This window comes from Telopea speciosissima, chromosome 2 (assembly GCF_018873765.1).
Source record: "Telopea speciosissima isolate NSW1024214 ecotype Mountain lineage chromosome 2, Tspe_v1, whole genome shotgun sequence".
NCBI classification, from domain to species: domain Eukaryota; kingdom Viridiplantae; phylum Streptophyta; class Magnoliopsida; order Proteales; family Proteaceae; genus Telopea; species Telopea speciosissima.
The window spans coordinates 16,209,866-16,281,954 of record NC_057917.1 but is presented as its reverse complement, the minus strand read 5'-3'; the positions used below and the strand labels follow the sequence as shown (position 1 = coordinate 16,281,954).

General features: G+C 39.4%; 3 protein-coding genes across 3 annotated transcripts; all 3 read left to right on the top strand.

The window, feature by feature from the left end:
- Nucleotides 1-7,950: 7,950 nt before the first annotated feature.
- Nucleotides 7,951-10,072, top strand: LOC122649873 (cytochrome P450 86A1-like). Its single transcript, XM_043843131.1, has 2 exons — nucleotides 7,951-8,517; nucleotides 9,044-10,072. Exons 1-2 carry the CDS (start codon nucleotides 7,981-7,983, stop codon nucleotides 10,070-10,072), a joined length of 1,566 nt encoding a protein of 521 aa, XP_043699066.1. The 5' UTR covers nucleotides 7,951-7,980.
- Nucleotides 10,073-15,420: 5,348 nt separating this feature from the next.
- LOC122650495 (60S ribosomal protein L7-3-like) lies at nucleotides 15,421-38,242 on the top strand. The gene is made up of 3 exons (XM_043843907.1): nucleotides 15,421-15,503; nucleotides 21,802-21,838; nucleotides 37,785-38,242. Exons 1-3 carry the CDS (start codon nucleotides 15,421-15,423, stop codon nucleotides 38,121-38,123), a joined length of 459 nt encoding a protein of 152 aa, XP_043699842.1. The 3' UTR covers nucleotides 38,124-38,242.
- Nucleotides 38,243-62,107: 23,865 nt separating this feature from the next.
- On the top strand, nucleotides 62,108-63,505 carry LOC122653043. Its single transcript, XM_043846970.1, has one exon. It carries the CDS (start codon nucleotides 62,138-62,140, stop codon nucleotides 63,287-63,289), a length of 1,152 nt encoding a protein of 383 aa, XP_043702905.1. The 5' UTR covers nucleotides 62,108-62,137; the 3' UTR covers nucleotides 63,290-63,505.
- Nucleotides 63,506-72,089: the final 8,584 nt, after the last annotated feature.

The following is a 72,089-nucleotide window of genomic DNA, read 5'->3' as shown; positions in this document are numbered from 1 at the left end:
GGTGAAAGCTTGGATTACTGGAATGCTCTCTGAAGATGTTCTTAGTCTTGCTGTTGGCATCAAGACTGCATCAGATCTATAGAGTACTCTGTCTGATGCATTTGCTCAGGCTTCTGAAGCTCGAGAGTTTGTGCTACTTGCCAAACTCCATTTCTTGAAGAAGAAAGATTCCTCTACTCTTTCTATCATTTTTGATCAAGTTCAAACGAGTATGTGACCAACTCAGTTCCATAGGGAAACAGGTGCTTGGTCAGTGCAAGGTTTTCCTTCTTACTAATCTTGATCCAGCATACGAGAACTTTGCTACAACGATGTTGAAAGCACCAGTTCCGAGTTATAATGAGTTGATACCACTCCTGTAGAGCCATGACCTACGCAATCGAGGTAACCAGTCCAAGATCCCTAACCCTCATCTTGCATTTCTTGGAGAAAAGACCACCATACCTGGTGGTCGACAGTCTCGAGGATGAGGAAGGCGTGCTGGTGGTTACTTTACCTCCAAAGGCCATGGGTTTATTCAAAACTCCAGATCTGCTACTGATGACAAAGAAAACAGAGGAGATCTTGTGAATGCTCATCCATTGCAAGGTTATAGAGGCAACAACTCCTTTCGTTCTCATATCAAGTGCCAGATCTGTCACAAACTAGACCATAGAGCTCTGAAATGTTATAGTCGCTTTGACAACAGTTATCAACATGATGATGTTCCACAAGCACTCACTGCTCTACATTTGAGTTCGTCCTAGGATTCTGAGTGGTTCCCAGACACAGGTGCCACGACACATGTCACTAATAATCCAGGTATATTTCACTCTTCCATTTCTTATAAAGACTTTAGTTCAGTAACGACAATGGTGTTCAACTGCCTATCACTCACGTTGGCACAAGTAGTATTGACAATGATTGTGCTTCTTTACCTCTTACTAATGTGTTGCTAGTACCATCCATAAAGAAAAACTTCTTATATGTTTCTCAACTCACACATGATTATCCTTGTTCATTTGAATTTGATAACACTGGATTTGTGATTAAGGACCTTCGAACAAGGCAGACTGTGGCATCGGGGAGTAACAATGGAGGCCTTTATACTTTTGATCCTCCATCCTCTAGAGTTTCTCCATTACCAGACTAGCATGTGCAAGTTTTTTTCTCTACTCGGTTTAGATCTGCCTCTGAAGATATTTGGCATCAGAGGCTTGGGCATCCACAAGGCCGAGTCATACAGTTTCTTAGGAATAAGAATTTGATTTCTATAACACAGGACTCTTTACATTTGTGCTCTAGTTGCCAACTCAGTAAGAGTACCAAACTACCTGTTAATAGTTCTTTTACCAAATGTAATGCACCCCTTGCTTGAATTCATTGTGATTTGTGGGGCAAAGCGCCTATTACTAGTGTTTAACAGTTTTGCTATTATGTGATTCTAATAGATGATTTTTCTCGTTATACATGGTTTTATCCTCTAAAACGTAAATCTAATTTCCTTCAAACTTTTCTGGGTTTCCAATCTATGGTTGAGCGTCAATTTGATACCAAGATAAAGGAATTTCAATGTGATGGTGGGGGTGAATTTTTAGACAAGGAATTCCTCCGTCATCTAAATCAGTGTGGTATAATCAATCATCTCTCCTGCCCCACTACATTTGAACAGAATAGTGTGGAAGAGCGCAAACATCATCATATTGTCAAGCTGGGTTTGGCCATGATGTTCACCGCCTCTATTCCCTCTTGTTTTTGGGTGGAGGCATTCTCTTTGGCTGTATTTTTGATCAATAAGCTTCCATCGAAGTTTCTGACTCTGGACACTCCCCTTCATGTCTTGTTTCACAAGCAGCCAGATTACACTATTTTAAGAGTGTTTGGTTCTCGGTGTTACCCTTATTTATGGAGCTATGCTACTAATAAGTTCTCCCCTCGCTCCTTGCCATGTATTTTTGTGGGCTATAGTGACAAATATAAAGGCTACCGCTATCTTCATTGCTCCACTGGTCGTGTTTATATTTTGAGATATGTGGTTTTTGATGAAAGCCTCTATCCCTTTGGGCAGGGTGATTCCTCCCCTCCTTCCACACATGTCTCGGGTGAATTGTGTAGCTTTGAGCACTAGCTGACCCCTGAGTCTATGGCTGGTTCTGTGCATTCATCTGGTTCTTCTCCAACAGCTGCTTCTGGTCCTTGGTTCTCACCATCTGAGGCTCCACTAGGGCTGGCAACCTTCTTCCTTTTCCAGTGCTTCAGGTTCTAGTTCGTTACTCGAGCCCACACTAGCCCCTGCCTCGGGTTTTGCACCTATTCTATTGAGCCCATCGAGGGCTCCCCAGCCCACTCCAACACCCATCCAGCCCATTCCAGAGCCCATCCAGCCCATCCAGCTTAGTCCAGCGCTGCTCCAACCCATTCTTGGGCCCATTTCTGGGTCTCATGCCTAGCCCACTTTGACAATGTCACTACCTCCCCCTCGGCCTTTGCCCTCTCACACCATGGTCACTTGGGGGCGTGCTGGCATCCGTAAACCGAATCCTAAGTTTTCCTTATCTCTCCCTGCTCTGGTAGAATCCATTCCCACAGAGCCGACTAGTGTCAAGGCGGCCCTCAAACACCCTGGTTGGACAGTGGCTATGCTTGAGGAAATGGAGGCGTTGGCTGTGAATCGCATCCGGACTTTGGTATCTTGCACCTCCTCTATGAACATTGTTGGCTGTAAGTGGATTTTTAAATTCGAACTTCATGCCAATGGCTCTTTTGGAACGCCTCAAGGCACGGTTAGTGGCCAAGGGTTTCACTTAACGCGAGGGGGTTGATTTTCTTGAGACATTCAACCCGATTGTTAAGCCGGGTTCTATACGCATGGTGTTGTCCATTGCCACGATCCTTCGTTGGCAAATTCGACAATTGGACGTTGAAAATGCATTTTTGCATGGTTTTTTGACCACTCCGGTCTATATGAGTCAGCCTCCAGGATTAATTAATGCCTCTCACCCGCACGCTGTTTTTCGCCTGGAACATGCTCTCTATGGCCTTTGTCATGCTCCTCGTGAATGGTTCGACCAGTTTAGTTCATTTCTCCTTGAGTTTGATTTCCTCTATAGTACTTCGGACTCCTCCATGTTTGTTTATCATCGCCATGGTCGTGTGTTGTTTCTTTTGCTATATGTTGATGATATTGTGCTTACAGGGAATGATGACGGGTTCATGGAGACCTTTATTTCTACTCTGGGCTTGCGGTTTGTTATGAAGGACTTGGGGCTCCTACATTACTTTCTTGGTGTTGAGGTGCAGCACACTTCCCAGGGACTGTTATTATCTCAAGCCAAGTATGCAACGGATATACTTCGCCCTGCCCATATGGTTGCTATCAAGCCTACAGCTACCCCTATGACTGCTTGCCCTGATTTGACTGAGAGCCCTCCATTTTCTGATGTCACTCTGTTTCGGAGTCTTGTTGGGGGTTTACAATATCTCACTATGACCCGACCGGATCTTTCCTATGCGGTTAAAACTGTATGTCACTACATGGATGCTCCAACTTTGGCACATTTTGGCATGTTCAAACGCATCCTGCATTATGTCCGGGGTACTCTTGCATAGGGTCTTCGCATTGTCCGCGATAGCACTTTTGATTTGTATGCTTTTTTGGACTCTGATTGGGCTGGGTGTGCCCTCACTTGGCGTTCTACCACCGGGTTTTGTACCTTCCTGGGCTCCAACTGCATATCTTGGAGTGCCAAGACCAACTATTGCCCGCCCAAGCACGGAGGTAGAATATCGGGCTATGGCCTCCGGTCTTGCGGAATTGACTTGGCTGTCCTTTTTGCTTCGTGACATTGGAGTGCCTCAGCCCCAGCCTGCTGTGTTATTTTGTGATAATCTTAGTGCTCTTCATATGACGGTGAATCCCGTTTTTCATGCTTGCACTAAGCACATCGAGGTCGATTATCACTTCGTTTGTGAGAAGGTGGCTCTTGGCTCGCTTATCACTCGTTTTGTTCCTTCACATTGCCAGTTGGCTGACATTTTTACCAAACCCCTTGGTTGCCGAGAATTGGAGTCTATTTGTATCAAACTGGGCCTCTGTACTCGGCTTAGTTTGCGGGGGAATATTAGCACATCAGATCTACATTCATTTGTAAATTACTTGTACACCCTATGTACTATGACAGCCTTAACTTTTGAAACTATTACTTGAAGCCCCATGAAATCTAACAATGTTAGTCTGCTGTTAGTGGTTGAATGGAAAAATCCATTTTACCCTTAAGTGTCAGGTGTGGGTCTTAGCCCATCGGGCGTCCGACCAGACCGACTGATTCCAAGCCCGACCTAATCCTCCCGATTACAACCCGACCTAGTCCGACCCGTTTACTTGTACAGTGTGACTGTGTCATAAGTTCGATTCTCCAATGTTTTAATTAACGTTCACAACAGGTATGAATTTTTGTAATTTTTTCTGTGTTTCTATTATTGATGTCTCTTGAATGAGACCTGCAACTGTTAAAAGACTATAGCTGTCACAAAGTTGAGATTGTGGGTCTTATAGAGTTTGTATAGTAGATGATGTAGGGGACTAATTGTGCTTATGGAAACGCAGGATAAAGGTGAACATGCAAGCATCTCAAGGGAAAGAGCCCCAGGCAACTTCATCAGAGCCTATCATACTTTAGCACCAATTGCCTGCACATCTATGCCAACATCACCAATGTTCACGAGCAACTATGGAACTCAGCATTCCCCTACCTCATCTAGATCTATGCTTGTGTCTCAGTAACCCACATGATCAGCGCTTTAGTCTCTACAGAAATTCTGTAGCAAGCTCCCCCATGGCAGCAAATGGGTAAAGGGACCCTCAGTTTTGAAATTAATAAATGCTGTATAGTATTAGTTAATGAATAGATAGGCATTGTAATTTGTTCTTCGATGCTTGCATGTCTTGCTATCACAAATAGACCTAACCTGAAAAAGAATTTTTTCTTTCTGATTTTCCAATAATTTTTTTAGGGCTTTAATTTAATGTCCATTTAAAGATCGTTTAGATTTAAACAAGCCCATAGTCCGGTTAAGGCCCAATTCTAGTACTCGATTATAGCCCCGAGCCCATCCAAGCCCGGCTCAATTATTTAAACAGGCAATCACAGTGCAGGCTTCAAGCTTGGTTAAGCCTAATTAGGCCCAACCGAGACCGACTGAGTCCAACCGGTTGACACCCGACTTCCCTGTGTAAAATTGTTCCCTTATTTTTATTTTTCTCTAATCCTCAACTCGATCCCACCAGCCTAGCCAAATTTTCTTCACATGAAAAACAAAAGACTAATAGCGACTTCAGAAAGTTATATAATCTTAGGCTTTGTCTGGTTGCAATGGAGTTAGGTTACAAAATTGTTTAACCTATTTTATAATGCCCATGTAATAAGCTGATGTAGGGTGCCAACCGGTCGGGCTCTGTCTGGCCTCCCCAATTTTGCAAGCTGCACCATCTCTGACCGTTTTAAGTATTTAGGTCGGGTCTGGACGAGCTCGGTCATGCTCAGTCAGTCTCGGGCTCTAAACGGTGAATTAAAATCGGGGTAAATCGGGCCTTAACCGGGTTGTGGGTCTATTTAACTCTAGTCGATCTCTAAATGGTGCAGCCCTACAATATGATCATCAATCCAAGCAAGCCAGTTTGGCTCAATTTGGTCCATAATTTATCATTTCTCGAACCTAAAGTTGACCGCTTACACTCTTAACACATACCTAAAGAACCAATTGTACGCTCATTTTTAATTAATTCAGTCATCTTTTGATTAAGTTCATCTGTAACATTGAGCAATTTGACTCTGGAAATCAGACATAGTGCAGTGGGAAAGCCAAACATTCTTAAAGGTTCATATTGGTCAGGCCTTAACCGGGCGGGCTAGGTCGGGTTCGTAACCAGTCGATCTGATCGGGCACCCAACGGGTTAGAACCAGACATCAGGAACGACCAATTATTAAACATGTTGGGCTTAAGACCAACACGTTTTTTAAGCCCAACATGTTTAATATTCAGTCCAGTCCAGGCTGGGGTTTAACCGGGTGGGCTCGATAGGGCCTATCGGGCCAGGCTTGGAATTGACACCCTTAAGCTGATGATTAGATGAAGTGAATTTTAAAAAGTAATTTCATAGCATATACTTTAATTATCAATCCAAAAATCCTGGTGGGCCCAAATAATTGTGTAGCCAATCTTCTTTAGAGGGTGTAAATGGAATTGAACACCCTGTAACATTCACTCAGTTAGTCTCACCATGGAATATAATGTTACCCACTAGGGACAGTCCTCTTCCGGGTGAATGGGCATCCTTCATGCTCCCATTCAAATCGTCTCTTTCATGATCCTTCAGTGGGCTGTTGAAGGGGTAACACGGAAGGAGAGGGGTGGTCCCATTTGAACATTTAAAAAATGGGGCCAATTACTCTAACTTCCCTACACTCAGGCTTGAGAAAACGAGTATTCCACCTGACATAGAATCAATAAATCGAAGTTCAACTTTTCCAGTTCGATGACTCACTTCAACAAAGATGCAAGAGAAGCATACAGAGGGATTGTTCTATAATTGCAATGAACGGTATGTGCCAGTGTCACCGTGTAAGAAATTATTTTTAATTGAAGGGAATTATGAAAGAGTAAAAGAATGTCACAGCTATGGCGGACTTTGGGCTTGAGGACAAGCCCATTTCTCAAGGAGGAGAGAATTGTAAGGTGCACCCCAGGGCATGCGTGGTTAGCCATGTTCAGTCACACGTAGTATGGGTTGTTGCTTTGCTATATCATGGTTAGTTGCTTAGTAATGGATGGATTATTTCAAATGTTATGTGGGGGTAGTTAAGAAGTTTGTATTAATTGGATCGTCATGGGTTAAGTGATAGAGGTTAAGGAATGAGTTGTAATACGTGAGAGGAGTTGTAATGGAAGTGGTAAATGAACCTTGTAGAAGTTGTGTAAGCCTTTAGAAGGGACTTGGCTCTTGTCCAGTCGTGACGGGAGCATGTGAAATGACCACGACATCCCTGTTTTTACTGTCGTTTAGCGGGGCTGTATGCTCCAACTCCCGTTGACAAAATCCTTTTCCCTCTAGAAGCCCTATATATTAATTAGTAGTATCCAATGAAAGAGATAAGATATTGAATTCTTACATTTTCTCTCTTGAGATCTCAAATGTTAGGATCCGGCTCCTCTACAGGGAGCTCAGCGCCCTAGGAGTGCTCAGGGGGCATCCAATGGATGGGTTGTGCCGCACACATCTTAGCGCATGTCTAAGGATATGTGCGACACAGTCCAACGGCTGGATGCCCCTGGGCATGCTGAACTCCCTAGAGAAGAGCTCAATCCCAAATGTTAACCCATAAAAAATCAAGGGTGTGAACAGAAACAAAGGCATCAGAGTAGGTGCAGTGCGATGTTTAGTGAGCAACTTTCCTTTTTGGATATTTACTTTCTCGTAAAGTTTCGTGTAACTAAATCTAAAAGTCGACACTTGCACTGATCCTTTTCACTTTAACACGAACTCATTCTTTTCTTAGAAACTATATATATTTCTTTATTGTGTAGAAAATTCTATTCTTTAGTTTACTTCTTCTCCCTATTACCCATCACCCCATAATTCTCCATTTCCATTCTCCAAAACCCAATCAAATCTCAATTTCTCAATGTGGGTGAACAATTCTAACAACCCGTCCTTTCTCTTTTTATCCTGCAAGCACCACACTACCACCACACACACACACACAAAGCACACATACACTCAGTTTTCTTCAAGCTTTTTCGTGTGTCTAATGAAAATGTTCTTATTTCTTATCAACCAAACAGAGACTTTCATGTCTTAGCTTAATTATTTTCCTAACAACCCTTCCTAAAGTAAATCTCACTAATTCATCTTCACGATACTATTACTATATATATTCTCTCCAATCTCCACTACTCACTCCACGCTCTTCTATTCTCAGTTTCTCTTAGTAATCCTTCACATGGAAACCTTCGTCTTCTTCTTCGTTGGGATAGCCACATTATCAGCATATCTCTTCTGGTTCTATTTCCTAGCTCGAAACCTGTCCGGTCCAAAAGCCTGGCCTATCGTGGGAAGTCTACCCGGTTTAATCGCGAACCGGTCTCGTGTTCATGATTGGATAGCAGAAAACCTTAGACGGACTGGTGGATCTGTCACTTACCAGACTTGTATTCTTGCTCTTCCTTTCATTGCTCGTAAGCAGAGCTTCTACACAGTCACTTGCAATCCTAAGAATATTGAACACATACTTCGAACCCGGTTTGATAACTACCCGAAAGGTCCGACATGGCAAGCAGCCTTCCATGACCTGTTAGGTCAGGGAATTTTCAACAGCGACGGCGATACATGGGTCATCCAACGTAAGACAGCGGCGCTAGAGTTCACCACTCGATCACTCCGTCAAGCCATGGCACGGTGGGTCAACCGGACTATTAAATTCCGGTTCTGGCCCATTCTGGCCGAAGCGGCAATGAACCACTCCCCTGTAGACTTGCAGGTAAGGGTGTCAATCAGTTTAGTTTTGATTATTTGGTTTGGTTTAAGAAAATAAATATAAAAACTAAAATCGAACCGAATTGAAAATAGAAATACATTTTTAAAACTAAAATCGAATTGACTTGATTGAGTTTGATTTCGGTTTTTATTTGGTTTTGTATTCAACTTCTTAGTGGGTTTTAATTGAGTCTCATATTCAGTTTAGGTCCTATTTTAAACGTCAATGCTAATTATTTTACATAGTCACTAATGAAAAACTCTTCTTTGATAGGATTATAGTCCATCAAACTTTTCTCAAACATTAAAATGGAAAAGAATTTATCATTCAATTTTGATTAAAAAACGTAAAAAATGAATACAATTTTATACGGTTCTTTATTTGATTTGAAAATAGATAACTCCATTCGATTTTAAGCATGAAACCGAACCTAAAAAAGATTCTAACTTTAAAAACTAAAACCGAACTGATTTACTTTGGTTTAATTCGATAAGATTTTAAACGTCTAAATTGACACTCTTACTTTCAGGAGTTGTTGCTGCGCTTAACGTTCGATAACATATGTGGGCTCACTTTTGGTAAAGACCCAGAAACACTCTCGCCCGAGTTACCTGATAACCCGTTCGCTCTCGCGTTTGACTCGGCCACCGAGTCGACTCTGCAGAGACTACTCTACCCGGGTTTCTTTTGGAGATTTAAGAAGGCTTTAGGAATCGGATCGGAGAGGAGATTGAAGGAGAGCTTAAGAATCGTGGAGAGTTACATGATGGATGCAATCATAGCACGCAAGGAAGCACCTTCAGATGACTTGCTTTCTCGGTTCCTTAAGAAAAAAGACATTAATGGAAACTTCTTCCCAAGCTCGTTCCTCAGTTTTATTGCTCTCAACTTCGTTCTTGCCGGCCGAGACACTTCATCCGTTGCACTGAGTTGGTTTTTCTGGCTCGTCATGACTCACCCACAAGTGGAAGAGAAGATCATCAACGAGATATCAACGGTCCTTAAGAAGACACGTGGTGATGATCGAAAGAAATGGGTGGAAGAGCCGTTGGTTTTTGATGAAGTGGATCAACTTGTCTATCTGAAAGCAGCGTTATCCGAAACGCTTCGATTGTATCCGTCGGTGCCGGAGGATTTCAAGTATGTCTTATCGGACGATATTCTACCTGACGGAACAGTCGTGCCGGCCGGTTCGTTGATTACTTACTCGATTTATTCGGTGGGAAGGATGGAAGCCATATGGGGAGATGATTGTTCGGAGTTTCGACCGGAACGGTGGATCTCGCAGGACGGGGAGAGGTTTGAAACGCCTAAAGAGGCTTACAAGTATGTGGCGTTCAATGCGGGACCGAGAACTTGTTTGGGGAAAGACTTGGCTTATTTACAGATGAAGTCGGTGGCTGCGACCGTACTGTTGCGTCACCGGCTATCGTTGGTTCCTGGTCACCGTGTTGAGCAGAAGATGTCGTTGACGTTGTTTATGAAGAACGGGCTGCGTGTGTACGTACACGAACGAAATCTGGAAGGGGATAACGGCAGCGTTACCTGTTCCAATTAATAATATTGGGGAAACTTCTTTGGTGTCTATTTCTGGAACTGCCAATTGGGGCGGAACTGCAGTTGTTGTTTGCTTTGTTTTCTATTTGTCTTTCAGGTTTGAATTGATTCAAGATAGGATGGGTTCAAGGGATTTTTCACTTGATCATTCACTTCGTTCATTACTTTATTACATGTTGTAACGTAATTTGTCATGCTATTTATGTCTTAATAATGCCATAATGCAGTGTAATTACTTTGTAGTACGTGGCCCACATCTCTCTCTCTCTCTCTCTCTCTCTCTCTCTCAGTCTGTGTCTGTCTTTCTTTTAGTAGGTTGACAGCAAAAAACATAAAAAGTCTTTCTTTTAGTGGGTGACTGGCGCTGCGTTTGGTTACTTTGCTTGGGGAAAAGAAAGTGAGAATAGGTGGGTGGGGGGGAAACCAACACTCTATACCGTTCTCCATATAGAAACCGATAAGAAACCGAAACCAAATCGAACCTGAACCGAGACCGATGCCAAACTGGTGAAATCGAACTGAAACCTGTCTAAATCGATCGATTGACACCCCTAGGTAGGGCACATGATGGCCAAATTTGCTGCTACCGATCGAGGTTGTAGGAACTTTAATAATAGGAGGGGGGGGGGGGGGGCTGGGGAAGATACGGGATGGGGATATGCTCCTAGGTGGTTTGAACTTTGAACTCATGACCTCTTATTTGAGGAGTTGGTCTTTGTCAACTGAGCTAACACGTTGGGTTAAAAAAAAAAATTGTAGGAACTTTATTATAGGCTTGCAGCCAAAGAAATGGAATCGCAAAGGGTATTTTTGAAAATACTAAAGCTTAGTAAGGCGCTTGTGGACCCAAAGGGGAAGTGAATTATTCCATTTCTTTGGCTGTCTGTGCTTGGATAATAGAAATTTGTTTTTACATAGCAACCCCATATCGTATACATGGAAGTTGGCCCTGACGTTGGTGCAAGAGCCACACGACCAAACAACATTCTTGCCCATTTTTAAATGTACTTTTAGATATGGGAAAAGGTTCTCCAAACTGCTAGGAGATGGTACAGTGGCACCTTTTCTCTCAATCTCTCTCATCTACACATGGAATGATCTTGTTGCCCTCCTATATATAAAACCATTTTCTTGCACTTTATTGGAGCGCTCCTCTTATGCCAGTTACTTATAGAACCATCTCCCATGAGATATATTTTCTTCCCCTTTCAACCTTCCCCACGGTGTCTACTTATTTTTAACATTGTCCACAGTTTTATCTCTACCCCATGGCAATCTTCCATGTGGGATGAGCTCGAGGATGATGTGGGTATTGGATCAACAAAGTCCTCACACCTCTTGTTCCCAAATTTTTGCAGTTAGAGTGCTCGCTTATGGTCCTTTCTTACAACTATACCATCCCCATAATATAGGGTGCATCTTGTTGTCACCAAAATGGTTAAATGAGATGTTGTAACTTGGTATTCAATTTTCCCTTGTCATTTTCTTAAAATTTATTTTTTATAGGGGTGAAAAAGGGTTTTCATAATAATTTGAAAGTGACTTGTCATTATAACGATATATTTTTGGAGTAGACATATAAAATGACAGATTTTACCTTTCTTTTATTTTTAAAAAAATATTATACTGAAAGGTCAAATAAAAAAGGTAAAGTGATGTCCTTTTTTCTTCACTAACCAAGTTTTCTTCCCCAACCTTGGTTTTTTCTCTTGTTGGGTAGGGGTAGACGATTTATTTAAGAAACATACAACATCTCATGGATTGGAGAGGGAACATAACTCTTGCAGCCATTGAATAGAATTAAGCCAAACTGTCATGCATGTGATTGACAGCGCCTGCTTCCAAACCAGGAAGTCAGCCACGCTGTTAATCTCCCTTAGTTACAACAAGATTTTACTATAAATAAATAAATATACATGGTTGAAATTATAAATTGCTTAACTTTATACTAATATTTTGATATTATAAGGCCTCATTTAGTTGGTAAGGTAAGTGGATTTTCATTGTAGAAGTAAAATATTGAGAGACATAGATTGAAGTGTGTATATAAAACACCAAAAGCTGAAAAGAAACAAGTTAATACGTTAAAAACCAATATTCCCAGGTAAATTGGCTGTAATGAAAATTTATGGGCCTTGCCCTTACATGGAAAAAAAGGTCATAAAACTAAAATGCTATACTATTATAGTATTATTGGACAAAGGAAAATTTATTTCTGCAATTTGAGTGCTAAGGCTTGGGTGCAACTCCTCCAACTTGAACACAGTTATCCTTGAGTATGTTTGGAAGTTGTGGGTAGGAAGGGAACATTATAGGCCAGCAATTGTTGTTAACTTGAGTAATAGCCTTACAACAAGCAGATTCAAGTTTAAAAGGGAATGGATTAATCCAAACAAAGGTAAATATCTGTTGTCCACAGCCTTGTATGCTTTGAATGGTTGACCAACATCGATGCGCCTTTGGGTATAGCTAGGGATGTAAACGGATCGGATTCGGATCGGATACGGATCGGATGTGATCGGAGTCGGATATTCCCTGACCAAATTCGGATACCTCTAAACGGATTCGGATGCGGATCGGATTCGGATTTTTGACCATCCGTTTACATCTCTGCCTTGTGTAACCTGGACCTTCCTCCCCCTAGTGGATACAATTCACTCTCAATCCATATCTCTTAGATCATGATTCCCTTTTCATTATATTCTAGAACTTATTGAATCTTAAAAAACCGTCAAAATCATTATTTATTTAATTTTTTATTATTAAGTATTCGGATTTTTTTTCGGACGGATTTTAATCGGAGTATTCGGATTATTTCCCGGATATCTCTAAACGAATACGGATGCCTCTAAACGGACACGGATGCAGATTCGGATTCGGATTTCGGTTATCCATTTACATCCCTAGGTATAGCCCAGGTGGGAGGATCCCTATAAAAGGGTTCCCTTTCAAAGGGTTACCTTCTTCTTTTGGTAGTTTCCAGGTAACCTTCGATAAGTCAGAAGTAGTAGTGGAAGTAGCAGTGTATGTTGACATGCTTGTGCATGCAACAATCAATAGTAACACAGTCATCACTCTTGCTCTATTCATCCTGTTCTATCAGCTGATAGAAGTAGAAGCAAGGTTGGTTTTGAAATGAGGGTTGTCAGGAGAATGGGGAATTTATAGGGTTGTTTTGTTAAGTGGTGTTAATGGATACAATTGAAACGGTATCTTTTACTCTCCTTTCGTTTTCTCTTAATTTGAGGGAATTAATGGCATGGAGTAACTAACCATTTATGGGAGAGGAAGGAGACCTGTTAATTAAAGTGGTAACCTTTTGTATTAACTACATCCCCCCCCCCCTTCCCCTCTTGTTTGCAATAAATTGATATTAACTATTTTTTTTAAAAAAAAATCCTAGAATATGGCCATCAAGCTAGAATTAACGCAACATGCATCTATTTTGAGCCACTTGGAGGGATGATGTGGCTAATATTTAGTACTGGTCAGATTGAGCATAGGTCAAATTTAGTGGTTTTTACTGGGAAAAAATAATAATTCAGTGTTCTGCTTTATCCATGTCATTCACGTTAACGTGGAGGCATTCCTAGATGAATACAAGGAATCAAAAGATAGGGATTATAAATCCCTACAGAATATAAGATCGGCGGGATCATCAAACTAACAAAAGCGATATCTTGCCCGCCTTGTAAAATCATCCGATAAAACATCCCTAATAGAGAGAGGGAAGCTAGATACCGCCTGAGAAGATACTCCACATTTTGCTGCTAGTTTAGCAAGGTAATCCGCTATGGGATTTGCTTCCCTAAAACAGTGAGAAATTTTTTAGAAGATATGATTCATGAAGGATTCAAGGGCGATCCTCTCCTGCATTGAACCATGGGATGGATTTGGAGTGAAGAGCACTAATACCTGCTGCCGAATCACATTTGATCAATAACTTTGACACGCCCAACTGTTTAGCCCTCCCAATGCCTTGCATTACAGTGCAACCCCCTGTGTTTCTAAATTATACACCATGACCCCCTGAGTTTAAGGTACTTGTTACACTCAGCCCCACTCCGTCAAAGCATTCCCGTTAGTTGCTGATGTGTTGGCTATTGATGCCTTCAAATGACTAATATATCCTTAATAGGATGTGAGCTTACTATTTTGCCCATAGGGCAGTCCTAACTTCACACCCCCTTTCTGGGATTTTTATCTGCTCCATTACTGACACGCTCCATTTTGCCCCATTAGGTTGGGTGGGTTAATGCCAAAACTCAAATTTGATCATAGGATTTGAGTATGCCATGTGTCAACCATCTAAGGGGTAAATGGAGCAAAATGGAGCGTGTCAGTAATGGAGTAGATAAAAATCCCTTTTATCTGCTCCATTACTGACATGCTCCATTTTGCTCCATTTACCCCTTAGATGGTTGACACATGGCATATTCAAATCCTATGGTCAAATTTGAGTTATGGCATTCACCCACCAACCCTAATCTAACCCGAGTTACCTATTCTCTCTCCTCTCTCACTCATCCCCTCTCTGCGCAACTCCACCTGCAACACTGCCCCTTTGGGTCCTCCCACCTCCATCATTTTCTTCAAATCGGACTGATTTCTACCAAATCCATTCACTAAATCTTCGAACAGGAGGAAGAAATTAAACCAGCATGGCAGAACCATGAATGACGGCACCGAAGCTGCCTGCTATCATCAGATTGGTTCTCTATCCTTCCCCTCTTGCATTGTTCCTAATTGTGAGTGTTTCACTTGCAGTTGTATATATGCAACGATGATTTAATGTTGATCTGATTTTTTCCCATTTTCTCTTCTTTTGTATGCTTCTTCGATTCTGGCTTTTCTTCTCTCGCACTTTCCTGGACGCCCCCCTCTTCCTCTCTCTCCCCTTCATCTAAGACCTTTACCTTCTCCAATCTATTTTCTCTACTATCTCTTCTCTTTCCTCCCTGCTTCGCTACTCTACCGCCGCAATTCCGTCTCAAGGAAACTGCACACTACTCTTCATTGACGGGCAGAGATTCTTGAACTTTTCGATTAAGAAAATATAGTGAATATAGAGATTTTTGTAAGTTTATCAAGAAAAAAGGAAACTGCACTACTGCCGCAATTCCGTTGCAAGGAAACTGCACTCTGCTGATTTTTGTAAGATTTTTGGGGTTGCGGTTTGGTTTAAGTAATTATTGAGCCGGCTGGATTGGGTTGTTTAGAATGATTGGTTTGAGTAATTATTGAGCCGGTTGGGTTTGAACGAAATTTTGAAATTTTTTGAATATTTTCATTTTCAGCCATTGGATGGCTTCTTGTACACGTGGAGTGCTTAGGTCTTATGGAAGTAAGATGGAAGTAGCATTTACGGAAGTAGAGGAGTCGGATCCGACAAAAGAAAGTGAGAATAAGGAATTTAGCTTGTCTCCAAGGAGGCATGGGCCCAGGGTGCTGCCAGGGGCATTCAGTGGTTGAACTGTGCCGCACATATCTCAGTGCATGCCTAGGGATGGATGTGTGCGGCACAGCCCAATGGTTGGCAGCGCCCTGGGCATTCCCTACTCCTTGGAGACGATCTTGATCTGAGAATAGGTGGGTTAGGGTGGGAGGAAACGAAAACCCCATAACGGTCCCCATATAGAAACCGATAAGAAATCGAACTTGAACCGAAACTGATGCACCTTTATTGGATAATATTTTGTATTCACTCATTCTCATAATGAAATTGGTGAAACTGAACTGAAACCTGTCCAAACAGATCGATTGACACCCCTAGGTAGGACACATGATGGCCAAATTTGCTGCAATCGATCGAGGTTGTAGGAACTTTATTATAGGCTCGCAGCCAAAGAAATGGAATTGCAAAGGGTATTTTTGAAAATACTAAAGCTTAGTAAGGCGTTTGTGGACCCAAAGGGGAAGTGAATTATTCCATTTCTTTGGCTGTGTGTGCCTGGATAATAGAAATTTGTTTTTACATAGCAGCCATATGGCATACATGTTGGTTGGCCCTGACGTTGGTGCAAGAGCCACACGACCAAGCAACATTCTTGCCCATTTTCAAATGTAATTTTAGATATGGGAAAAGGTTCTCCAAACTGTTAGGAGATGGTACGCTGGCACCCTTTCTCTCAATCTCTCTCATCCACACATGGAATGATTTTGTTGCCCTCGTATGTATGAAACCATTTTCCCACACTTCATTAGGGGCGCTCCTCTGATGCCAGTTATTCATAGAACCATCTCCCATGAGATATATTTTCTTCCCTTTTCAACTTTCCCCACAGTGTACTTATTTTTAACATTTTCTACAGTTTTATCTCCACCACATGGCAATCTTCCATTTGGGATGAGCTCGAGGATGATGTGGGTATTGGATCGTCAAAGTCCTCACACCTCTTGTTCCCAAATTTTTGCAGTTAGAGTGCTTGCTTATAGTCCTTTCTTACAACTATACGATCCCCATAATATAGTGTGCATCTTGTTGACACCAAAATGGTAAAATGAGATGTTGTAACCTTGTATTCAATTTTCCCTCGTCTTATTCCTAAAATTTATTTTTTGTAGGGTAAAAATGGGTTTTCATAATAATTTGAAAGTGGCTTGTCATTATAATGGTACATTTTTGGAGTAGACGTATACAATGACAGGTTTTACCTTTTTGTTTATTTAAAAAAAAAAAAAAAAAAAAAAAAAATTATACTGAAAGGTCAAATAAAGAAGGTAAAGCTATGTCTTTTTTACTTCGCTAACCAAGTTTTCTTCCCCAACCTTGCTTCTTTTCTCTTTTTGGGTTGGAGTAGATGATTTATTTAAGAAACATGGAACATCTCATGGATTGGAGAGGGAACATAACTCTTGCAGCCATTGAATAGAATTAAGCCATACCGTCGTGCATATGATTGACAGTGCCTGCTTCCGAGCCAGAAAGTCAATCACACTGTTAATCTCCCTTGGTTACAACAAGATTTTACCATAAATAAATTTATACTAATATTTTGATATAAGGCCTCATTTAGTTGATAAGGAAAGTGGATTTTCACTGTGGAAGTAAAATGAGAGACATTGATTGAAGTGTCTATATAAAACACTAAAAGCTGAAAAGAAACAAGTTAATACGTTGAAAACCAATATTCCCAGGTAAATTGGCTGTAATGAAAATTTATGGGCCTTGCCCTTACATGGAAAAAAAGGTCATAAAACTAAAATGCTATACTGTTAAAGTATTATTGGAGAAGGGAAAATTTATTTCTGCAATTTGAGTGCTAAGGCTTGGGTGCAACTCCTCCAACTTGAATGCAGTTATCCTTGAGTATGGTTGGAAGTTGTGGGTAGGAAGGGAACATTATAGGCCAGCAATTGTTGTTAACTTGAGTAATAGCCTTACAACAAGCAGATTCAAGTTTAAAAGGGAATGGATTAATCCAAACAAAGGTAAATATCTGTTGTCCACAGCCTTGTATGCTTTGAATGGTTGACCAACATCGATGCGCCTTTGGGTATAGCCCAGGTGGTAGGATCCCTATGAAAGGGTTCCCTTTCAAAGGGTTACCTTCTTCTTTTGGTAGTTTCCAGGTAACCTTCGATAAGTCAGAAGTAGTAGTGGAAGTAGCAGTGTATGTTGACATGCTTGTGCATGCAACAATCAATAGTAACACAGTCATCACTCTTGCTCTATTCATCCTTTGCTGATAGAAGTAGAAGCAAGGTTTGTTTTGAAATGAAGGTTGTGAGGAGAGTGGGGAATTTATAGGGTTGTTAAGTGGTGTTAATACATACTTGAAACGGTATCTTTTACTCTCCTTTCGTTTTCTTTTAATTTAAGGGAATTAATAGCATGGAGTAACAAACCATTTATGGGCAACGAAGGAGACCTGTTAAAGTGGTAACCTTTTGTATTAACTACATTTCCCCCTTCCCCTCTTGTTTGCAACAAATTGATATTAATTATTTAAAAAAAAATAAAAAATCGTAGAATATGGCCCACAAGCCAAAAAAGATCCTGGGCATTTGGGCAGCCGGGCTGCATGTGCAGCGCTAGGCTCAAGGTAGCGCGTTTGACCGCCTTACCCTTGCTCGGGCAAGGCGCTTGGATAAGGGTAAGGTGGTCAAAGCGCGCCGCCTTGAGTCTGGCACTGCACATGTAGCCCAGCTGCCTGGATGCACAGGATCCAAGTACCCATCAAGCTAGAATTAACGTAACATGCATCTATTTTGAGCCACTTGGAGGTATGATGTGGCTAATATTTAGTACTGGCCAGATTGGGCGTATGTCAAATTTAGTGGTTTTTACTGGAAAAAAATAATAATTCAGTGTTCTGCTTTATCCATATCATTCGCATTGTATGGATTGTAGACTTGTGTTCTAAAGGTCAGCAAGATTTTAATAGATAAGAGAGAAAAAAAAATACAAGTGTTTAATGTTCAGGCATTCCTAGACGAATACAAGAAAACAAAAGCTAGGGATTAAAAATCCCTACAGAATATAAGATCGGCGGGATCATCAAACTAACAAAAGCGATATCTTGCCCACCTCGTAAAATCATCCGATAAAGTGTCCCTGATAGAGAGAGGGAAGCTAGATACCACTTGATCGAGAAGATACTCCACATTGCGCTGCTAGTTTAGCAAGGTAATCCGCTATGGGATTTGCTTCCCTAAAATAGTGAGAAATTTTTTAGAAGATATGATTCATGAAGGATTCAAGGGCGATTCACTCCTGCATTGAACCATGGGATGGATTTGGAGTGAAGAGCATTAATACCCGCTGCCGAATCACATTTGATCAATAACTTTGACACGCCCAACTGTTTAGCCCTCCTAATGCCTTGCATTACCGCCTCAAACCCATCAACATAATTTGTTTTAATTCCAATGAACAAACTAAAGGTTGAAATAATACCACATTGCTCATCTTTGATAATTCCATCTACACTAGCTCTGCCTGGGTTGCCGATAGAACAAACATTTACATTCATTTTCACCCACCCCCTAAGTGGTCTACACCAAAAAATCTTCTTGATAACTTGAGGTGGTTTAGAGAGAATTGGAATTTTCAACCTTCTTGCACAGATCAAACTTTGGGGACTACTGATTGGAGAAGTGAAGGAAATAGCTAGCTCCCGTAAAAGATTTAAATCATATTGAGGGTGTGGCCAACAACTCGAGATTTTCCATCGAACTTCCTATAGTTTCGTTCTAGCCGTAGAACATAAGGAATCAAGATCATGCTGTGAATTCACCTAGAGGGGGGGTGAATAGGTGAAGGTAGCGGAATATGCCAAGATAATGCGGAATAAAAAATTATCTGAGTAAGGCAAGTAAAGTAAACAAGCAACAAAGATAACACACAAGATTTATAGGGGTTCAGCCAAGCTTGCTTACGTCCACTTCTCTCACCGTAGAGAGAATTTTACTATGTCAAATCTTGAGTAAGAGTAAGAGGACTCGTACAAATCTTGGGAAATGAGCAAGAGGACTCAACAACAACTAATCTTGATTATTGAGCAAGAGGACTCAACCTACTCTTGATTCCGAGCAAGAGGACTCAAAACAACATATAAAATATAAATAAATACTAAGATTAAAGTTACCTCAACCTTAGTGAAGCTTTGCTACCTTTCAAACTATGAAGCTTTATGCAAAATGAGTGAAGGAAGCTAAGTGAGAATGAGTGCCTTGAATGGGTGCTTGAATTCTCACTTGAGATTGACTGGTCTTTGGAGGCTCTTAATTGTGATTAGTAGTGGTGTTTAGAGCCTTAAACAAGTGGGTATTTATAGGCTAGATGACTTGAATTAATTAAGAATCCAAGTAAGGATCGGATTCCACAAGCCATGTATAATCCGGTATGCCGGATCACCTAATTTTCTTTTTAAACAGAGGAATAACGGTCAAATTATATTCAGTGACACATTGATCCGGTATGCTGGATAGCCATTTGGTATGCCGGATCAGGGTAAAATGCAGGCAGACAGGATCCGGTATTGGATCCTTATCCAGCTTACTTAGTAAAGCCACTGTGACCATTTTTTTGAGATTTACATTAATCCGGTATGCTGGATGGGGATCCGGTATTCCGGATTGGGCATTTTTAGTGGAAATAGTCCAATATTAATAAGGGGTTGGCTTGGGAGGATTCCAACATCAAAAAGTCAAATGTCTAAGGGGTCAATTTACCATCTAAGGACATTCTAAATGGATGTATGCGTGCGTGTGTGCATTACATCAATTGTGACTTAAAAAATTACATATGTTTAATTACATAGTCTTCAAATCTTCAATCTTCAAAATGCTTATAGTCTTTAGTTTTCAATGTATGTCTTTGAGATCATCTTTGAGCAATGTTCTTGTGTATACAATCTTGTGTATGCTCTTGTGTATATGCATTTGTATACGCTCCCCCTCACTTGATGCTACGCTTCAAATGTAACTTAAACACAAGCATTAGTCCAAGGATGATCTTATTTGTTATCATCAAAACATCTATGTCATCATGGAGATGACTTGGAGTGTATAGGGTCATTTGCATTTTCCTAACACATGCCAGTCAAATCCATGATTCAGACAAGTAAATTACCTTGCCTTTTCTCTTCCACCAAAAAATGAGCATTTTGAAAGAAATAGGGGAGGGCCACTGTAGTCTGAAAATATTTAGAAAGCCACACCAAACTTGTTTTGAATATTCACATTCAAAAACAGGCAGTGAATGGACTCAGAGGCATTAAGGCAAAGTTCACATCGCGAAGCAATCTGCACACCCTTCAATTAAAGAGTCTCTTCAGTTGGAATCATTCTATGCGCCAATCTCCAAGTAAAGCAAGTGCATTGAGGAAGAAGAGATTTATTCCAAACCACACTATACCAGGCAACCCTTGGATTCCTCCTTCTAATATCCTCCCATGCCGAAAGTATAGAAAATTTTCCCGAAGGGGTTAAATTCCAATAACATTTGTCTTCTATAAGGGGAGACAACAAATTAATTGATCCGTCCAAAGAAAAAATATCACCAAGAAAAATAGAGGATATCTGGAGGATAAATTGATCACTGAACCAAATTTCTCCAACACCTTTGTTAGAAATAGGAATCAAAGGAAGATGACAGAAAGATGGCCTGAGTCGATCGAGGTCGTTCTATCCTTAAGACAGTATTTGCACCCTCCTATTCTTGCAAAGGGTTGCAGAAAACTTGCCTCCCAAGATAAATCAGGCTAAAACAGGTTACTGGTTGTAGAATCAGTAACCTCTTGAAGCTATCAGAGAAGTGCAAAGTGCGCCGGCCAACAAAGCGCTGTATTGCGCCTCACGCACGCGCATGTGAGACGTACACGTACGTGTACGCGCTCGAACGGTCGCCGTCCTCGCTCGCAAGTGTGCCGTACAACCCTTTCCAAACATAACATATGATAGTAGCACATAATCATATATAAACCAAAGGAAACACTTCTCCGTAACCGATGTGGGACTAAATCCCACATCTATTATTTGGAAAAAATTCCAACAACCTTGAATAGAAACTTCCAAGATAGTGAGTCATAGAGGCTTTCTGCGTATCTAACTTTAAGCCTATACCACCACCTCTCACAACTTGGTGTATTAAATTTCCCAATTCCGAGGCAAGGCTGATATTTGAGAAAATAACTTTGCCTTATTGAAAAGCCCCCTGTTCCTCTGATATCAACCTGGGCAACAAACCAATGAGTCTATTTGCCATAATTTTTGAACAATTTTTAGGTTTGCTGAAAACATCATAAACTATAAGCAGGGGGGAGTCGTTTGAGGTAACACGTTGCAACAACCTTTGAGAACAAGATTTAAAAAAATCCAACCACGCATCATTGCAGAAACTTCAGTCCAAGATGGTAGCTACATGATCCCTACTCTGATTATTAGACCATGTGAACTTCCTTCCCTAGGACGGGATTGCTAGTAAAGCACAGGAATCGACCATGGCTCCAAACTCCATAGCTGATCCCATCAAAAAAGCACCTGGACCTCTCTTATCATTAGAAGCCATCGTAGCATTGAAATCACCAACAACCAATCAGGGAGCTGAAACAATATTAAGACTAACCAAGTACAACCACAAATCCCTATGACCAGCCCTAAGACAGCAAGCATGCACAACAATGACAAAAACACGAGTTGGTCACCGGCTGTCGTTGGTTTCTAGTCACCGTGTTGAGGAGAAGATGTCGTTGACGTTGTTTATGAAGAACGGGCTGCGTGTGTACGTACACGAACGCAATCTGAAAGGGGATAACGGCTGCGTTACCTGTTCCTATTAGTAATATTGGGGAAACTTCTTTTTTTTTTTTTTTTTTTTTGTGGTAATTGGGAGCTTTACATATATAGTTGATAGAAGGGGGGGGATCGAACCAGAGAGGGGATAAGATTCGAACTCGAGACCTCTTGGTGAGCATGGGCATGAAGCGCACCACGGCTCACCAACTGAGCTAAACAGTTGTTGGTAATATTGGGGAAACTTCTTTGGTGTCGATTTCTGGAACTGCCAATTGGGGCGGAACTGCAGTTGTTGTTTGCTTTGTTTTCTATTTTTCTTTCAGGTTTGAATTGATTCAAGATAGGATGGGTTTAAGGAATTTTTCACTTGATCATTCACTTCGTTCCTTACTTTATTACATGCTATAACGTAATTTGTCATGCTATTAATGTCTTAATAATGGAGTGTAATTACTTTGTAGCACGTGGCCCACCTCTCTTCTCTCTCTCTCTCTTTGAGTGTGTGTCTGTCTTTCTTTTAGTGGGTTGACAACAAAAAATATAAAAAGTCTTTCTTTTAGTGGGTGATTGGGGCTGCGTTTGGTTACTTTGCTTGGACAAAAGAAAGTGAGAATAGGGAATTTAGCTCGTCTCGGGGCGTGGGCCAAGGGTGTTGTCAGGGGTATTCAGTGGTTGAGCTGTGCCGCACATATCTCAGTGCATGCCTAGGGATGGATGTGTGCGGTACAGCTCAATGATTGGCAGCGCCCAAGGCATTCCTTATTCCCTGGAGACGATCCTGATCTGAGAATAGGTGGGTTAGGGGGGGAAACGAAAACCCTATAACGGTCCCCATATAGAAACCGATAAGAAATTGAACCTGAACCGAAACCGATGCACCTTTATTGGATAATATTTTGAATTCACTCACTCTCATAATGAAACTGGCGAAATCGAACTGAAACCTGTCCAAACCGATCGATTGACACCCCTAGGTAGGACACATGATGGCCAAATTTGCTACTACCGACGAGGTTGTAGGAACTTTATTATAGGCTCGCAGCCAAAGAAATAGAATCACAAAGGGTATTTTCGAAAATACCAAAGCTTAGTAAGGTGTTTGTGGACCCAAAGGGGAAGTGAATTATTCCATTTCTTTGGCTGTGTGTGCCTGGATAATAGAAATTTGTTTTTATATAGCAGCCATATGGCATACATGGAGGTTGGCCCTGACGCTGGTGCAAGAGCCACACGACCAAGCAACATTCTTGTCCATTTTCAAATATAATTTTGGATATGGGAAAAGGTTCTCCAAACTGTTAAGAGATGGTACACTGGCACCCTTTCTCTCAATCCCTCTCATCCACACATGGGATGATCTTGTTGCCCTCGTATGTATTAAACCATTTTCCCACACTTCATTAGGGCCGCTCCTCTCATGCCAGTTACTCATAGAACCATCTCTCATGAGATATATTTTCTTCCCTTTTCAACCTTCCCCACAGTGTCTAATTATTTTTAACATTTTCTACAATTTTATCTCTACCACATGGCAATCTTCCATTTGGGATGAGCTCGAGGATGATGTGGGTATTGGATCGACAAAGTCCTCACACCTCTTGTTCCCAAATTTTTGCAGTTGGAGTGCTCGCTTATAGTCCTTTCTTACAACTATACAATCCCCATAATATAGGGTGCATCTTCTTGTCACCAAAATGGTAAAATGAGATGTTGTAACCTTGTATTCAATTTTCCCTCGTCTTAATCCTAAAATTTATTTTTTGTAGGGGTAAAAATGAGTTTTCATAATAATTTTAAAGTGGCTTGTCATTATAATGGTACATTTTTGGAGTAGACGTATAAAATGACAGGTTTTACCTTCTTGTTTTTGTATTTTAAAAAAAAAAAAATATTATACTGAAAGGTCAAATAAATAAGGTAAAGTTATGTCCTTTTTTCTTCGCTAACCAAGTTTTCTTCCCCAACCTTGCTTCTTTTCTCTTTTTGGGTTGAAGTAGATGATTTATTTAAGAAACATGGAACATCCCATGGATTGGAGAGGGAACATAACTCTTGCAGCCATTGAATAGAATTAAGCCAAACCGTCGTGCATATGATTGACAGTGCCTGCTTCCGAGCCAGAAAGTCAACCACGCTGTTAATCTCCCTTGGTTACAGCAAGATTTTACCATAAATAATTTTATACTAATATTTTGATATTATAAGGCCTCATTTAGTTGGTAAGGTAAGTGGATTTTCACTGTAGAAGTAAAATATTGAGAGACATAGATTGAAGTGTGTATATAAAACACCAAAAGCTGAAAAGAAACAAGTTAATACGTTAAAAACCAATATTCCCAGGTAAATTGGCTGTAATGAAAATTTATGGGCCTTGCCCTTACATGGAAAAAAAGGTCATAAAACTAAAATGCTATACTATTATAGTATTATTGGACAAAGGAAAATTTATTTCTGCAATTTGAGTGCTAAGGCTTGGGTGCAACTCCTCCAACTTGAACACAGTTATCCTTGAGTATGTTTGGAAGTTGTGGGTAGGAAGGGAACATTATAGGCCAGCAATTGTTGTTAACTTGAGTAATAGCCTTACAACAAGCAGATTCAAGTTTAAAAGGGAATGGATTAATCCAAACAAAGGTAAATATCTGTTGTCCACAGCCTTGTATGCTTTGAATGGTTGACCAACATCGATGCGCCTTTGGGTATAGCCCCGGTGGTAGGATCCCTATGAAAGGGTTCCCTTTCAAAGGGTTACCTTCTTCTTTTGGTAGTTTCCAGGTAACCTTCGATAAGTCAGAAGTAGTAGTGGAAGTAGCAGTGTATGTTGACATGCTTGTGCATGCAACAATCAATAGTAACACAGTCATCACTCTTGCTCTATTCATCCTTTGCTGATAGAAGTAGAAGCAAGGTTTGTTTTGAAATGAAGGTTGTGAGGAGAGTGGGGAATTTATAGGGTTGTTAAGTGGTGTTAATACATACTTGAAACGGTATCTTTTACTCTCCTTTCGTTTTCTTTTAATTTAAGGGAATTAATAGCATGGAGTAACAAACCATTTATGGGCAACGAAGGAGACCTGTTAAAGTTGTAACCTTTTGTATTAACTACATTTCCCCCTTCCTCTCTTGTTTGCAACAAATTGATATTAATTATTTAAAAAAAAAAAAAAAATCGTAGAATATGGCCCACAAGCCAAAAAAGATCCTGGGCATTTGGGCAGCCGGGCTGCATGTGCAGCGCTAGGCTCAAGGTAGCGTGCTTTGACCACCTTACCCTTGCTCGGGCAAGGCGCTTGGATAAGGGTAAGGTGGTCAAAGCGCGCCGCCTTGAGTCTGGCACTGCACATGTAGCCCAGCTGCCTGGATGCACAGGATCCAAGTACCCATCAAGCTAGAATTAACGTAACATGCATCTATTTTGAGCCACTTGGAGGTATGATGTGGCTAATATTTAGTACTGGCCAGATTGGGCGTATGTCAAATTTAGTGGTTTTTACTGGAAAAAAATAATAATTCAGTGTTCTGCTTTATCCATATCATTCGCATTGTATGGATTGTAGACTTGTGTTCTAAAGGTCAGCAAGATTTTAATAGATAAGAGAGAAAAAAAAATACAAGTGTTTAACGTTCAGGCATTCCTAGACGAATACAAGAAAACAAAAGATAGGGATTAAAAATCCCTACAGAATATAAGATCGGCGGGATCATCAAACTAACAAAAGTGATATCTTGCCCGCCTCGTAAAATCATCCGATAAAGTATCCCTAATAGAGAGAGGGAAGTTAGATACCACTTGATCGAGAAGATACTCCACATTGCGCTGCTAGTTTAGCAAGGTAATCCGCTATGGGATTTGCTTCCCTAAAATAGTGAGAAATTTTTTAGAAGATATGATTCATGAAGGATTCAAGGGCGATCCACTCCTGCATTGAACCATGGGATGGATTTGGAGTGAAGAGCATTAATACCCGCTGCCGAATCACATTTGATCAATAACTTTGACACGCCCAACTGTTTAGCCCTCCTAATGTCTTGCATTACCGCCTCAAACCCATCAACATAATTTGTTTTAATTCCAATGACCAAACTAAAGGTTGAAATAATACCACATTGCTCATCTTTAATAATTCCATCTACACTAGCTCTGCCTGGGTTGCCGATGGAACAACCATTTACATTCATTTTCACCCACCCCCTAAGTGGTCTACACCAAAAAATCTCCTTGATAACTTGAGGTGGTTTAGAGAGAATAGGAATTTTCAACCTTCTTGCACATATCAAACTTTGGGGACTGCTGATTGGAGAAGTGAAGGAAATAACTAGCTCCCGTAAAAGATTTAAATCATATTGAGGATGTGGCCAACAACTCGAGATTTTCCATCAAACTTCCTATAATTTCGTTCTAGCCATAGAACATAAGGAATCAAGATCATGCCAATCAAAGCCATGCATCAGACAAGTAAATTACCTTGGCTTTTCTCTTTCACAAAAAAATGAGCACTTCAAAAGAAATGGGGGAGGGCCGTGTACTCTGAAAAAATTCAAAAAGCCACACCAAACTTGTTTTGAATGTTCACATTCAAAAACAGGTGGTGAATGGGCTCAGAGGCATTAAGGCAGAGTTCACATCGCAAAGCAATCTGCACACCCTTCAACTAAAGAGTCTATTCGGTTGGAATTTTTCCATGCGCAAATCTCCAAGTAAAGCAAGTGCATTGAGGAAGAAGAGATTTATTCCAAACTACACCATACCTGGCAACCCTTGGATTCCTCCTTCTAATATCCTCCCATGCCGAAAGTACAGAAAATTTTTCCAAAGGGGTTAGATTCCAATAACATTTGTCTTCTATAGGGGGAGACAACAAATTAATTGATCTGGCCAAAGAAAAAATATCAACAAGAAAAATAGAGGATACCTGGAGGATAAATTGATCACTGAAACCAAATTTCTCCAACACCTTGAACAGAAACTTCCAAGATAGTGAGTCATAGGCTTTCTGTGCATCTAACTTTAAGCCTATACCACCACCTCTCACAACTTGGTGCATTAAATTTCCCAATTCCGAGGCAAGGCTGATATTTGAGAAAATAACTTTGCCTTGTTGAAAAGCCCCCTACTCCTCTGATATCAATCTGGGCAACAAGCCAATGAGTCTATTTGCCATAATTTTCGAACAATTTTTAGGTTTGCTGGAAACATCATAAACTATAAGCAAGGGAGAGTGGTTTGAGGTAACACGTTGCAACAACCTTTGAGAACAAGATTTAAAAAAATCCAACCGCGCATCATTGCAGAAACTTCTGTCCAAGATGGCAGCTACATGACCCCTACTCCATTTATTAGACCATGTGAACTTCCTTCCCTAGGACGGGATTACTAGTAAAGCACAGGAATCGACCATGGCTCCAAACTCCATAGCTGATCCCATCGAAAAAGCACCTGGACCTCTCTTATCATTAGAAGCCATCGTAGCATTGAAATCACCAACAACTAATCAGGGAGCTAAAACAATATTAAGACTAACCAAGTACAACCACAAATCCCTAGGATCCGACTCCTCTACTTCCAAGGCGGGCAGTACTTCCGTGCGCCCAGCTTTGCCCAGCATACAAGGTGGGTGGAAAGTACTGCCTTACCCTTGCTTGGGCAGGGCGCTCAGGCAGGGGCAAGGCGGGACTTTCCGCCGCCTTGTATGTGGGGCAAAGTTGGGCGCACGGAAGTACAACCCGCCTTGGAAGTAGAGAAGTCTCTTCCCAAATCCCTATGACCAGCCCTAAGACAACAAGCATGCACAACAGTGATAAAAACACGAGTTCCATTCCAAACAATACTTAGAGATAGCTGTTGATCAGAATCGGAAATGATAATTGGCCGGCCCAACCCAGACTTCCAAACAACCCAAATATTTGGGACTTTCCCTGGTCTATTGTTATGAATTACATTTGCAGTATAGCGTTTTTTATTGCAAAAAATAAGAGAGAAGGAAAACTACTGACCTCCACCTTTGGTTCCACAATGTAAATCGCATCCAGATTATACTCCACAAATAGAGTCGAAAGCGTGCGGCGTCCTAGCAGTGGCTTTTTTAATACCCCTTATATTCTAGAAGAGAACCTTCATGAAATACTAGCTTTGAATCGTTATCGTCTACGGTTCCATGACCGGTGCGGTTCCCTAGTGCCTCTCACAAGAGGGGGGTGGGACCCACCCAGAGCACCTGACCGAACACTCTGCCCAGGTGGGGTCCACCCTCCTCTTGTGAGAGGCACTAGGAAACCGCACCGGTCAGGGAACCGCATACGATAAAAATTCCTTTTTTTACCGGTCTGGAATTCACTTCAGATGCACCACGCTGCTAGCAAGGGGAGTTGGATCAATTTGGTTGTGATCCATATTGCCCTGTCCTGTGTGTGCTGCGCAGATATAGAACCATGCGCAATGATCGCCTTAACCCTGCTTGGGCAAGGCGCTCGTTTTCTTTCTAATTTTTCCCTTGATTGATGGATATTATTGGGACCTTAATTGGGGTTTCTTAGTCTGTGATTTGCCCAGTTTTTACTGGGCCTAGCACAATTTGTAGTTCCATAACTGCTACGTGGTAATAACTTCCATACCATTAATTCAGTTATTAAATGAAAAGAAAACGAAAGGAGATCGATCAATAAAAGCAACAGTTTCAAAATATCTATTAACAACACCAGTACTTGATGAAAACCCTATAAATAATAATCAAAACCTTTCTTAGCTTAGCAATCCTATCAAACCCTAATTTCGAAACAAACATTGCTTCATTCTAGTTCTATTAGTATTCAAGATGAATAGGTTATTATTGATTGTTGTATGCATAATTAGCATATCAACTTATGCTGCTAATTCACTTAATATTGACTGGGATAAATTACCTTTCCATAACCGAGGGACAGGACCAGTGCTTCTATTTCAAAAGGGACAGCCATGCTTGTCAACCCTTAACTCCATAGAAAACTGTAAGCAGTTCATACTTAGGTTTGGTTGGTTTAACCCAATAAAATTCAAATCTGTTTGTTGCAGTGCCATTAGAGAAGGAATTACTAGCAATTGCTTCACCTTATTGTTTCCGTCTTCACACATTCCCAACATCTTCAAGAATTTCTGTGGTCTTGGAGGAGTTGCTTCCACCCTCAGAGCCCAGCAGCTAACTTCGGATTTGAACCCATCAGGCCATAGCACTTCAATTGCAGAAGAAAAAAAAAACTAAAAAGAGCTTTACTGATGTTCTACGGTCTTTGAATCTTCTAATAATACTATAATAATATAGTATGTTTGTTTAAGGATTTCTTTGTTTTTTTGGGACAAAGTTCACCCACCATCTTAGGGTTCACAAACCCCTTCTAGGGTTTTGGTATGTTCTAAAATACCCTCGGGATACCCATTTCCGCCCTCTCTCGCTCCTCGGTGAATGGGATCCCAAGCCATAGCACTTAAATTGTAGAAAAAAAAGAAGGAATTTTACTGATGTTCTACGGTTTTTGACTCTTCTAATAATACTATAATAGTACAGTATGTTTGTTTATGGACAAATTTTTTTTTTTTAACTCTTAAAAGGCAATTAATGTTTCGCTATGGGCGTTGGTGGTAGGGGTGTCAACTGATTTGGTTTTGGGCTATTGGTCCGGTTCTCTAGCTGTTCTAGCTATAAGGTGTCAAGACCAGATCTGGACCAATAAGTTCAATGGTTCCAAATTTGAGATCCATGACTATTAACTAATGGGTGGTCCGGTTCCAGTTCCTAATCGGGTCCAAACATACCCTTGTTGAGTAGCCAAATGTAAATCATTTTTCCCATTGGAACTAGAAATCTCAAGCAAACTCGAATATTTCAAAAGCAATTCATTAATTACTTGTATGTGTCCTCCATGTGCAACAGATATGAGAGGGGTAGAATACTAAGATTTGAGGGACCAAGTGTCTTGCTTAGTCTTGGGTCATGTTCTAATAGTTATTGGACAACAACTCTATAATAAAAGTCACTCTAACTGTATGTTAAAATAGCAAAGATCATCTTTAACATTTTAAAACAGAAAAAATAGTGCAAGACAAGTTCAAGTGTATGCATTTCTTACGGTTCCGGGGACCAGACCAGATCCAAACCAATAACCTATCACTAAGATCAGATCTGGACCAATAAGGTATTGGGTGGGTCAGTTACGGTTCCTAGTGGGACGGTTTAGGTCCGATTACCGGTTCCGGTCCAAAATTGACACCCCCTAGTTGGTGGGCTTGGTTGTCACATTGGCTCAATCATGATTTGAAGGGTTCTAGCTATGCCATGCGTTCAATACCCAAAAAGCTTCTAAAAAACTGTAGGGATGACAAAAAGAGGGCACTTTCCTATGTTGCATGAAAAAAGGACTTTAGATAAGAGCGTCTTCTCTAAGGCCCTATTTGTTTGCTGGAAAAAAATGGGATGGGAAAAAGAGATGGAAGAATTTTATACTTTTTCAAAAAATTCCAAAAGTTGTTGTTTGGATACCGGGTGGGAGAATTGAAGGAACAAGAATGTTTAATCTAAGGGGGTTGTCGGCTTAGGTGGTAGCCCATTTCTCCTACCCCATCCATTTCCAAAATCCCATCATTTTGATGGAACTTTGAGGTGAAAAAAAGAAATTGATTATTTTAATATGTGGGATCCACAATTCCCATCCTTCCTTCCCTTTCCTTTTCTGTTCTCTCACCCCATTAGAAACAGGGCCTAAGGTTTCTTCCTCTGGGATCACTGCCAACCGATCGAATAATTATACTATAGGGGAAAAGATTCTCACAACACCAATATGCAGATCACTTTTGCACACTTCCAAACATTTCACTATTCATCCAAAATAGTAAAATGTCTATAATAGTCCCCTCCCCTAGTGGGAGATTCTAAAGGGAAACCCTCAATGGCCACACCAGAAAATTGGCGTCGGAGGGAACCCTCACCCAGTGCTATGGGTTAGGCCAATGCACGAGAAGGAAAAACGAAGAAAACAAGTGAGGCTCATAATTTCATTACAAATAATAACCTGGAAATTGGTTTTCTATCGTAACGTAAAAAGCTTCTCTTTTCACCTTTTGCTGTTTTTTTATCATGTATATCGTTTTAATTAGTTGAACAAAGAATTCATTGATTATCAAAAAAAAAAAAAAAAGAAGAGAAAAAGAAATTCGTTGTCTTTTTTTTTTTTGGTGAAAATGAAATTCATTGTCCTCTTTAATATCAGAATTTTTTTTCATACAATGAAGATTTATTGAGAATCATATGTACAGCCAATGACTTCAAATAAAATAAAAATCATCAAGCCACGGAGTGGTAATCGGCCAATCTGTCATACACATGATAGACAAGGCCTTCCTTGCCAGGACATCTACAATTACATTCATAGCCCTTGGAACAAATAAAAAAGAAACAGATATAAAACACGACAACTGCAACATAATTCCAACCACGTACGTTTATTTACATATTTGGATTGTATCATTGTAAGAAATGACTATAAGAAAAAAACCAATTCAAACTCAAAAGGAAAATGGGCAACGAGAGTGTGTGAGGACTTTGTTGAACCAATACCCACATTATCCTCGGGCTCATCTTAATCGAAGTGTTCCATGTGGTTTACTTATCTCTGATGGTCTATGGGATTTCCCCTCAGTGAGGTCTCTTTTCTTGAAGGAGATTGTAGAAACAACGAAATCTATTCTCATTCCAACCGGTCTCCACTCAGACATGTGCAATTGGTCTTTATCTTCTTAATTTGGATAATTTTACTCTGAAGTCGGCATGGGAAACTATTAGAAGGGTCAAGCCCAAGGTGGGGGTGGGCTAAGCTAGTTTGGAAGTCTCACCTCCTTCCTCGTCAGTCAATTTCGGATGGAGATTTCTTCATGGAAAATTGCCTTGTGATGATAAGGTCAACAAGAAGAGTCCATTCGACATCTTTTTATGGACTGTCACTTTTCCAAGTTCATATGGAAGGCTTTTAAGAAGTTGTTTGGACTATATCTTGGAATGGTCAATTTGACAACTTACAACAGATGGGTAAGTGGTGGTGCCAAAAGTCATGTCTTTTAGGCCTTAAGGATGCCTGGAATGCAGGTTTTGTGTTGATTCCATATTTTATCTGACTTGAAAGAAATTTAAGATGCTTCAAAGCCTCTCCAAGAAACCCCACGATGGTTTTCTCTTCGATTTTGAGAGGCCTTAGCGATTTAAATTAGCTCCAAATTTCAAGGGGCGGGTATCCTCTGTTGCTGATCTTTTGTGCTCTAAAAGGTTGTATTGATTCCCATTCCCCGGAGCAGGCAAAGGTTATTATTGGAGGTGTTTTGGTGCCCGCTTCAACCTAGCTGGTTTAAAATAAATGTAGATGGATGTTCTCTTGGCAACCCTGGTAAGGTTGGCACAGGTGGAGTTATTAGGGACTACAATGCCAACGTAGTTTCTTCATTTAGAGCTTTTCTTGGTGTCTCTACAAATTTTATAGCTGAGTTCAATGCTCTTATTTTGGGATTGGAACGTGACAGAGAGCTCAACCTTAACAAGATTTGGATCGAATGCGATTCAGTAGCGGTGGTTGTCATGGTTTCTAAGAAGTTGGTTCCATGGTTCATATATGCCAGCAGTGGTCGATCCGTCAAGGCTATTTTTGGGGACATCAAATGGAAAATAACACATTGTTTTCGAGAAGCAAATCTTGTGGCATACTTCTTAGCAAAATCGATTGCAAAATTTGATACTTCTTCACCTATTGACTTATGGCCTACTTCTGTAGAAGAAGATCTTCGAGTTGATGCCCAAGGAAGGCCTAGATTTCGATGGTGTTAATTTGTAATTTTGCAGTTTTCTTTTAGCTGCTTCCTTTCCCCTTCTTAGGGTTTTGCCGTAGGAGAGGCTTAAGTCCAGCAGGTTTGTTTTAATTTTCCTGGATCTTCTAGGGTTTTGTATATCCTTTTTCTCCTCTTAATACAATTTTGAATCTTTTAGTGAGAAAAAAACTTATTTACACCCCTCAAGGTGTTAAAGTATTTGTAACTTTATTTTTTTGCCCTTTTGATTATGATATACAAGCTTATTTTTAACGAGAATAATAATGTCATTTCATATGCGTACTCTAAAATGTGCATGACAATGACATTTTTTGATGATGACATAGACATACGTTACTTTCAATTTATTTTTTGAAAATCTATTTATACTCCAATTTAAATAAGGTGTGAGTTCCAAATACACCTATATATAGAAGTGTCGTTCAAACACCCTCATAAATATGAAGATTGAAGAAAGAGAGGATAGACACGTTAGGGAAGAGATGGAAAAGGGGAAACAACGTATGTGTGAGATGTGAGAATTAAAACAAAATAAAAATAGAAAAAATTTCAAGAATAAATGAGAACTTAATAAACAATATATTAGAAAATTAAAGCCGGCTCCAAAAAAAAAAAAAAGTGATGAGAGGGTGGACAAGTTCCTTTTAATATATAGAAGATATAAAGATAGATATCGATGAGAAGTCGGTCCAATTACCTCTTAAGGCCTGATTTGGTATGATTTTGATTTTAATTTTGGATTGATTTCATGAAATAATCAAATATATAGATTTTTGGTCAAGAAATTGATTTTTTTTTTGTTGTATTAATCTGAAATATTTCAAGAATAAAAAATCCATTTGATAGTTCAATTTTTGAGAATAGAATCGCTATATTTCTTAGGTAGAGCTAGGGTGGTGGTTGTAGTGGCAGAGACAGGGTGAGGGCAGGGTTGGGAAAGGGGGTGGGGTGGTGAAATAAACTGATTTTACTTTCATTTATTTTTTTAAAACTTGTCGAATGACACATCTATTCATGTTATTAACACATGCTAATTAAAGCGAAGTTCAAAATAGACATGATATTGATTTCAATTTTAATATTGAAACATTTCCTGAGCTATCTCAGATGAAATTGAATTCAATATCACATAATTGGATGAAAAAATCATATCAAACACCATACTATCAATTTACGACTCCATGAAAATGAAATAGAAAGCATAAAAAAACACCTTGTATTGTTTTTTCGTTCTTTATACGGATTTGGATCCTCTACGGCTTGGGGTTGAGTGGTCATCGTGTTGCGCTCAACTCACAAGCCATCGCGTGGATTTGATGCAAATCCAATGGTTGGTAGACGGTGGTCTGTCATTTTGAATTTTGAGAAATAATTTTGAAATGAGTCCGTCTATCAACCATTGAATTTGCATCAAATCCACGTGACGCCCTGTGACTTGAGCACAACATGATGGCCGCTCAACCCTAAGCCGTAGAGGATCCAAATCCTCTTTATACATCAAATTTCATGGTTTAATAAACATTGGAAACATTTTCTTTTATTTTCTCCTACCACAATGATATCTCAATATAATCAAGGATTACATACATCAGTTATCCTCAAGTTTTTCCGTTCTTTTATTGGTTTTCATTCCATCTTAACTCAGTGACTACACGAGAATATTTATGGATGTACCTTCTGAGAGTCACTTCTCCTCAGTTTTAACACTTCTTGGGATTCCTTTTTTAACTTAAAAAACTTTATAACAACTTCACTAGAGAAGCATAAAAAAAACAGGCACCAATTCCCGCCAGCTAGAAAAGAACCCTAGAGTGAAAAAGCAGCATAAGCTTTTTGCTGAGCATAAATTAAAAGCTTGGTTCTTTGGTATATTCGCACCTCAATCAGTCATTTGCCTAAAACTCTAAAACATAAGAGTGTAGTCAATACTCAATATTGAAGAAAGTAAAAGAAGTGGACTTTTTACTTTTTGTTGGGTTGTCAGAACAAAAGGTTGGTTAATTGGATATTTTTTTTTGGAACAGGAGGTACGGCTTTTGGTCGACTAAATGCCCCAAGACTTGTGTAAGATCTTGCAACACACATGAACTGAGAGATACTAGGGCCCCAATGTTCACCATGAAATTTCCTTTCAGACGGGTGGCCCCAAAGGGGGAGGTGGAATCGGACTCAGGACCTTTAGGATAGTTGGATTTTTTTAAAGCTGTACAAGTGAGATACACCATTTGATGCACTTTAAAGGTGCATTGGACTACACTTGAGAGGATAAAAATTCCAAAGAAGCACAATAAATTTGAAGCAGTCATTTTTGGTTAATTCCTTTTGATGATGAAAACGAGTAGATTTATTGAGGGGCAGATAGGGATATGTCTAATGACTAGTATTGTTGAGATTTTAGTCAAGTTGGTTGGTGGCAAAGAGTCTGATATGGTTTGTACGTGGACCTAAATGATAGAGAAATCCATGAACAGAGACAAAAGGCAAAGGACCGTGGTTTGAGGTATCGGATCGATATTGAAGTCGATCTTGAGATTTGAATCGTTGATTGATCGCTATCGCATCCAATCCGTCCAATTATTTTTAATTTTTTTTTCAAAGTTTTTAAGTTTTGTTTTTTTTTTTAGTTTTTTATATTATCTTGACCGATACTGACCGATACCAACTGATTTTGACTGATCCAATCTAGATAATATCGACCGATCCAATCCCGAGATCACAACACCCACCAACTCTGACCGATACATGATCCGATCCATAAAAAAACGATTTTGGGGGGTTTAATTTTTGACCGATCCTAATCGATTTGGACCGATTCGATCCCAATCCGGAAAGGTTTTGGCCATGACCGATCCCGAGTCCGATACCTGGATTTTGAACCTTGCAAAGGACAAATACCTTTTGGAGAAAAAGCACTATTTGGTTGTGTGTGGCGTGCATCCCTTGACCTTAGACACATGGCCGCATGAAATAATCGTTGTGCCACATGAAAAGGCGAAAAACCTTGAGGGTGTAGCGATCATTTCGTGTGACCCTGTGTCTAGGCGTCTAGCACAGGGGCCACACAACATACGACTGTGGAAGCGTGGTGACCTATTATTTTATACCTAAAGGGTTCACTCTAGTGTATGGGCGTTTGATTGGACCATGCCAGCTTAGTATGAGATAGGTTAAAGGGCTTGATTTAATGCATTCCATCAGCTCTGGAGCTTTTGGCATATCGGTCAAGTACCTAACATCCTCACACGAGGACCATCCTTGGGAGGTCGGGATCCATCCACATGGAATCTAGAGGGCCCATAGAGATGGGGCATTAAATTCCATGTTGGTTGATTGGAGCTCTCAAAGACGGCTCTCGTACGAGGACCTGATCTGAGCTCGTATTTATTTCGGATAAAAATCCTCTGCAGTGCATTAATCTTATAGTGCTGCAGTTCGGGCGTAAGAGCTCAACACGTGGAAGATGGGACATCCAATGGTGCCGAGCTCGAGAAGGGGAAAAAAAAAAAAAAAAAAACTGGGTCAATCAAACTCGCACTGTTGGATGAAACATCTTCCACGTGTTGAGCTCTCAAGCCCGAATTGTAGTGCACCGCAAGATCGGTGCACTGGAGAGGATTTTAATCCATTTATCTCCTTCAATCTTCATTTTCCTTTCTTGTTTTTGATAATATATGAGATATATTAGTGTACTTAAATAAGCTACAAGCAATTAGAGAGGTGTCTAAGCAATATGGACATGAACCCGTAAGTTTTCCGATCAATATAATTAGAAAGACACAACCTTGTGTTCTTGTCCAGACAATAATCGAGCAATGGTTTTCAATAATGGTTACTCAGATCCTTCTCAGTTTTTAGCTTCTCTTATGTATTCGTCGTCTACTTCTTAATTGATGGCTTCACTTATTCGTCAATAATAGGTGATTAGAGCTGGGCAATGGTTCTTGGCCAACCCATACTGATTACTTGGTCTTTTCAGTACTAGTACCAACGATTATATGTTTATGTTTGTACCCTATTTCGGTCAAGAGGCAGGGCCAGTAAAACTGGGCCCAGTGCAACAGAAGCCAAGAGAGATCGGAATAAATTGGATGGTTCATTCGGGACAAGCCGAGAAATCTGAAATAAGTGGGACGGTTCAATTTGGTCGGGATAAGGTAGTTGTTGTAGTATGAGTGAAACGGTTACAATCGGTCTTCGAAATCCCAATACAGTCGGTCATGATCAGTTAAGAGTGGAAGCTACAACCGCTGGTAGAGAACATGGGGTTGATCAGTTGTGAAATCTTTCAAGTATATAAATAAGTCATTTGAAGAAGAAAGAAGGACCTTTAGTAAAATCAACAACTTGAATCATTTATCTTTTCTTAGGAGTAGGAGTAAGTTAATTAGCCTTAGTTCTTAGTTCCTTAGTATAATCTTATGTATCCAATTGGTTCGAAAGAACGATCAACTCAATTCCAGTCGTCTTTATTCATTTTTTTTCCTTATTAACCTGTATCAATTGAAAATCCTTAAAGTAATCGAAGCAAGAGGGTGATTCACATTCGCTTAGAAGATGTTAGATTGGTATTTTCGATCAAACCACACTCTTTGAATACCTACAACTCTGACACACTCGCAACAGCTTTCTCGAGACCGAAATTGTGACATATGGATATCCTAATCTGAAGAGTGTCAAGGAGTTGGTTTACAAAAAGGGCTGTGGAAATGATAATGGGCAGAGGGTTCCTCGCACTGATAATAACATTATTGAACAGGCACTTGGAAATTATGGTATCATATGCATAGAAGATATTGTACATGAGATTGCCACTGTTGGCCTACATTTTAAAGAGGTTGTCAACTTTCTGTGGCCCTTCAAACCCAACAAGCCAGAAGAAGGTTTGCAGGGAAAGAAAAAGCTGTACAAAGATGGGGGTGATGCTGACAACCGTGAAGATCTCGTCAATGAACTCATCACTAAGATGAACTAACATCACCAATGGAAGTTCATGTACCTTAGTAGAAGGTTAAAATTTTTTATCTGTCATATGTAGAGCACAGAGGACCTGCTGCCAAGCTTGAGCTTAATGGCCTACTACTTCACATAGCATTCAAATTATCGACAATGATCAATTGCTCAAGTAGTAGTTTTGTCAACCCATGTTACTCTAATCATATTTTTTTATGAAAATTTTGTTCCTTGAAAAAAAAAAAAAAATGAAACTTCTTGCACGTCTCAATGAAGATTTTAGGCTGTCTTTGGAAACCAAGAAAAGAAAAACATATATAATAGCACAAAAAAAATGGTTAAACCAGTGATGAGTTAATATGTCTATCTCTTCTTTTTCAAAAATAAAAATAAAAAATGATGATGAATTAATCTATCTTTTTCTTTAAAAAAATAAAGAAATCATTTTTTCTTTTCTTTACTTTCAAATATAGCTTTACTGATTCTGATAGTAGGGCTTAAAATTATGATTTAAAATAGAACAGGGCTTAAAAACAGAGTCCATAAGCAAATGAGAGTTAAAAGAATCACATCCCGAGATACATTGTACTCTGTAGAATAGAATAATAGTATAAAATAATTTGTAAAAAAAGATACAACAACAACAACTCAGTCTTATCCCAACTAAATGGAGTCGGCTACATGGATCTTTGCCTTCCAATCAACTCTATTCGAGGTCATATCAAAGCCTAAGCTATGCATGTTTTTCTTCACCACTTCTCCTGGCCTAGGGTCGTCTTAGGTTTTCCCCTAGTTCTTTTAGTTCTTTCAATCTGAATCAAATCACTCCTCCGTACTAAAACATCCAATGACCTCCGTTGAACGTGACCATGCAAACTCAAATGACTTTCTCATAGTTTATCATATATCAGAGCTACTCCCAAATCAGCTCTAGTATAATCATTCATTACTTTATCCTTCCTTGCCTCACATCCATCTCAACACCCTCATCTCTGCTACATTGAGATTATGTATATGATGCTTCTTAACTGCCCAACATTCAGAATTATACATCATAGTCAATCATATGACTCTCCTACCCAACACTCAGACACACCTCTCCACTTCATCCATCCTATTTTAATTATTTATGAAACATCATCCTTTATATCACCTTCTTTATTTATGATTGAGTCTAGATACGTAAAATAATCACTTTGCAGATTCTCCTTCATCAAGTTTCACCATCTCATTATCTACCCTAGTGTAAGATGATGACATTCTGGGCTGTGTTCGTGTAATTCAGATGTGAATTGTAATTTTTTCAGCTCTTCTAATGGGGATTTTACATGCCAGTATTAGTTTTATCTCAATTCACTGCTAATGGTATTATGTCGTAAGTTTCCTGCTAATGGTACTGTGTCCTAGAAGATTATTAATGAGATTTCAAAGGAGAATGTGGTCTTCTTAAACTAAAGGCAGCTTATAGATGTGTGTATAGTAATTGATCTAATTTGATTGTTTTTGTTCATGTTTTTCGGGGGCGATTTTTACTATCAATATTTCGTCATGTATAGTCTCTACCATCACAAATATCTACTGACATCTAAATGCATTGTACTACATGGTATCTTATTTATTGTTTTTTACAAATATTTATCGCATAAGGTAGGTATCTGACATACTATCACACGTGCATTTGCACGTGCACGTTTGTTAGTGTATATATATATATATTGTCTCATAGTTAATCACGATACCGAGGATAACATCAACTATCGTAGTGCACTCCCACTAGTTGTGTCCAATGTCTATCTCATGAGAAATGAACACAAGCCAACTCGTCTACCAGTTTAGATTTTATCTAATCGTAATCTACAAGAACTGGTCTATGAGATTTGTATGCTCACCGACAATAGGAGGTAGTGAAAATTTTACTCATTAAGAGTTTCTATATCACAATTGATTTAAAAAATGAGGGATTTAATATATTTTTAAAATTATGCGTCAATAAAATAATAACAAATGACATGAATTATTCATCTCATGTGACATTTAATTCATGAACAGCTAAGCGTAATACATCCATGATAACGAAGATCACAACACATCACATGTATTGAACTTCATATTTTTCTAACATATGATGGCATAAAATAAAATTTATATTTTTATTTATTAATTAGTATAATTGTGTGTTAACGAAATCAATTTGAAAGTCTGTCAAACAAACATCAAGTTTTCTTGAGTTGGAACAAAAAATATAATATTGATTAAACTCTCACAAAATTAAGCTAATAAGTTGCAAAATGGTCATGTTCATAAATGAAGTTTGGATCCTCCAATGCGCTTCAAACTTGCCTTCCAAGATTATCATATAATCCTTAACTAATTAAACATCCAAATTATGGAAACCTTAGAGAATTAATTAATCCATCAATTGGGTTGCTCAAGGGGATACATAAGTTTTAAAGTAGACAGGGAAGAGGGAGAGAGAGAGAGAGAAACAAACTATGCACTACATACATCTCATATATATAATTTATTTTTCTCCCATAAAACATTATCAAAAATTACATGATTAATGTGCATTCATTAAAAAAAATTTATTATGTCAAATTAACACTCAATCCAACATGCAATATCCCCTTCTATTCCTAGAAAGGTAAAACAATGGTTCAATGTCAATATTGTGAATATAAACACTTTACATATAAGCATGGACCAAGAAACAATTTCTATGGGCGCAAATCAACTGCAATCAAGCACGGCTCATAAACCCCGTCACTATGGGCCTAAAATAGTAAATCATGCTTGTTGGCCCACAAGGTAAATCCCTAGGAAATCCCTCAACCTTAAATACTTAGGATTCGTTTGGTTGCAAGGGGAATTAAAGGAAAGGGAAGTCAAATTTTCAAACTTAAAATAGATTTTTTTGTAATCATAATTCCATGTGACTATGTTACTAACTCCAAATCATTCAATATTTGGTTATTTAATTTCACTTTAAATCCACTTCCCTTTGGTTTAAAAAGTAAAACAAAAATTACATGTAAAATGTATCATTACTAAATATGGTAAGAAATTTAAGTAGTTTATACAATCACATGGGGTAATGAGTACAAAAATTTCTTTTTTAGGTTTGAAAATTTTCACTTCCTTTCCCTTTGATTTCCCTTGCAACCAAACATTAGCCTAAATGTTAAAACATTATGAAAAATAATGTGGGTGGGACCCATAGACAATGTCCACCAGCTAGGCTTAACAAGATCCAAACATGGTCAAGGGAAAAATAAAAACTATTTTTTTAAAGAAGAAGCCCAGGTTTACAAAACGAAGTCAAAAGTGTTTTTAAAAGAAATGAGCTATCATAAAAAATACCATGGGTTGAATCCCTTGGGTCAGGCCTGGGCTGGACCACTTGGGTCTTGCTTGGGCTCATACCAAAATATGGACTAATTAGAAAAATAGAAAAAAAAAAAAAAGCAAAACAGAAGGCCTTAACCAATTTAATCCAAAACATGATTTAATTAAAACCAAGCCCAAGCCCAAATCCATACCCTATCTCAAAACAATACTGGATTTAATTAAAAACCCAAGCCCATCCAAGCCTAACTCATTTAATGACTTAAAATCAAAGGGTTAATAGATCTAAATAAGGATCTATCACCCCTTCTCCTAACCCTATCTCAATGTCTCTTCCTCCGCACGAAGAAGAACCAACCACTGCTAGTTCTACTCGATTTTTATTTTTTTCTTCAAATATGCTTGTAGGTCACACTCACAGGGAGAAGGTCACCAGCCATGGCCCTGCAGCCACAAGTTAAGGGGCATGCAGCCATGGGCTCCAAGTATGTAAAATCAGTAGGGGGTGGGGCAATGATCATGCAGTCCTGGTAATTAACAACCATCAGCTGCAGCCTTGGTTGGCTTCGGCCATGATGAAAATCCCTTTTTTCTAATGAATTGAATGAACATTAATACATATTAGGATTTCAAAATCTTGAAACCCTAATACGTGCGGGATAACCGCTCTGATACCAATTGATGACAGCAAAAGGTGTGAGATAATTTTTTTGAAAAATAATCCATGTGCACATTAGAGTATTCAAATCGAAGTGGGGTTCAGTGTTACGTCGTAGTCCACGAGTGCAAGTCCTCTGAAGGAATACAACACTTGAAACACCGAACTTGTCATAAGATCAAGAAGTTGCAATATTAATTGTCTTGCCTCTTCACATTAGGGTTTCGCAAACTTTAGAACACACTCAAGAATGAAGAAAGAAATGAAAAGAGAAAAAAAGACTTCCTGCCATTGATGCGCTCATTCTCAGGTGAAAATTGATTATATGTCTTTTACATTCTCATAAAACATATATATTACTAATCCAAAATCCCTACTCCTTGTGTTGAGTAAAGATATAAATTAGCGGGATCCTATAGGATGATCCTATCATGACTACTAAAATGGGTTTGACCCACTTTAAGTAAATAAATATTTACTAGTGAATCACACTCATTATAGTAAATAAAAATATGGTCATGAGATCACTATTTGGTCGTGCAGCCCCTGTACCACTGTCGGGGTCAATGAGAGCACGCACATGAGTAACAAATATGGATGGGATTTTTTATTGTAGGAGGGGTTGGGTGGTAATTTCACGTACTCCCATGTTTAAGCGCATGAACCATGCAATTAAGCGACATTCTTTTTACTAAAAATATTTACATATTGGTGCAACTACAACTGGATATAACAGATAAACCCCAAGGTGATAAAAACAATTACATTAATCTCTCCACTTAAACAATATCATATAATAGATTTGCGACTATAAAAAATGACATAAAGAATGTTTGATCATAGATTGATGGAGTTAAGCATTCCTAGCAGTACGAAAAGAGAGGTCATGATGTTATCATCTACGTCCATACTGCTCCTCGTAGAGCAGATCCTGAATCCAATCAAGCCTTGGACTAAGGAACGGAAGAATTCCCACTACCACTGGCAGGTCAGACAGGCCGTGAGTATGGTGGGAACGGGCTTCCCAAAAAGCTAGCATGGGCTGGAGCCTTAGCATAGAATGAAGTGGACGACCCTAATGTTGTGTTGGAAAAGTCGGGTTGAAGGCGAAGAAAAGAAGATGTAGGGATGGGATGGGGCACAGTGTAACTAAGAGAGCCATTTCATTTAGGACAAGGCAGAATGGGTGAGAACGAGCAGTCTGTTATCCGAACCGATTGGTCAGACGACGACTATCGGAGAGTCTCATTACCAAATAACCGATGCTAATCGATACAAGACTCTCAAAGTGATTCAATTCAACTTACATACAATATGAATGCTCACATTTATATTTCTAAATTATATTTCAAAAATATACAATGTAACAACCCTTAGAACAAAATGCACAATTCCATTAGTTTACGACAACCACCCATGATAGCATTCAAATTAATATGAATTAGAACACGTAAATTAAATGAATTTGATGGACACATTCCCAATAGGATAATGGGACCTATTTGTCACAAAGGCTATGGCTATGGGATCAATAATCTTGATGGTGAGCTTCATCGCAATTGTTCTTGTCGTCCAGGTGGCGAGACTTAAGAATAGTGTATGCTGCAATGGCAGAGGATGACAATGACGATAATGATGAGTTATCCAATGATGAATAAGAAGCAAAAAATTATCAAGTGTAAAGAATGACATTAATTATTCTAGATTTTCGACCAAGGGATTCTAATTTGTGTCCTGTAAAGCAGGGAGACATGAAACTTCAATGAGGATGCCACTCTTCCTCATTCTCCTTTTACTCTCACTTTTGATTCTTCGGGAGAGTAATAGGCAACGACATATTGTTGATAAAAAAGAGAACATAGATTTGGAGCGAAGATGACTCCAATAGCATTGTGTCAAAGGAAAATACCTAAGGCGAGGACGAGGGAGATGACGAGAGAGAGGGTGAGGTTGGGGTGCAAGAGTGAGGTTGCTAGAAGGTGTATGGGTGCAATGACATATAGTTGAGAAAAAGAGAGCATGGATTTAGAACGAAAGAGGACTCCATTAGCATTGTGTCAAAGGAAGATGCCTAGGGCATGGACGAGGGAGATAACGATGGAAAGGGTGAGGTTGGGGGTGCATGAATGAGGCTGCTAGAAAGAGATTCGTAATCTAGGTATTACAAATCAACAGGGGAGAAAGAGAAGTAGAAATTCATTTTTTGTGAGCACTAGAAAAAAAAAGTTTGGGGAAGAAGAGTTTGAGTCAATATAGGAAAGTATAGGGGAATGATTGAAATTGCCTTGCCTTAAGTGGTATCGTCGTTGGTCAAGTGAATCAATGGTTGCGTTCTTTTAGTCTTATTTTAGTTTAACTTTGTTGCCACTGAAAATGCGCTTAGATCCTTTTTGGTGTCTCATGATTAGAGGCACTTACACAACCCTTCCACACTGTGCCACATTGATATATTGGTATAGAAATCTGGACTATGAGATCATTGATGATGCTCTCGGGCACCCTCACAGAATGGAAAAATCACATTTCCAGTGAGATTGGCCTTATCCTCACATATCTAACTCTCATTAGATTGGAATAAATGGGGTTTATGGGCCCATAACTTATACCTATTCAATACTGATTAGGTGTGATATCAATTGAAATATAGAGGGACGATATTATTACAACAACAACAAACTCAACCTTATCCAACTTAATGGGGTCGGCTACATAGATCCAAAAAAGGAAAAGAAAAGATGGGAAACGAGGTATGGGGAAAGGGAAGATAAATGAAAAATGGACAATGAGAAAAGAAAAATGAAAGATGCAATGTGAAAGATGAAAGATAGTAAGAAAAAAGAGGGACAACCCAACACGTCAGGAGATTCTCAGCTAAATGGGGTCTATTACATGGATTCATACCCTCCAATAGGCTCTATCTGAGATCATACTTGGTACAAGACCTAGACTATGCATGCCCTTCCTCATATGGTCATTTTAGGCCTGCGCTTAGCTCTTTTAGCTCCTTTAATTAGAATCATATCCCTCTTCCTTACTGGGGTGCTCCTAGGCCTCCGTTGAATGTGACCATACCACCTTAAACGACTCTCTCGAAGCTTGTCCATTATTTGGGCGACTTCCAAGTCCGCTCTAATACGTTCATTTTGTACTTTATCCTTCCTTGTTTTTTCACACATCCATCTTAACACCCTCATTTCTACTACACCTAGCTTATCAATATGACACTTCTTAACTACCTAGCATTCTGCCTCATAGATCATACACGGTCATACAACAATCATATAAATTTTTTTTTAAGCTTTAAAGAAATACGTTGATCACACAGAACTCTGTGCGCACCTTTCGACTTCGTCCAGCCATCCCATTTTAATTCTCTGTGAATCATCATCCTCTATGTCACATTCTTTACTTATGATTGACCCCATATACCTAAAATAGTCACTTTGCGGCATCTCTCTTTCCTCAATTCGCACCATATATGTATCCATCATAATGTGACTAAAATTACACATCATGTTCTCCATCTTCATTCTACTAATCTTAAATCCTCTTGTTTCCAAGGTTGACCTCCAAAGTTCTAACTTAGAGTTAAACCCTTCTTTTGTCTCATCCACTAAAACGAAAGAGGAGATTAACTCCAAGTTAGAGCTTTGGAGGTTAACCTTGGAAACAAGAGCCTTTAAGATTAGTAGAACGAAGACTGAGTATATGATGTGTAATTTTAGTCACTCTGCGATGGATACTAATATGGTGCGAATTAATTAGGAAAGAGAAATAATTACATAAACTCATTTACTCAGAGTTTATTTTTTTTTATATTTCCTTAGAATAATAAACTTTCACCTCTCTTTCTCCCTTGGTATGTTAAAATTCTTAGACTATCCCTCTTAAACCCTCACCTGCATCCTCTTCCCTTCATCAACTTCCGATCACCACCCTTTGAATTTCACCAACATCGTTTCCCTTCATCAATCTCCAATCACTACCTTTTGATTCTCCTTCTAGAGACAGAGAGGTGAAAATTTGTTTTTCTAGAAGAATAAAAAAAAATGTGCAACTTCTTCTCACCAAAGTGGTGAATAAAGAAGTTGGAACCTTCTTTTAATTGCCCTTTGTCTTATTCTTAAAAGTTATTTAATCTAGGGGTAATGAATTTTTCAAAAGTTGAAGTTATTTAATGTAATTTTCATGTGAAATGATAGGATTTACCCCATTATAAAAGTTTGTTATACCAAAAAGGCAAAAAAATAAGTTTATGACTTTCTGTCACCAACTAGGGATTTAGTTCATAGTATCGGTCATTGTCAATACTGATATCAACACCAATACGGATTAGCCGCATCGGGCCGGATGAGATGATTTTTCCCCATAATTTTATTTTTTTACTAGTTTGCAATGACCTTTTACCAATATTTTTGGATACTGAATCCTAAATCCATGTCATCAACTTTGAATAGAATAAGATTTTTCCAAAAAAATAAAAAAATATTGAAGAAGATAATTTGAGTAATTATAAGACTTAAGCACAAGGGAGTACTCAGGTGTTGCAAAATCATATGCACTTCGAAGCCGAAATATACTAGTAGATGGTTGTTGTTTATGTTGTGGATGCACTGAGACTATCACCCATATCTTGTTGGGTTGTTCTTTTGGAAGGAAGATTTGGTTTGATAGTGCATTGGGCCTTGTTTAGGGGTGTCAATGGGTCGGGTTGGGCCGGGCCTGCCTAAACCCTGACCCTGACCCTAGAGGCCTTAACCTAAACCCTAACCCTGACCCAACCCTGGCAGGGCCAAGAAACCCTCAACCCTGACCCGACCCTGTCAGGGTCGGGTTGGCCCTGATTGACACTGATTGACCCTGTCCCTGACCTGACCTTGACTTTAATGTTCGACTAAAGCATAAAAATTCTTCAGTCAAATGAAATATTCTAGCAAATGAATCAAAAGATAGCAAAAAAAAAAAAAAACGCTAATTAAACTTATAATTAAACCGATAGCTATCAAATTCACACAACAGTTTCATCAAAAAAAAAAAAAAAGACAAATCCACACAACAAAAACTCGTAAAGATGCTCACCGTGTAACACAATGAAAGGAACAGAATACGAAACCAGAATGAAGAATATGGAGAAGATGAAGAAGGAGACGATTGGGATTAGTGGCGGCCACCTCAAACACTCCACTTGTTGGGTACTCTTGGGCTCCAAATGCATACTCCATACCATGTACTGCAAGTCTGCAAACCAGACTGAAATCAACACTCCATTCATGTTCACTAAGAAAGTCATTCCCACCCAATTCCTTACCCCAAACCAAATAACCTCTTCAATTTTCACTGAAAATCACCCCACCCATTTGACTTAAAAAAAAAAAAAAAAAAACCACAGTCGATTCCCAGTGAAAATGCCCACCACCCCTTTTTTTTCCTTTGAAACTTTGATTAACCCCTTCTAGGGTTCGACCTAGTGAAGGAAAAAAAAGAAAAGAGAAATAGCAAAGAGAAGAGAGCGAGAGACAAAACCAAGAGAGTGATATGGAAGAAGAAGAACAAACGCATATACCTAGTTGGTCCAAACTCGCCTTGCAATTCTCTTCGTCAGCCTTCTCCAAAGTCCAAATGAGAATGATAGATGACGCTAATCCAGAGTCTTTAGGAGTGACATCGCAGTCCGCAGGGAAAGAGATGGGGTTTCGACTTTCGAAGGGAAAGAGATGGGGTTGAGTTAAAAGTTGAATCGCTTTTAGGGTTATGACGCTTTTGAGTGTTTTTTTATTATATATAATATAATTAAATATTGTATATATAAAAGTATATATATATATATATATATATATATATATATATTTATGAATTCATATATATAATCCTACTTTTAATGCGTGGGGCAATCTAGAATAAACTAAACCTAGTTTTCCTATATATCTAGATCGGTTAATGTTTACAACTTGGCGATAAACAATACGGTAGGCGAGGGCTCCACCCGAGGCCTAAACCCAATCCTGACCCGACCCTGCCAGGGTCAAGCTATTTCTAAACCCTAACCCGCCCTTCGGGCTGAAAAATCAGGGTCAGGTCAGGGCCGGGCTCAGGGCAGGTTCGGGCCGAGCGGGCTTTTTTAACACCCCTAGCCTTGTTATACCACCTGGAGAAGAAACCTATTTGTATCAGTGGATTCAACATTGGGACTCTTTTTCACGACATAATAAGATGGCAAGGAGATTGTTGATTTCTCACTGCACTTTTATTTGGCTGAACCTATAGAAAACAAGGAATGATGTGGTTTTTGGGCATCAAAATTGGACACCTGAAGAGGCTATTCAAGTGTCCCTTTCGGCCTTCAATGAGTTTTACAATGCTCAACCTGCTACAACTGTCCAAGCGGGTACCATATCTAGTCCTTCAACCATTGAGCTATCTTGGATCACCCCTCCTCTAGGTGTGGTGAAGATCAATCGTGATGCCAATTTACCCTAAAATACAACATCTGGTGGACTCGATATTATATGTTGCGATTGTCATGGGAAACCACTTCATGTTGTATCTATTCCTGCGATTGAGGAGGCTATGACGATAAGTGTATCAATGTTGGAGGCTATTTCAGAGGGTTTCGATCATGTGCAATTGGAGTCGGATAATAGAAACGTCATCAATTATCTACATGGTAATTTCACTGCTCAACTTGAGACCTATTTTGAAAGATTGTTTTATCTTTCCTCTTGCTTTGAAACTTGTATTTTTCTTTTTATTTCAATGGAGATTAACAGTCTGACTGACTCCCTGACAAGGAGGCCCCTATTGATGACTTGTATGATAACATGGCCCATTTTTTCGATCCATGATTACTAGGAATTATGTAATCCTCAGCCATGAGTTAATTTTCATGTTGTCTAATTATAAAATGCTCTTACCAAAGGCAAAAAACGTACCGGCAATACTAATAAATGGGCCAAATATATAACATGCAATGAATAATGTATTGTATTTTAGTACATTAGCGACAAAGTTAAAAAGAAGGAAGGCAACAAAGGAGGGAACACCAGAATTTTCATGGGGGGCCATTAGAAGATTGATTATATTGAAGAGACGGACCCCACCTTTACCAAAAAACAAAAGAAGAGACGGACCCCACCCATGCATGCCCCATAAGAACCGAAGATGGTGGTTTCCTACTTCTTGTCGCGAGATGATCATCTCAAACACTTGAAATTGCAAAAATCACGAATATCGCGACTAAAAGCTGAAGTGATGGATGAAAAGAACACTCAGTTAGTCAGTCAGTTATCGAAAAGAAGGGATGATGAAGATTCTTGAGAAAAGTGGGTCCCATGTGAAGGGTATTTCGTCAAAGGTCAACGAAAATGATCCTAATCTTTTCTTTTTCTTTTCCCCTCCGTAATAAGAGTTCTTCAATGCGGTATAGTGTACTTCGCAGCTCATGTGACTTCTTTCCCTTCCCGCCTTCCCTCCTTCCCTCCGTTAGAATGCATCTTTCCCTTCCCGCCTCAATTTCTTGGTTATTTGGGAGGTCCCATACGATGATATCTTTTTTAAGAAAATCATTGGTTTTTTTTTTTTACACTGGCAGTATAGGAAATCTTTTTTTTTATTTTTTATTTTAAATTTAATGAGAATCATTTTCTTTGATAAAAAAAAAAAAAAAGAAAAAAGGGAAAAAAAAAAAGAACGCCATTTGATTGTGTCAAACAGGCCATTATCCCTATACCTTGACACAAAGGCGCATGAAATGACCACCGCAATACCTTTGGTCATTTTTGAGATTATAAGGGACTGCGATGGTCATTTCGCATGCCTCTGAGTCAGGGTGTAGGAGCAACATACGCTGTACAACCATGTGACATTCTAATTCACAAAAAATATAAAATAAAATAAAAAATAAAATTTAAGACATGTAAGCACACACAACGGAAGCGAATCCTTTAAAGGAAAGCTGAAATGGGAAAACTGTCTCAGGTAATAGAAATTTACAAGAAAAAGAGAGGGTGAGCACCATCAAACACGAGACAAATCTAAAAAAACAAAGTTCTAGTAACCATTATGGGCCTCTCTATTAGAGGATCATATGGATTACATGTTTTTTACACCTGTTTTTTTGACCAGGAACGAACAACTTTATTAAAAGAAATCTGAGAAAGAAAATGTCATTCTCAGCGTAGTACCGGATACAAGAAAAGAGGGAGGGTGACCCCCCAAACAAAAGAAAATCCCAAAACAAACGAACCCTTAGCAAGAAAATAAGCAAAAACCCATACACCTTCTAGCTTTTTACACCTTGATGATGTATATCATTTACGGCTTTACAATTTCTCATCCAATTCTAATTTTTTTATAAGAAAAAAAGGAGCAAATTAATTGATAAGTTGAAAGTCAGCAATAAAATAAAGAAAACACCATAAACTTACATTTGTACCCACCGAGCATATAAAGAAAGTGAAACTGAAATCTGAGATGTAAAGAGATTTTGAATCTAAATTATATGGTTGGAGGAAAGTATTCAAGGAAGTAGTTAGCTTCTTTATATGCTTTGGATTCTACGAAAATGTTACGAATCTTTGCATCCACCGTGCAAATGTGTGTTGCTTGGCACATACATTGTTTTCACTCTGAACTTTACCATGTATTTTGGAATTACTTTCAAAGCGAGTTTTACATGATTAAAATAGAATCTTTTTCAATTTAGGATGCAAATAAACTAGTTATCCAAACCAATTTTAAGTATTATATGAAAACCACTTAATTTTGATCTTGCTAATTCTATAAGAGTAATTTGATCATTTTATCTGGGTATCTCTAACGTCTTCGAGATTATAGAGAATCTCCCAAACCTTAAAATTAATCCTTCACTTGGTCCTCAAATATTGTTTAACATCTCTATGAGTGTTTTTTGGGATCACAAAATGAGGTGTCTACAGTCTACACTATCCAATGGTCTAAAATTCAAAACAATTTTAATAGAAATAAGTTTAAAAAAATTCATTAGAAAGTGAATCTTGTTAGAATATTTAATTTTATATTCTTTCCTATTGTGTGGACTCAATTAATTGTGGCAGTTACCATTTAGAAAAAGTTGGTCTAATAAGGTAGATATACAATATCTTGGGGATCTAATATGGACTGGCTAATGTGGGCTCACAGATCACCTTTAGATCTGTAATGAGAAGATCTAATGGGAATCTGTATAAAATGGAAGCTAGGTCCCTCCTCTAAACCCTGATCATTCACAATATTGCAACACCACTCTGGAGAAACGGTGACTTGAAGGTTTTATCATTGAGCCAGTGCTAAAGGGGAGTTTAGAGGAGAAGATCCTTGCTTCAAGGGAGGCTAAAGATCTATTCCACTGTGTTCTTCGTCGTCTCCATGGATCCTAAAAAAGGTACGCTCCCATGAACAATTCTATCACATACTTTGTTGTGTTCTTAATCTATCTATATGCGATCCTGTACGGATTTATGCTTACAAATCTCATGACTAAAAATGAAATCATACATTAAATAATAAGCTAATCAAATCATTTCAAACCATTTTTTAATATAAGAAATTTTTCCTCATGAAATACACTCAATCATGAAATCTGGACTATCTTCAAAGTTATTTAACCATCCTTTAACCTAATCCACCTTCCCAAGGGTATATCGATTATTTTTTAGCCAATTTTCTTAAACTAAATAACAGGATTTAATTTTCTTATTGACACCCTTTAAGGTGTCAAATAATTTGTAACCTTATATATATATATTGCCTCTTAAATTTGTTGAACTATATTCGACACATTGATCGAGAGGGGGTGAATCAGTGTTTTTTTAAATTGTATCCTTGTTCCAACACTGTTATTGTGCAATTTTGACACTAAAGCCAAAAACATCATTATTGAAGTTGTCCGATTTTGCCAGCTACAGTTCACATGTACTCCCACCTTCAACTAAAAGTGGTCAAGTCTACCTGGAGATACATATCCATCTTGTAAAACGAACCAAATCCACTTCTATCAGACCAACAATAACCCCAACACACAATTTTTATATAGTTCGCCAAATTGCTTGCACCCATAGAGCAATAACCTCTTATGGTTTTGTACTTGCTCAATATATTATGAGCTTCAATTGCGACTAGAGCAAGGACTCCTCCCCCTTCTATCCATGATCATACAAAGATAGGGAGCTACAACTCCCAACACTCACAGCCATAACTGTGTGTCTAGCTCTCTACTAAACAATTCATCAAATACCTTGTGAGCACTAACTCCAAGGTCCCTTACAATGATAAAATGTAACCCCCACTCAATTACAAAACATTGCTAGATACTAACACAAATCAACTATACCTAGTCAAATACACAAAGGGGGTTAGGGTTTACCGAAGTGACTTAATCACTTGAAGTACTCCTCCAAACCAGTAGCACAAGCACCTTCAATACCTCTGCACAACCCCAAAGCATGCTCCCCAATCACCTTGAAGCACCTTCATTGTGAATTCTAGGAATTTGGGTCTCACTTTAGGTCTATACATCACTCACAAAGTGTTCTACTCATTATTATGAGAAACACCAACTTGAATCACTAAATTTGCAGCTAAAATGGTAAAATTATGGGCAAAATTTGAATCAGGGCCAATTCTAGCATTCCTGGAAAAGATTCATGACATACTGCACGTCGCTGGTGGTCGGCATTCTTGAAGTTAGAAATCCATAATGCTTTGACTCTACCAGATGGGATTATATTTGCCAAATTCTCTCTAGAATGGATTGCCCTCCAAATTTCATCCATTGGATTCATTGTTGTATCTCTTCTCTTCGCTTTTCTATCATATTCAATGGTTCCCCTCATAATTTTTTTACTCCAAATTAGGTATTCATCAAGGTTGTCATATCTCTCCTCTGCTTTTCTCCTGGTCTATCCAAAATTATTTTGATCCAAACTAAGGAGAACAACATTCAACCTATTCCAATGTGCAAGACTTTGAAGATCACCCATCTTTCTTTTTCTGATGATCTTATGATCTTTGCCAAAGCATCAATTCCTTCTGTTTCAGCCATCTTAGAAGCTCTATTTTCTTTCTCTTTTATGTCTAGCCTCTCCATTAATCATCGTAAGTACCTTACTTTGGGGGAGTCTCTGTGGATCTTAAAGCTCAGTTATCTGGTATTTTTGGATTCCCTTAGGATCATCTTCTTGCTAACTATTTTGGTTTACCTTTGATATCTTTGAATCTTCTGCTTATCATTGCTCTCCTATTCTTCATAGGCTTCAAAAGAGACTTCAAATTTAGAAGAGTAAATTACTTTCCTTCGTTGGTCGTCTTGAACTCATTAGATTTGTTATGCAAAATTCATATATTTACTGGCCTGGGGTTTTTGGTCTTCCGGCTTCTATTTCTTCAAAGACTAAGTCCCTTATGTCCTCCTTCCTTTGGAAAGGCCATGATAATCCTAATTTTTTACATCTCATGAGTTGGCCAAGGTTTATCTTCCAAAAAATGAGGGTTTCTTGGTTTTCGTAGAGTTAAGAAAATCAATTGCCAAGCTTATCTAGAAAATTGATTTTAAAAAGAAGAGCATTTGGGCTGATTGGGTTTATCCTAAATTTCTCAAAACTGAATCCATCTGGAATACTCCTTGCACTATGGATGCTTCTTGGGCTTGGAGGAAACTCTTGACACATAGGTATCTTGTTTTTTATATCATATCCATACCTCCAATGATGATGGTTCTAACACTTATCTTTGGCTTGATAATTGGTACCCTGATGGTTTGATAATTCCAAAATATGGTGACATAATTAGGTATGATGCATGCTCTGATAGGCATTCTAAGTGATGATTCTCAAAGTACCGGTCCTAGTACTTTCCATTATCTCATTGAGGTTTGGAGTAAGCTTCCCAACATTTGTTTGAGACCTAGAGGTAGTGGGGATTTGATTCAATGGGTAGCTAACTCTGCAAAAAAAATTCTCTTCATCTTCTGCTTGGAGTTTTGTAAGATCTAAACAAGGTTTTTAAACTCAGAATCAGTCAGAGAGGATTTCGATCTGAATCGGATCGGAATCAACCTGAATCGATTCAAGAATCAGGAATCTAAGCTATTTCATGGTAAAAATTGAATCGGTTTAGGAATCGGGAATCGGCCCATGAATCAACCTGATTCAAGATGGTTTATAAAGAAAATGACTAAGAATTGGCCTATCTGATAACGTTTCAGGAAGCAACGATTAGGAATGGTGGAAATTGGGATCGATGTTAGCTGATTTTGATATGATTCGGCTGATTCACCGATCTGATTCCCGATTCTTAAAACCATTGATCTAAATCCCTCAATGTTCCTTGGTTTAGAATAGTTTAGTTTAGCTCATCAATCCCAAAATATTCCTTTGCTGTTTGGAGTACTATGACTCACTGTCTTCCCACTCAAGAGTTCTTTTTCAAAGGAATCTGCCAAATCCAAATTGTTGTCTCTATTGGAACTCCATTGAAAGTATTGACCATTTGTTCTTCTCCTGTCTTTTTCCAAGTCTGTTTGGGGAGGCATTCTAAGAAAATTATGGCCCAATCCTAAAATTCTCTTTCCCTTTGATAGAGAATGAAGGTAGATCTCGGAAATTTTAAATGGTAAAACACCCTGTGACACTCTTGGAAATTTGTTTTTTTTTTTAGTAAGAACACTCTTGGAAAGTTGGCTTCTAGTACAATGATTTATCATATATATGGTGGTAAAGGAATAATAAAAAATTTTTCCACCCAGTACGTGAGTGATTTATTCCGCCCTGTGCGTGAGCGTCCCTTCCATCTTTGCAGCCCAGCTAACTTCTCCCTTCTCTTCTCCTTTTGATCCAACTATTCTATCTTCCTACTTTGTTTTAGAGTAATGGAGAGTAACCGCTTGCTGCCGCTCCCTCCTATTTCCCTCAATGAAAACCCTCCTTCCCCAGATCCACCGCCGGAGTCAGAGGATGCTCTGTACCTAGATGATGAAACAAAAGAGGACTTAGCACTATCTTAGGACAACACTTTGGTAGGATATATTCTACCTGGTAAGGCTTATTGCCGTCAAGCTATCTTTGAAGCTCTTGTTACTGGATGGAACCTGAAAAATAGGAGTTGGGACTTCACCATTGGGAGACCAAAAGTTTCTTTTCAGGTTCAATCACCCTAGGGACTTGGACAATGTTATGGAAGAAGGTCCGTGGGCTGTCCAAGGAAACCTAATTGTTCTAGAAAAGTGGAACAATGCCGGCAATTGGGAGTTTAGATACACTGATTTCTGGCTTCAATTCCATTCCCTCCCACTTGAACTGATGTCAATAGAAATCGGCTTCCAACTAGCAAGGAAGATTGGAGCTCCTATTAAGGCGATGATCATCCAATCCTTTATTGGGGGACAAAAGCTTGAGTTCCTACGGTGCAGAGTAAAGCTGGATATCACAAAAGCTCTGAAAAGCTCTATTACGGTGAAACGGAAGTCAGGTGCAGATAATACGGCGACGGTCAAATACGAGCGCCTCCCTATGTTTTGCTACTGTTGTGGCCTCATAGGACATGAAGAAAGCAGATGCCTGATCAGATTCTCCACTACAGCAGCCGATAACTACCAGTTGGAGCAATCCCACCACTCCTACGGTCCTTTCATGAGAGGTATTCCCCCTGATCCTAGAAGCGTTGAGGGAGCTAAGTGCTTTTTATTTGAAGATTCTAAAACCTTTCAGATACATCAGTCAACCCAACCCTCTCCTTCATCCACAAACCACCCATTAAACCAAAACCTAGCCGTCATCACCCCCTCCTCCATTAATCAAAACCTCCCTACGGCATCCCATTCAACCTCCGCCTCCATGGTTTCTGGCCTCCAAGAGCATCTCATCCCACGCGGAAGAAACCACCACCCCACTTCCCTGACATGTGGTACTGGACAGAGGACAGTCTCTGGCACGTCAAAAGAGGGACAGCTATCTAGGTCACCCATATCCTCCCTCATCACCCCCCTACATGATACCCGCCAGCTTTCCATCCCTTCTTTTCATTCGCATAACAACCTTCGCAGCCCTTTTAACCAAACCCCTCTGCCAAATCATCACATCACCCTCACGGACACATCCACCCCCCTAAATTTCACACCATATCATAATGAACTCTCCCATTACCTCATGTCCATTTTGTCTCAACTTTCCATTTCCCCCTTCAACGGCTCAGCTATCCCAACCCCAATCCAAGAGACCTTTTTCCTGTTAGGGTCCCACCCTTTACTCAATCTTCCTACCTCCCCCCAAACCCAAGGCCTTAATACTGTTGGTTCAAACCCCTTACTACCAAACATGACCAATCCTCCACCGACCCAACCAATAACCCCAAACCTTTCTGAAATGACCCAACTAACTACTCCAACCCTCTCTGAACTGATCCAAGTTGCAATCCCAACCCATTCTGGTATGACCCCATGCACAGAGGCAAACCAACACACATTAACATATACGTATGAGGCGTACCCCCTTCCCAAACATATTCCCATTACCTAAAATAGTCACCCCACTTCACAGGAACCCCCCTCACCAAACCATCTCAATCCTATAGAACCAGAAGCCAAGCAAAATCACCCAGAACACCTGTTGACTCTCTCAATCCGTGAAAAACCAAAAAGAGCTCGTAGATCATCTGCTGCCATGACAAACTCCATTTCCCCTCTTCTTCACCAACAACACCTTATCCTTTTTTATCGGAGAACCCCGTGGAAGCTAGGGAGCAGCTCCATCGGCAGAAATGAAAATCCTAAGCTGGAATTGCCAAGGGATGGGGAGGCCCTTGAAGAAGAATTCATTACTGCACCTCTCCGGCTCAGATAGGCCTAATATAATCTTTCTAATGGAAAACAAAAGCCTTCCAAGCAAATTGAAGAGATTAAAAAGTCAACTTCGTATGCATTCCCATTTCTCAGTGAATCCTATAGGCAGAGCAGGAGGCCTCTGTATTCTATGGCAGCAGCATTTATCTATACAAATTTTGGAAGTAGACTCCCACATCATTGATACAAAGGTATCTCTTAATTCCTCTCACCATTTTTATCTAACTTGTGTTTATGGTGCTCCTATTCGTAGCCATTGACAGCAGATTTGGAATCAAATTATGGCTCTTGGGAAAAATAGGAAAGAGGAGTGGATTTGCCTCGGCAATTTCAACTCTTTCCTTTCCAGGCATGAGAAACAAGGAGGCAGCTGTGCTGGTGCTCGCGATGTAAGGGCCTTCAGACATATGGTGGATGAATGTCACCTCTCAGACTTAGGCTGCCATGGATCCCCCTTTACTTGGAGCAACAAAAGAGTGGGAAACTCAAACATTAAAATCAGACTTGATAGAGCCTTTACGAATCTATCATGGAGAACTGGGTTCCAGGATGCAGCAGTCTTTACTAGACCACCCATTGGGTCGGACCATTGTCCCTTGTTGACACTGAAGGAGGGAAAATTAGAGGAAAAAGACCTTTTCGCTTCCATTCCATGTGGCTTCGCCATAGTGGTTGTAAAGATACTACATCTGCAGCTTGGTTAATCCCCTCATCTGGAGCTAAATTTGAATTCCTTGAAGCTAAACTGTCAAACTGTAAATCAGCTCTCCTAGAATGGAATTCAAATTGCTTTGACAGAGTTCAGTCACAAATTAAAATTTTAAAAGCAGAAATTACTCATCTTTAGAATTTGCCTCCAACTGCGGAGAACCATGCCAAAGAATTCAACCTCACCAAACTTCTTGAGGAACAATTGGCTAGAGAAGAAGAACTTTGGGCTCAGAAATCTCGAGTAATGTGGTCACAAAGTGGGGACCAAAATACCAAGTTTTTCACTCTTGTACCTGTCAAAGGAGACAACAAAACAGAGTTTTAAAGCTTAAGAGTAGAAATGGTGATTGGACATCAAATGAGGTGGAGTTAAATTAGGAGCTCTCTTCTCATTTTCAATCAGCCTTTACTTCAGAAAGGATAGATCAAAATGCCCTGCACAAAACTATGGAATGTATTGCTCCAGTTATTCATGATGAGATAAATGTCTTCCTTTGTCGCGTGCCAGGTTTGAAAGAAATTAGAGAACCTCTATTTGCTATGCAACCACTAAAGTCCCCAGGCCCCAATGGTTTTCCTCCCTTGTTCTACCAAAAATATTGGGACTTAACTCATGAAGACCTTGTTGCCTTTGTAACAGAATTTTTCCACATAAGAGTTCTCCCCTCCTCAGTCAATACAACCTATCTATGCCTTATACCGAAGGTGGATAGTCCAGAAATAGCAGAGCAGCTCCGTCCAATCAGTTTGTGTAATGTTGCAACCAAGGTCATCACGAAAATTCTTGTTGAACGTCTGAAGAGTATCCTTCAAGATATCATCCCCCCTTTTCAGTCGGCGTTTATCCCAGGCAGAGTGATTTCCGACAACATTTATACAGCCCATGAAGCTTTCCATTATATAAAGAAGAGGAAGAAGGGTAAAAGAATGATGGTGGCAATGAAATTGGATATGCAAAAAGCATATGATCGGGTAGAGTGGGAATTTATTGAAAGAATCCTCTATAAACTCGATTTTTGCGAAGCGTGGGTTCAAATGGTTATGATCTGCATATCATCGGTGAGTTACAAACTTCTCCATAATGGTGTTGAAACCTTTGATATCACTCCTAGCCGAGGGATCAGGCAGGGAGATCCAATCTCCCCTGCTATATTTATCATCTGCTCACATGCCCTCAGTTGCTACCTAGCAAGAGCGGAATAGGAAGGCAAGATTAGAGGTATAAAGGTAAGAAACAGAGCTGCTCCACTCACCCATGTTCTCTTTACAAATGATTATCTCCTTTTCTCCATGGTTAACCTCCGTGAAATCTCTTCTCTAAAGGAATGCTTGGATACGTATTGTAAGGCCAACGGTCAACGAGTGAATGTCAAAAAATCCATGCTGACCTTTAGTCCCAATACTCCTCTCAAGTTTAGAAGATGGTTCTCCCGCATCCTCAAGATCCCTCATGGAGATGGTCCGCTCAAATATTTAGGCCTCCTAGTTGATTTGGGTATTTCTAAAGTTCAGATTCTCCATGACATCAGTGACAAGACAATCAAGAGATTGGAGAGCTGGAAGCACAAGCTGTTATCTCCAGCCGGTAAGGAAACCCTGCTTAAGGCCAAGGCTCTTTCTATGGCAACCTTTGCACCCTCTCACTTCAAGTTACCAGCAGCTCATCACTCCCATATCAGTTCTGCTGTAGCAAATTTCTATTGGGGGAACTCAGAATCTGGTCACAAAATCCTGTGGGTTGCTTGGGATAAACTTTGTCGGTCTAAGAGTAATGGAGGAATTGGTTTTAGATATTCGAAACTTCATAACCTAGTACTCTTGACTAAGGTGGCTTGGAGAATATGGTCAGATCCAACCTCTAATTGGGCCTTATTCATGAAATCAATATATTTTCCTACTTGTAATTTCCTTAATGCTCGCCTAGGCTCTCAACCCTCTTGGGCTTACGAAGCATTTTTGAGGGGAGAAAATTTTTGCAAGAAGGTCTTCTGTGGATAGTTGAAACTGGGGAGGCCATTAAGATTTGGGAGGATAGATGGTTGCCATCAATTCCAGGCTTTAAGATCATGCACCCTAAGCTAGATACCTGTTCTTTGATCTAGGTCTCAGATCTTATAGACTCTGAAAAAAGAATCTGGAAGCGGACTGTTATCGACTCAATCTTTCAACCTGAAGTCAAGGAAGCAATCTATAAATAAATTTGGATTTGTTTCCTAGGGAGGACTACCAAACATGGGGTGCAGTGAAGAATGGAAAATTCAATGTTAAATCAGCCTACCATTTGATTTGCAACCTTGAAGATGAAGCTCTCCTTTCTCGGCCTTCATCCTCTCGAGTGATCAGGCCTCCTCCACCTCCTCAGCCAATGTGGAATAAAATCTGGAATTGCATGACTCTTCCCAAGATTAAATGCTTTCTTTGGAAAGCAGCAATGGGTGCTCTTGCAACAGGTAAGGCTCTTCTGAATAGGAGAATTCCAGTAGTTCCTAGCTGTCCTTGATGTGGCGCTCCTTCTGAATCTATTGAGCATATAATCTTATCATGTCCATTCTCCTGAGCAGTGTGGTTTGGTTCCCACCTCGCTCCAAGCCCCACCCAGCTTCAAAACCTCACCATTCCGGCATGGATTATGAGTTGGTTCTCTCTTTTATCATTGGGAAAGGAAGAATAAAAAAGATGATGTCTCTGTGCAGCTTTATAGCTTGGTTCATCTGGAAAGCTCGAAATGAACTTGTTTTCTTGGGTAAGCGTTACTCCCCTTTAGAAGTTCTCTTAAAGGCCAACCTAGTCTGCTCTGAATTCCTAACCTTAAGAATTCTAACATCTAATCAGGGTATCGAGAACTACTGCTTTTGTAGCTCATCTTCACTGGAAACCTCCTCCATCTCTGGTTTACATGCTAAACTGTGATGCTGCTCTAACATCAGGGAAGGAAAAAGGAGGTCTGGGCTTTGCTATCAGAGATCACTCAGGCTCTCTCATTTATGCTTCATCTGCTCCTTATAAACCTTATAATTTCTCTTCTATTCTGGTGGGAGAAGGTCTTGCTATCAGACTGGGTATGATTCAGGCTATTGGGGAGTACTGTATCAACAAACTTGAGGTGGAGTCGGACAACAAAGATATGATTTCTTATATTCAAGACGCAACAAGAGTCCCCCCCACTGATATATCCCCCATTGTAAATGATATAGCCCACTTATCATCCTATTTCCACTCAATCACCTTCTCTTTTATTCCTAGAGAGATTAACAGCGTGGCTGACTCTCTAGCTAGGAAGGCTCTATCCATTTCGTGTAGGATAGATTGGCCTATCTCCACACCTTGGCTTCGTGATGCTTGTATCTTGGATGTCTTGGCTTTTACACGTTCATCACAATAGAATTTCTTCTACCAAAAAAAGGAATAATAAAAGATGGTTACCCTAATTCTAGGAGGAATAAGCATCTTGCCTTTTCATGGGACCTTACTTTTTTTACCCTCCCTAATTTTGTTGTATCATCAACATCTCTGTGTGGTTGTTTTGCCAAATGTATAATTTTGTTAAGATCTTTGCCTTGGTTAGCCTTCTTTGTTCTTGAATTGTTTCTCTTTCTCCTTCTTTTTAATATAAATATCATTCACAAAAAAAAAAAAACAAAAATTCATAGATTTTGGGAACTTTTTTCATTCTTCCTAATTCCAATGTTTAGGATTCTAGCCAATTCCGACCACCTAATCCTACATGATTCGGATCGACATCGAAGGAGGCCAATTCCATATTCGATTCCAGATTCTTGAATTACATTTCTATTAAAAAGAAGGAAAATGAGATACAACTCAAGAACCAAGAAGGCTAACCAAGGCAAAGATCCTAACAAAATTCAAAGGTTTGGTATTTCGTCCACCTCAAGGAACAAGGAACAAGGAACAAGTGTCTTTTAACTACAAAGCTAAAAGGGCACTATTCTTTGTGCCGTAGCGCAGGCTACGCCCAGGCACATGGAAGTGGGCACAATAACCACCCAGCCCCCTAAGTGAAAGGCCCATGTGTCTAAGCCCAGCCTGCGCTGTGGCACTGAAAACATTCTCCCAAAAACTAAAATGTCATGCCACATATTCATAGATTTTTTCATCACTTGTGCAAAACAGCAACATTTACCAACAGACCAGACAGGCCCTTTGGTAAATTAGTCAGGTAAGAGAACAGTTACAGTCTACTTATTCGATTTCGCGATGCATTCCTGAGAATCTCCGCAAACGAGAAACGCGGTGAACTTCACTGTTTGCTTCTCGTCACCGACTCTCTTAACTTTATTCTTCCATGTCCCCACAAACGTCTTCTTTACAGTCTTCTCCTTTTCTTCTTTCATCATTCATTCATGTTCCTTCGCTAATCCCTCCTTCAGTCTCGCTTCACAGCTTTCTTGCAGTTCTCTCCTCTCCTCATCTACTGTGCAATGGCCTTTCCAGACCATAAACTCATCCCATAGCAATGGCGGGAGCGCGTTCCTTTTTTAATGGTTTCATATCTCTCCTTCTTCTCCTCCTCGTCTACCTCGGTTGTTTCATATTCACAAGCACCGATCGCGTTTCAACGAAGAAGCGAAAGGTATCTCCTCTGTCTCCTTCTTCAACTCCATCTCGTCTCAAATCATCCCAGAAAGCATTCTCCTCCTCTTTCTCCTTCCTGAAGCGAATCTTTCACTTCAAGAATTCCAACAGAGATAACGAAGCACAAATCACACAAATCACACAACCCTCAACTCCAACTTTATCATCCGCCAGATCTTCGCAGCAATTAATGCCCGAATCGACATTATCTGTATCTGCTCAGCCACGGAAGAGGCAAATCGGACCCCTACAAGAACCCAAAATCTCACTCGATCATCCCTCATTTCCTCTCCGAAACGATATCTTTCCATGCCCAATCTGCAGCGAGATCTTTCAGGAGATGCAGCTTCTAGAACAACATCAATCGATCAAACACGCTCTTTCAGAGCTCTTCGATGGTGATTCAGGCAAGAATATCGTTCAGATCATTTTCAATGCTGGATGGAACGATAAAGGGAAGAAAAACCCCATCATTCACCAAGTGCTCAAAATCCATAACAGTCCCAAGATACTATCGAGGTTCGAAGAGTACAGAGAAAACGTGAAGTTCAGAGCGGCACTAAATGGAGTGAATAGAAGGGATGAGCGTTGCATCGCTGACGGTAATGAGCTGTTGAGGTTTCACTGTTCGACTTCTGCTTGTGGATTGGGACAGAAAGGGAATTCTAGCATTTGTAATCAGCCCTACTGCAGCGTATGTGGGATCATAAGGTCGGGCTTCTCGGCGAAGATGGATGGCATATCGACGCTTTCGAGTAGTTGGAGAGCACACGTGGCACTTCCTGATGAAATCGAGGAAGATTTTGCTTTTATGAACGTGAGGCGTGCCATGTTGGTTTGCCGAGTTATAGCGGGTCGGATCGGATGCGAGGGTGACCAGGAGATGGTTGATAAGGAAGATGCTCAGTATGACTCGGTCGTTGGGGGGAGTGGTGGAGCCCACTCCAGGTTGGATGCAGATGAGCTTTTCGTTTTCAATCCAAGAGCTGTGCTTCCCTGCTTTGTGATAATTTACAGCAGTGTTAGCGTGTGATTATGACTGTTTGTGGTTTTGCTCTTCTTTTCAGTTTCTAAGTTATAATTTTCTCTCTCCTTTTTTTTTTTTTTTTTAAGAAACTTTGAAGTGTAAATGGAGGAAGAGTGTAACAGGTAAGGTAGTATAGATGTTTCATGATGTGTAGTGGTCGAGTGTTCAAGTGTTCTCTTGCTCTCATGGGTGTTTTTGGTAATAAATTTGTATATTTTAATTAAGATTTGTATGTCAACCTTGTTGCATTCTTTGTGGAAGTTAAAAGTAATAATCTCACGTTGGATGTGATCTCATTGTTCTCCTTTGGCGTGGAGGAGGAGATAAGAAAAAATTATCTTGCTTGGAAGGGGAGATTGTTGCCTTTGTTTTATATGTACATTCGTAATAGATGAGAAGATGGAAATCCAGCAAGACTATATCATGGTTTTGAATTATAGGTTTTATGTAAAGTATGTGTTATTAACTTAGGTTAGGTGGGTTCTAAATTTTAGTGACAAGTGTGCCCTCTCCACTCTTCCAATTCTATGCTTGTCGAAATGAGTGGACAAAACGATGAAGGCTAAAGGGAAAAGTTTTGTACAATGCCAGCTCAATAATGTAATTGCACACCCCTTTACGGATGTTCATGTGAGGGGTTGATATACCATTAATGCTCCTGCCCTTTTTGTCAAATTTCGAAATGGGTTCCTTTATTTGTCCAAAAACTGCCTTTGCACTCACGCAGAACCTTCTCCAAAAGAAAAAAAAACCCATTAATGTTGAGCAGTTGCAAACCATAGAACATGCATGTAATAATGCAAGGTGGATTAATTGAATTAGGGGTACAGATTTTTTTTTTTTTTTTTGGTAAGGGATTTACAATTTTTTCAATGCATGGTGTCTTTTCCCATTCATATTGTCTAAACCATAAAAGGAATTATTTTTATGAGGAAGAAAATCTGGGCCAACACGCCATTAGCCAAGGGGACTTTACCTGATTGATTAGAACTAGTGCAGCTGGCTCTAGAAGCGTGGATGGGTGGATCCATCAGCCATGCTTGAGGAATTGTGGGTTTAAAAAGCTAAGGAAGGCCCATTTCAAAGTTTGAACAATTCTTGGCCCAAAAAGTTAAGTTTGATCAGGTCACACATATAGGGCCCAAACCCAAACAAACAAACCTAAAGCAACTAGACAAAGACTAGCCCCATAATGGGCTGGCTAAAAATACTAAAATAACGGATAACAACGAGTTGGCTTTTATCAATCATGGACCACTTGGTCTAGTAACAGATTGGGATGAAGTCCTTGCAACAACTTGAGAAAAAGGGTTAGTTTTGCTTACTTTTTTTGATTGGATATTTGCAACTTGGTTGAGGGGTAGTGTCTTTGAATAAGAAGACTTAGACTTGATTTGGAAGGATGAGGATGAAGACTCCTTTGGAGGAGCCATTTTGATCAGGAAAATAGACTTATGGCCCTGTATGAATTTGCGGGTAAAAAAATCAGGAACAGAATTTGTCTCCTTATATATATTTAGAGAGAGAGCGCTCTCTGTAGGGGAGCACAGGGGCCATGCGTGCGCTGGCATCTTGGGGATGGAATTTTTGCCTTTCATGGGGGTAGAGCAATCATTTCTCCCCCCCCCCCCAACTGTGTCTGGGCATGGCTCCTCCCTACAAAGAAAATTTTGCCAAAAAATATTAGGGAGCAACAAATAAAGTTTTATTGGTGGATTCATTCTTATTAATTGCAAGGTCCATACTCCAAGTAGGATCGAAGACCAACGACAGTGCTTGAAGAAGTAATAAAGGACAATTCATTATTCTACTGGTATGTAGGGATTTTAGATTAAAAAGGATAAACTATGCCATTGCTGATATTTTTTTTAGGTAGAAAAACAAATATTCATTAAAGTGAGTGGGCTTTGTAGTTGTCAAATTACAAGATTCCGTCAACCATGTAGTGGAGTTTGGCCAAACTCATAGAGGATAGCGCCTTCCTAGCTAAAGAGTCTACTAATGAATTGCACTCCTTAGTCCCTAAACACAAATTAGGAATTACATTCCAAAAAGTATAAAGAAAATATCGGAAATATCTTCAACCACAGGTTGAATGAGAAAGTGGGATAACTGTGTTCCATCTTGAGATGCAGTCACGGGTCTCTTTATTGTCAATTTTCACCACCAGACGGTCAAAAGTTTTTGAGATCGCCTTTAACATACTGCTCCGCATTACCAATGCCTCCCCCAATAAGGTAGATTGGAAATGCAAATGTTCAAAAATTACAGCACAAACCTGCCCTTGATGGTCTCTAATAAAAAACCCAATATTTTCTTGTTCGCCATTGTTCTTCCATGACGCATCCGAGTTAAGATTATGAAAATGACTTGGAAGGGCTGTCCAATCTTTTCAAACTACATTTACCTGTATTGACATGTATGTTGTTGCCACTGAAATCCTCCTGAGGTGAATTTGCACATAGAGAACCAAGAAAACTAGAGCTCAAGCTCGAATGGGGTTGGAAGTTGACAAGTATCCATTGGATCAAGTTGGCGAGCTATAGGTGCTAACCGAGTTGTGGAATTTGCCGCGAAGTTTTGAATTGAGTTTTGTTGATACTTGGTTTGTTGGGGTCTATATTGGGTTGATTGGAATGTCCTTTCATGCGTGCTGTCGGATCATATGTTTTACAGGATCTCTAAAAATTACTTGAGCGTGCATTTTTCTGATTTGTTGGATCTTAGATTTCAAAAATAAATTGAGGAGGGAGCCTTATGTTGATGCCACATGGACGTTTGGGAGCTGGCATGCCGTTTGTGGAGTAGAAGTGGGTTTTTCTCTTGAGATTTTTCAATCTCGAGGACTTGAAGAGTCACATCTAGAGTTAATGGAGATTTCTTCTTGGATGTTGAAGTCACGACATGCGGTCTTCATTTATAGGCCGACAATGTTACCTTTGGGAACCCCGAGCCACTCCCTGAGGTGCAAGGTGAGGTCGTTGATATGCTAAGTGAGCCCACGAACTTGGAATTTGTCTCTATTGAACATCAAAATTCCCAATCTAGCTTTGGCGAGCAACACAAAGATCTAGAGCCTTCTACGTTTGATGAGACTCAAGTTTGAAGCCCATCTCTTCCGAGTATGAGGATCCTGTGCCTAACTCTGAAAAACATCAGGAAAGCTCTGAGCTAGCCATAGAATGAATACATAATGAATAGAAGTTTCTTACATTTCTTTTGATCTTTCTTTTTTGTACTCTTGAGGCCAATGAACTTGATTTTCTTTGTAATTGAAACATTGCATATGTAATCTTTTTTCTTCTTTTGATAATTTGTAAGTTTTTCATACCATTTCGCTAACTTGTAATGGAAAAGTGCTTTGTTGTCAATCTTTGAATTTTTTAAGTGTTGTCTTCTCTTTTACTTGGATGGAGTGGTTTGCTAGCTTAGGGTGAGGTGGCATTTTCAAAATGTCTTTTCGTGTCTTTTCTAGTTGATTGAGCTCGAACTGACTCTTCATACTTCATTAATCTTGTAAGGCTTCAAAATTGAATTGCATTGAGATGTTTCTTTTTTATTTTTTATTTTTCTAGTGACTAACAATTCCAAAGTAATTAAAAAGTAGGAGGACAAGTTCATCAAAAAAAATGTGGGAAAACATCAAATGATCAATTAGAAGAATCAATTTCTAACTGTTCTCGGTTAAGACAAAAACCGTCGAAGCTCGGTTCTAAGGATGAGGATGCCGTTGTCAGAAAGCACTTCGCTGCCTCCTTCCATTTCTTCTTAAAATCAAACAAAAGAAAATCTTTACTTTGAAATCTTTGAACGTGTATAAGATCTTCAGTCTCGTTAATAAAATAATCTGAGCCCTCAGACATACTATAAAATAATCAACGATATCCCAAGCGGGTCAGTACCAAGGAAAAAAAACTTGGGTTTCGACCTAGCCAAAACTCGATTTTGGCCGAAACCAGTCGAAACTAGGGAAATTTTTCCATTGATGGGGAAACCATGGTTTCGACCCCAAAAATAAGGTTTTAGGTCTGATTTTTTGCAGGTAGCCTATTTTTGACATTTTAAACACAATCCATGAATATATTTCACCAAAAAATCACTCAAAATGGTACTTGTGGTTATTGACCTAAGTTTACTAATATATACGCTGATATAGACACTAAAGTGGTATTATAAATACTTAGTTCACATAATTTTAAAGTACATGAATTCTGAATAATAAATATTATCCAAATAAAACATTAAGCTGCTCCTTTCTCAATTTCATGTAGAGTTTCTTAGTGGGTTTAATCCACGAGCAGTGTACCATTGAAGATTGCGAAGCCGTTCCTTCGAATGCACAACATATGTATCCCATGACATGTTATGAGACCAATTGTTCTCATAGTCCATTACTGTCCAATGATAAGCCCCATTATCAATTTGTCCAAGATAGCCCAATCTAGGGAAGGGCTTACTGAGAGTGTAAGAAGGTGGAGCCGGCACACATGGTTGGGATGGATACCCGAAGATACTATCAACAAGAGATGACCCAGCACCTAACCCATCCCTATATCCATATGTAGCAGTGCTCGCAAAGGATGGTCCACCAGCATGTCCACCCCCATATGGTCCATACCCAACATGTGATGCTAATCCGATGTTTTCGAAGCCACTATCATAATGTTGTGCTGGACTAGGGGTCTCTGCTATGAAGGATGGTGCGCGCCAATATCCAGATCCTCTAGTGTCCCCCCAAACTCATGGCTTCCATAGTTCCAGACAAGCTAGATATATCCATCCTAGATTCTTCATCAGAAGGTCCAAGTCCATGCCTGCGACGTCGATTATAGGTACGTGCACCATGATGCTCATCTTGTGTTGCATGAGTAAACTGACTTTTCCCTACAAATCTCTGTGGATGTGGCTCTGGATCTGCCTTTTGTTGTCGAAACATTTCATCCTCTGCATGGCGTAATTCCTCCAGTCTGAGATTATCATCATAATACCCACCAGCCCTTATACTACCATCGCCACCATCACCATCACCACCACCACCATCATCATCATGGCCCTGAGTCTTGGTAGGTGGTTTAGTACCATCAGAGGAATGGGACCAGTCATCATCATCAGCTCCACTACTACCAGGGTGTAGCTCGAATGGACGTGGGGTCTGCGAATGAACTATACCATTTGTTGCCATATATTCATCAATATAAGCACCCATCTCTGAAGTAATATGGCTGTTGGGTCGACCCCCATCCTCATCTAATAAAGAAGAAACTCGTCCCTAACCCACTCATAAAGGGGATTCTCATCATCATCAACTTGGAATATTTCTGTCAACTCAATTGGACTTGTATCATGTTCCATACCCAATCGGATGTACTCCTCTCTCAATCTCATATTGTAATGCACATAAACCAAGTCTTCTAGCCTCTGTGCACCCAATCTATTCTACCTCTTGGAGTGTATAGGTAGAACGTACTTCAATTACGCTTGCATCCAGTGGTAGAATTTGTCTGGGATAGCACTTTGCGCTATCTTTGCTAGGTTGTGGGAATTAGTGTCATATTGCAACCACCATTTGGTTGTAAGAAAACATTAAAGATTGTTATTAGTTAATAGTAACTAGGGGTATATAGTTATTACATTTAAATTTAAATTTAAAAAGATTAATTCAACCATACTAATCAGGAGTAGTGGTTTCTTGAGCTGATATTGCCACTGCTCGACCGAAACTCTTAGTAGCATCCTGAAAAAATTTCATCTGATATTATGCAACCTTAAATTAATATCAATATCTAAAAACGTAATTGCATATGTTTTTACTCACTAAATAATGGTTGGTTCTCACATTAGAATTGATGATGGACTGGGCATCTGCATCTGGCTCAAGCCTTTCCACCACTCAGTGAGCTACATTTATCAAATCTATCTGCATCCCATTACGATGTTTGTAGTGCTACTTGGGATTTAGATAATATGCTAAACACAACAAAATTCTACAATTAGAGACTAAATGAAAATGACATATGTAATCAATTGAATTGAAGTTAATAAACTAATCATTCACCAGCCTTATGTAGTGGATGCATGAGCTGCCTCTCCCATCAGTCCTAAATAATCTGGAGAAAATTTTGATTACCTTTTCTGTAAGTTACCTCCACTTGCTCCTTCATCATATTATTTGTTGCCCATAAATGTGGTAAGGTGGACTTCCTCTGTTGATCCACCATTTTAAACATTGTAACTAGTGGATCTAGGATAAATACAACATTCTTCAAATTATCCCAAAACCTATCACTAAAAATGGTGGTCTGGACTGTCCTACCTCCACTAGTTGAAGACCCCTTCCAATTAAACCATTATTGAGAAGCAAACATTGACCTAAGACCCGCCTTCTTAGCCTCGAAGCTTTGAAGTGCAATCCAATTGATTGCAAATCGTGTAATCCCTGGCCTCCTAGGTCACCACCACACCTGGTCCTTAACATATACAATATAAATCCATGATTATAGATGTAAGTGCTTACTTGTCTTGCCATCTCCACCACCCCTTTCACAATCTTCAATTTTCCCACGTCCATCAACATGAGATCGATGCAGTGAGTAACACATGATGTCCAGGAGAATTTGTATCTGGGATTCTCCATCAATTTTCTCCAACCTTCTTAAAATTGCTACCATTGTCTGTAATCATCTGCACCACATTGTCCACTCCCACATCCTTGACTACATCTTTCAACAACTTGTAGATGTATTTTGTATCCTTCTTTTCTTTAGATGCATCCATAAACTTGAGGAAACACAGTCCTCCCATCACAGTTCAACATAAAATTCATGATGGACCGTCTAGTGGGTCCAGTCCAACCATCACACATCATAGTCACTCCATAGTGCTCCCACATTGGCTTCAAACTGTCAATGTACTCTATTAGATCTTCCTTGTGTTAGGACAAGTAGATATTGTACATCTCATATGGTTTTGGTCCCTTCACTCCAGATCCAGCCTTACCTATCTCATCCAACATATGTTGATAGTATGGCCCTTAGGTGACATTGGCAGGAATGTTGTGGTAGAAAGCCCACTTAGAGAAAACAATCCCCACTTTCTCCTTCACATTAGTCCACATTTATTTTAACTTCTTTTTGCTTAAACTGTGGTTGTTGAAAAAGTGCAGGATCAGTCCGGGGTACCTCAACATCTGGGTCCCTCACTAGGGGTAGCGGTGCAGGTCGTGGGGCTCAAGCTCTTTGGGTTGGGGGCGTGGGTCTAGTACTGGGTTTGGGGCCCTCATGCTCTGGGTCCTCCTCAGTGGAACCTTTGGCTCTCTTTATCTCAACCTCCTCCTACGGGGTTGCTCTTGTTCTAGATCCTCTCTAGCCTGTCTAGATGAACCAGCTCCCTTGGCCATCTGTAATCTTCTCTCTTCATCAATCCTTTGTTTATCTATGTTCATCAACTTTGCCTTCCTCACTTGTGCAGCCTTTGCAGCCTTTGCTGGTGTTTCACAATCATCAAATTCATCTGGCTCCTCCTCATCATAATCCTGGTCCCATTAATCAGGATACTGATCTAGACATGCCTCTTCAAACTCCTCCCTGATTGCATTCTGCTTCCTAGCTGCAGCTCTCTCCTCACATGTTGTGCCATAGTAAATTTTATCCGACTTGGCACATTAGGGCATCCTATCACATTCCTATCCTTATCAGCAAGATGCACCTTCAATCTAGTGACTCCACCTCTCATGATTTGTTTACAACAATAATTATATTCTGACTTCTTTTTGTCAGCTAAAAGGGGTCTCCCATCTTGCTATGCAATGTCGGGTTAGGATTTACAGCCTGTTGCCAAAAGAACTTATAGATTATTAACAAGGACATTATATAAATATGAGTATATGATTCCTAAACAACAACAAAACATATTCTAACTTTCCCCTAAACTATACTATTTTTTTATTTTTTAAAAGTATTTTTTTAAATTATATTAATAGATACTAATTTATTATTTAACATAACATTTTAAATCAAATACAATGTTAAACATATTCTACAAACTTTACCTATTTTTCTACCTTTTGTTAAACTAAAACAACATATTCCTCCTATTTATTATGTATTTTTATAATTTTAGTAATTATATTTTAAAATTTTAAAATTCTAATTAAATAAATAAAAATACAAAAAAAATTTGACACCGTAACGCCGTAGATTGGCCAACGGTGTCTTACATATATTAAATTGATCATCATCCAATATATATAAGACATATTTTTTTTTAAATAAATGTTGTATAGAAATGGCATTTATGAATAGAAAATTTAAATAATAATTCAATTATAAAAAAAAACCCGCTCCGGTAGAGTTATAGACCAGGCCATTATAACTCATATATATATAAATTTGAAAGCATTCTACCACATATTTACTAAAAAAGTACAACAAAAATGATTTTTTGGGTTTGAAATACTATTACCTTCTTCAAGAGATAAGTTGATTGGAGTCCAAGATACAAAACCAAGCTGTTGGTAGCAACTTTGTGGCAAGATTATAGCAAAAATCTGGGTATAAAATGGTGTCAAGGATAGAAACCACTGAATTCCCCCACTTTATGTCGAGTTCTTGAAGAGAAATGAGCATTTCGATCGAAACCTAGGATTTTATAACCTTGGTCCCATATGTTTCAACCAGGTTTTGATCGAAACCACTGTTTTGTTTAAAATTTGGGCAAAACCATCGAAACTAGGTCGAAATAGTGGATTTTTAAAATTCCTCCTTGAACTCGTCTCAGAAACCTCCGAAACTGAGTTAACTCGGTGGTT

Bases quoted from the DNA above. Each gene is read 5' to 3' on its own strand.
- LOC122649873 (XM_043843131.1), top strand. From the start codon at position 7,981: ATGGAAACCTTCGTCTTCTTCTTCGTTGGGATAGCCACATTATCAGCA. The intron at 8,518-9,043 runs GTAAGGGTGTCA...TCTTACTTTCAG, and splicing joins ACTCCCCTGTAGACTTGCAG to GAGTTGTTGCTGCGCTTAAC.
- LOC122650495 (XM_043843907.1), top strand. From the start codon at position 15,421: ATGGAAGTAGCATTTACGGAAGTAGAGGAGTCGGATCCGACAAAAGAA. The intron at 15,504-21,801 runs GCATGGGCCCAG...AACAATTTTTAG, and splicing joins TTTAGCTTGTCTCCAAGGAG to GTTTGCTGAAAACATCATAA. The intron at 21,839-37,784 runs GTCGTTTGAGGT...AGCTTTCTCGAG, and splicing joins TAAACTATAAGCAGGGGGGA to ACCGAAATTGTGACATATGG.
- LOC122653043 (XM_043846970.1), top strand. From the start codon at position 62,138: ATGGCGGGAGCGCGTTCCTTTTTTAATGGTTTCATATCTCTCCTTCTT.